The 63,322-nt window shown below is 43.9% G+C and overlaps 1 protein-coding gene across 1 annotated transcript; it reads left to right on the top strand.

Annotated features, from left to right (window-relative positions):
* Positions 1-10,032: 10,032 nt before the first annotated feature.
* Positions 10,033-49,574, top strand: LOC142663940 (uncharacterized). The gene is made up of 7 exons (XM_075842794.1): positions 10,033-10,138; positions 41,434-41,597; positions 42,091-42,264; positions 42,349-42,472; positions 45,366-45,463; positions 45,622-45,736; positions 48,049-49,574. The coding sequence occupies exons 2-7, from the start codon at positions 41,520-41,522 to the stop codon at positions 49,563-49,565; spliced, it is 2,106 nt and encodes a 701-aa protein (XP_075698909.1). The 5' UTR covers positions 10,033-10,138; positions 41,434-41,519; the 3' UTR covers positions 49,566-49,574.
* Positions 49,575-63,322: the final 13,748 nt, after the last annotated feature.

The following is a 63,322-nucleotide window of genomic DNA, read 5'->3' on the forward strand; positions in this document are numbered from 1 at the left end:
TATACATCATATATTACAGTAACTCCACATGTAACACGTCATCTCACCACCGCCATCATGTGACTACTGCGCCTGTAACTATTATATTATATTCTATACATCATATATTACAGTAACTCCACATGTAACACGTCATCTCACCACCTCCATCATGTGACTACTGCACCTGTAACTATTATATTATATACATCATATATTACAGTAACTCCACATGTAACACGTCATCTCACCACCGCCATCATGTGACTACTGCACCTGTAACTATTATATTATATTCTATACATCATATATTACAGTAACTCCACATGTAACACGTCATCTCACCACCGCCATCATGTGACTACTGTGCCTGTAACTATTATATTATATTCTATACATCATATATTACAGTAACTCCACATGTAACACGTCATCTCACCACCACCATCATGTGACTACTGCACCTGTAACTATTATATTATATTCTATACATCATATATTACAGTAACTCCACATGTAACATGTCATCTCACCACCGCCATCATGTGACTACTGCACCTGTAACTATTATATTATATTCTATACATCATATATTACAGTAACTCCACATGTAACATCATCTCACCACCTCCATCATGTAACTACTGCGCCTGTAACTATTATATTATATTCTATACATCATATATTACAGTAACTCCACATGTAACACGTCATCTCACCACCACCATCATGTGACTACTGTGCCTGTAACTATTATATTATATTCTATACATCATATATTACAGTAACTCCACATGTAACACGTCATCTCACCACCGCCATCATGTGACTACTGCACCTGTAACTATTATATTATATTCTATACATCATATATTACAGTAACTCCACATGTAACACGTCATCTCACCACCTCCATCATGTGACTACTGCGCCTGTAACTATTATATTATATTCTATACATCATATATTACAGTAACTCCACATGTAACACATCATCTCACCACCACCATCATGTGACTACTGAGCCTGTAACAATTATATTATATTCTATACATCATATATTACAGTAACTCCACATGTAACACGTCATCTCACCACCGCCATCATGTGACTACTGCACCTGTAACTATTATATTATATTCTATACATCATATATTACAGTAACTCCACATGTAACACGTCATCTCACCACCGCCATCATGTGACTACTGCACCTGTAACTATTATATTATATTCTATACATCATATATTATAGTAACTCCACATGTAACACGTCATCTCACCACCACCATCATGTGACTACTGCGCCTGTAACAATTATATTATATTCTATACATCATATATTACAGTAACTCCACATGTAACACGTCATCTCACCACCACCATCATGTGACTACTGCACCTGTAACTATTATATTATATTCTATACATCATATATTACAGTAACTCCACATGTAACATGTCATCTCACCACCATCATCATGTGACTACTGAGCCTGTAACTATTATATTATATTCTATACATCATATATTACAGTAACTCCACATGTAACACGTCATCTCACCACCACAATCATGTGACTACTGCACCTGTAACTATTATATTCTATACATCATATATTACAGTAACTCCACATGTAACATGTCATCTCACCACCATCATCATGTGACTACTGAGCCTGTAACTATTATATTATATTCTATACATCATATATTACAGTAACTCCACATGTAACACGTCATCTCACCACCTCCATCATGTGACTACTGCGCCTGTAACTATTATATTATATTCTATACATCATATTACAGTAACTCCACATGTAACACATCATCTCACCACCACCATCATGTGACTACTGCGCCTGTAACTATTATATTCTATACATCATATATTACAGTAACTCCACATGTAACACGTCATCTCACCACCACCATCATGTGACTACTGCGCCTGTAACTATTATATTATATTCTATACATCATATATTACAGTAACTCCACATGTAACATGTCATCTCACCACCGCCATCATGTGACTACTGCGCCTGTAACTATTATATTATATTCTATACATCATATATTACAGTAACTCCACATGTAACACGTCATCTCACCACCACCATCATGTGACTACTGCTCCTGTAACTATTATATTATATTCTATACATCATATATTACAGTAACTCCACATGTAACACGTCATCTCACCACCACCATCATGTGACTACTGCACCTGTAACTATTATATTATATTATATACATCATATATTACAGTAACTCCACATGTAACACATCATCTCACCACCACCATCATGTGACTACTGCACCTGTAACTATTATATTATATTATATACATCATATATTACAGTAACTCCACATGTAACACATCATCTCACCACCGCCATCATGTGACTACTGCGCCTGTAACTATTATATTATATTCTATACATCATATATTACAGTAACTCCACATGTAACATGTCATCTCACCACCACCATCATGTGACTACTGCGCCTGTAACTATTATATTATATTCTATACATCATATATTACAGTAACTCCACATGTAACACGTCATCTCACCACCGCCATCATGTGACTACTGCGCCTGTAACTATTATATTATATTCTATACATTATATATTACAGTAACTCCACATGTAACACGTCATCTCACCACCGCCATCATGTGACTACTGCGCCTGTAACTATTATATTATATTCTATACATCATATATTACAGTAACCTCCACATGTAACACGTCATCTCACCACCACCATCATGTGACTACTGTGCCTGTAACTATTATATTATATTCTATACATCATATATTACAGTAACTCCACATGTAACACATCATCTCACCACCGCCATCATGTGACTACTGCGCCTGTAACTATTATATTATATTCTATACATCATATATTACAGTAACTCCACATGTAACACGTCATCTCACCACCGCCATCATGTGACTACTGAGCCTGTAACTATTATATTATATTCTATACATCATATATTACAGTAACTCCACATGTAACACGTCATCTCACCACCACCATCATGTGACTACTGCGCCTGTAACTATTATATTATATTCTATACATCATATATTACAGTAACTCCACATGTAACACGTCATCTCACCACCACCATCATGTGACTACTGCACCTGTAACTATTATATTATATTCTATACATCATATATTACAGTAACTCCACATGTAAGACGTCATCTCACCACCATCATCATGTGACTACTGCGCCTGTAACTATTATATTATATTCTATACATCATATATTGCAGTAACTCCACATGTAACACGTCATCTCACCACCACCATCATGTGACTACTGCGCCTGTAACTATTATATTATATTCTATACATCATATATTGCAGTAACTCCACATGTAACACATCATCACACCACCGCCATCATGTGACTACTGCGCCTTCCTAGTAGACGCCAGCGCTCACTTCCGCCCCGGTCCGCTGTGTACCGTAGGGTGCGTGCGCACGCTCGTGCCCGCTCTTAAAGGGCCAGCGTGCGCACATGAAAACAATCATGATCAACTCACATGATTTCCTGAACTATAAGAAGGCCTCTGCCCTTCTGATCCTTGCCTGAGCGTTGTTTGTCGTATCCTAGTTTGTCTAAGCAAATGGTCTCCTAGTGTTTTCCAGTTCCCAGTGTTCCCTGCTACTGTATCCTGTTTCCTGTATCACGTGCTATCCTGGTGAAGTGCCGTGCTGAGCTGTAGTTGTGCTGTGCTGTATTCTACGCCTGTTCTGCTAATCCATGCCTGACGTCTACCTAATGCCTAGTCCCAGCCGAGCCTGCCTTGCTTCTGTCCGAGCTGCCACAGGTACCCTATACGAACTATAGACTGTGACGTGCTCCCTGTTGGCCAGCTGCCATACCACCAAGGTGGTACGGCCCAGTGGGTCCACGAACCGTACGTGACATTCTGTACATCATATATTACAGTAACTCCACATGTAACACGTGATCTCACCACCGCCATTATGTGACTGCTGCGCCTGCAACTATATTATATTTTATACATCATATATTACAGTAACTCCACATGTAACATGTCATATCACCACCACTATCATGTGACTACTACATCTGTATATATTGTGTGTGTGTATATATGTGTATATATATATATATATATATATATATATATATATACAGTGAAGGAAATAAGTATTTGATCCCTTGCTGATTTTGTAAGTTTGCCCACTGTCAAAGACATGAACAGTCTAGAATTTTTAGGCTAGGTTAATTTTACCAGTGAGAGATAGATTATATATAAAAATAGAAAAATAAATCACATTGTCAAAATTATATATATTTATTTGCATTGTGCACAGAGAAATAAGTATTTGATCCCTTTGGCAAACAAGACTTAATACTTGGTGGCAAAACCCTTGTTGGCAAGCACAGCAGTCAGACTTTTTTGTAGTTGATGATGAGGTTTGCACACATGTTAGATGGAATTTTGGCCCACTCCTCTTTGCAGATCAGCTGTAAATCATTAAGATTTCGAGGCTGTCGCTTGGCAACTCGGATCTTCAGCTCCCTCCATAAGTTTTCAATGGGATTAAGGTCTGGAGACTGGCTAGGCCACTCCATGACCTTAATGTGCTTCTTTTTGAGCCACTCCTTTGTTGCCTTGGCTGTATGTTTCGGGTCATTGTCGTGCTGGAAGACCCAGCCACGAGCCATTTTTAATGTCCTGGTGGAGGGAAGGAGGTTGTCACTCAGGATTTGACGGTACATGGCTCCATCCATTCTCCCATTGATGCGGTGAAGTAGTCCTGTGCCCTTAGCAGAGAAACACCCCCAAAACATAATGTTTCCACCTCCATGCTTGACAGTGGGGATGGTGTTCTTTGGGTCATAGGCAGCATTTCTCTTCCTCCAAACACGGCGAGTTGAGTTAATGCCAAAGAGCTCAATTTTAGTCTCATCTGACCACAGCACCTTCTCCCAATCACTCTCAGAATCATCCAGATGTTCATTTGTAAACTTCAGACGGGCCTGTACATGTGCCTTCTTGAGCAGGGGGACCTTGCGGGCACTGCAGGATTTTAATCCATTACGGCGTAATGTGTTACCAATGGTTTTCTTGGTGACTGTGGTCCCAGCTGCCTTGAGATCATTAACAAGTTGCCCCGTGTAGTTTTCGGCTGAGCTCTCACCTTTCTCAGGATCAAGGATACCCCACGAGGTGAGATTTTGCATGGAGCCCCAGATCGATGTCGATTGACAGTTATTTTGTATGTCTTCCATTTTCTTACTATTGCACCAACAGTTGTCTCCTTCTCACCCAGCTTCTTACTTATGGTTTTGTAGCCCATTCCAGCCTTGTGCAGGTCTATGATCTTGTCCCTGACATCCTTAGAAAGCTCTTTGGTCTTGCCCATGTTGTAGAGGTTAGAGTCAGACTGATTAATTGAGTCTGTGGACAGGAGTCTTTTATACAGGTGACCATGTAAGAGCTGTCTATAATGCAGGCACCAAGTTGATTTGGAGCGTGTAACTGGTCTGGAGGAGGCTGAACTCTTAATGGTTGGGAGGGGGTCACATACTTATTTCTCTGTGCACAATGCAAATAAATATATATCATTTTGACTATGTGATTTTCTTTCTTTTTTTTTATATAATCTATCTCTCACTGGTAAAATTAACCTTGCCTAAAAATTCTAGACTGTTCATGACTTTGACAGTGGGCAAACTTACAAAATCAGCAAGGGATCAAATACTTATTTCCTTCACTGTATATGTATATATATATATATATATATATATATATATATATATATATATATACAAACATACTTATATACACACGCACAGATATACAAAAACACTCGTACATATGCACACACTCATGTGTGTGTGTGTGTGTATATATATATATATATATATATATACACACACACACTCTATATGTATATGTGTATGTATATATATATATATATATATATATATATATATATATATACATACACACACACATGCACACATATATACACACCCACTCAAATATACACACACATACATATACCTACAGATACACATACATATATGAATTGCAGGAGGAGAGAGTGTCGCCCTCAGGCGACAAGCCTAATTTCCCAACTACCCAACAGAATAAATTAAAAGTAAATCTTTATTAGCTACTTATAGCAAGACGACCACACACACAAATTTAAAATTCTCACTACCAGAGGACCGGATGACAATATTTTGCCTGTGGTGCAGGCATAAGGTAGCTACCGATAAGGTACGCATTGACAAGTGTAGTAAGTTAGATTGCTTGACAATAGTCAACTAAATAGATAGCAAAGTGAAACCGGTCAGTGGTAGGAATTAAAAGAAATTTGAAAGCCCCCCCGACATGTTTCGCTACAGAGTAGCGTCCTCAGGGGTACACGGGGCTAATGGCGACGCGGCGAGACGGAAGCTCCTGATATGGGCCAGTAGCTGACGTTTAGTGGGGGTGTGTGTCAGCGGGACAGCCAGTCCTGTCAAAGGAGACATGTCCGTAGCGTGGAGAGGGAGAAACAACAAATGGAAAACAGTATGAGGTTGACCAATAGCACAAGGGCTAGGGCGCAGGCGCGGAGGCACAAAATCGAACTTAGTCTGTGTGTGTCATGCCAAGTATAGCGGCGCCAAACGGCGCATGCGCAGATCTAATTTACAATGACTCAGAAAAGGAATAGCAAATTCCATCAAATAACGGCAGAGGCGGCGCAAGCGCAACTGACAGTGTATGTACTCAGAAACAAAAAGTAAGTGAAATACAGAAGTGAATGGAAATAAAAGCACTGACGCAAACGGGTGATTTTACATTTAGTATATATGTAGTAAACCAAGTCGGAGATAAATGAGGCATGCATGAAGGTGCACGGCTCATTGGCGCATGCGCAGATCAACTTTTTTTTGTAAATCGGACGAAAGATGACACATATAATGAATAACAAAAAACCCCCATCACCACGCCACCAAGATGACAGGAATGCATCAACTTATAAAAAGTATAATGCAAAAGATCCACCTAGTGCGGCATCATAAGGGAGGTCCACATCAAGAGAGGTGAGTCCATTCATAAATAGAGGGGCAGTAAGTACCGTCCCCTATATAAATAATTATAAGTATGTCGCCATAATTGTGTAGTACTTGTCATAAGGATAGATAGGATAAACATATATAGAAGACCCTAACACTACATGTGTGGGGTCAGAAGAATAATCACCAAAATATTTCGATACCTTGGAGAGGATATGGCAGGGAAGGAAACTTCAAAGTATAAAGTAGAAGGAACAGTGTCAATAAAGTATCCACTATATTTTACTGATGACAGAATAGGTCCAAAGAGGCTCATAGGAAGGCACTAAAAGTGAAACCCTCATTAAGACCCCTGGGGGACATGGTATTAAGGCGGTAAATCCACCGCGCTTCCTCCTGTAGGAGTCTGCGGTCAAGGTTACCTGCTCTGGGGCCCATTTTAATCTGGGTAACCCCCCAGAATTTAAGCAGCCCTGAATTACCCCCATGGTGCTCGTGGGTATGTCTCGAGAGGGTGGTGTCCTCCTTGAGCCTGATGGTACTGAGAAGTACATGACCAATCTGCCCCTGCCCACCCTTATCGGATGGTTGATCAGTAGTTGTTTGTATTCAACAACTAAGGAGAGTGTCTGTCCATCTAGATTGGATTGGCTTTTATATTGACCACGATTAATTGTTAATGTCTCTATGGACCAATTTGATAGAGGTCTCCAGCGGAGGGGAAGTCTTGGGCGGAGAGAACATGCTTTTGTTCCTGAGGCCCAACGATTTGGATGTGATGTTCGGGGCCATAGTAGATATAGCCGCGGCAGGTACAGTCACATCATCCGGTCTTCGGGTTTCCCCCTTCTCTGAGAAATTAACCCGAAATCTTAAAATCCTGAAAAATCGATTCAGGTCCATGTCCAGCTGGAATAGGTCATACCTATATGAAAGGGGAAAGGATAGGCCTTTCTGGAGGAGGCTGAGTTGGACTGGACACAACGATTTGGATGAGATGCTTATCATTGTATTTTCAGTGTTAGCAGTCGTACCTGTGACCTTGTCGTCATAATCCGGCCTCTCTCTTCTGTGTCACTGGTCAATATAAAAGCCAATCCAATCTAGATCATCTAGATAGGCACTCTACTCAGCTGTTGAGGATAAACAACCAGCCGATAAGGGTGGGGCTCTGGTTATTATTGATAAGGTTGACTATGTAGAAGAAATACAAAGGCAATTAAGTAACAGTACAGTATATACACCTATTCATCATGATGTCGCATTGCACAAAAAATCTAAAAGATCTTAGCACAGTATCTCAGTAGGGGAACAATCGATCAGGATACGGTCACGTGCACTGACATGAAATACATTTTCCTTTTGAAATTTACTCCGATTGTTGTGCGTTATATATTCTCACGGTACAGAGGGTTGTGCCCCTATCTATCCACCCATCAACAACCTAGTGCGATCTGAAATCTTCGCTACATGCTGATAACAGAGAGAACACCCCACCATCGCTGCTGTCTACCTCTAACACGGCAATAGCTGAAAGACCTGTGATAATGATCACGTGACATGAGAGGGCGGAGCTCTGTGAGTGGGCGGGGCTCCTGTGCTGTGTGGAGAAGAGATGATGATCACGTGACATGAGGGGGCGGAGCTCTGTGAGTGGGCGGGGCTCCTGTGCTGTGTGGAGAAGAGATGATTTCAATCTGGATAACTGTCTGGACATGCTGGGAATTGTAGTCTTCTCTTATTCCTCCTCCCTTTAATGTCCTCTGATATTTTATAATAACAGACTGGACATGCTGGGAGTTGTAGTTCTCTCCTGTTATACCCCTACCTGTAATTCTCTCGGATATCTCATAATAACAGTCTAGACAAGCTGGGAGTTGTAGTCCTCTCCTCTTATACCTCCTCCCTGTAATATCCTCTGTTATCACATAATAACAGTCTGGACATGCTAGGAGTTGTAGTACTCTCCTCATAGCTCCTCTCTGTAATGTCCTCTGATATCACATAATAGCAGCCTGGAGATGCTGGGAGTTGTAGTGCATTCCTCTTATACCTCCTCCTGTAATGTCCTCTGATATCCTATAATAACAGTCTGGACATGCTGGGAGTTGTGGTTCTCTCTTATACCCCCTCCCTGTAATGTCCTCTGATGTCACATAATAACAGTCTGGACATGCTGGGACTTGTAGTTCTCTCCACTTATACCTCCTCCTGTAATGTCATCTGATATCCCATAATAACAGTCTGGACATGCTGGGAGTTGTAGTTCTCTCCTCTTATACCTCCTCCTGTAATGTCCTCTGATATCACATAATAACAGTCTGGACATGCTGGGAGTTGTAGTTCTCTCCTCTTATACCTCCTCCCTGTAATATCCTCTGTTATCACATAATAACAGTCTGGACATGCTAGGAGTTGTAGTACTCTCCTCATAGCTCCTCTCTGTAATGTCCTCTGATATCACATAATAGCAGCCTGGAGATGCTGGGAGTTGTAGTGCATTCCTCTTATACCTCCTCCTGTAATGTCCTCTGATATCCTATAATAACAGTCTGGACATGCTGGGAGTTGTGGTTCTCTCTTATACCCCCTCCCTGTAATGTCCTCTGATGTCACATAATAACAGTCTGGACATGCTGGTAGTTGTAGTTCTCTCCTCTTATACCTCCTCCTGTAATGTCATCTGATATCCCATAATAACAGTCTGGACATGCTGGGAGTTGTAGTTCTCTCCACTTATACCTCCTCCTGTTATGTCCTCTGATATCCCATCCTCTACTCTGAGATGGAAGCCTTTGATTTGTCCTCAATTTTTTTTTCTCTGTGTCTTTAAACAGTTTTTACAGTTGAAGTTCTTTGACTTGTGTAACTTTCTGTCTGATCTTTGTTCCTCTGTCCCGGAAATGGACGACCACAAACTCTGAGCACGTGACTAAGAATCTGAAGATAAATCATGTGACAATCTACACGGTCGGGTCCCATTATTATGAGCAGCAGCATCGAATATCCAGAGTAACCGGCGTGTGCAGCACGGACAGCAGAGAGACGGGCCGGGAGTGACTCAGGTATGTGGAGCCATTACAGGGAGGAGTATGAGAGGAGAGGACTACAACTCCCAGCATGTCCAGACTTATTATGTTATATCAGAGGACATTAGAGGGAGGAAGTATAAGAGGAGAGAACTACAACTCCCAGCATGTCCAGGCTGTTATTATGTGATATCAGAGGACATTACAGGGAGAAGGTGTAAGAGGAGAGGACTACAACTCCCAGCATGTCCAGGCTGTTATTATGTGATACCAGAGGACGTTAGAGGGAGGAAGTATAAGAATAGAAGACTACAACTCACAGCAGGTCCAGGCTGTTATTATAGGATATCAGAGGACATTACAGGGAGGGGGGTATAAGAGGAGATAACTACAACTCCCAGCATATCCAGGTTGTTATTATGGTATATCAGAGGACATTACAGGGAGGAGGTATAAGAGGAGAGGACTGCAACTCCCAGCATGTCCAGGCTATTATTATATATCAGAGCACATTACATGGATGAGATATAAGAGGAGAGGACTACAACTCTCAGAATGTCTAGACTGTTATGTGATATCAGAGGGCATTACAGGGGGGAGGAATTAGAGGAGAGGATTACAACTCCCAGCATGTCCAGACAGTTATTATGGGATATCCGAAAACATTACAAGAAGGGTTATAAGAGGAGAGAACTACAACTCCCAGAATGTCCACCCTGTTGTTATGGGATTTCAGAGGGCATTACAGGGTAGAGGTATAAGAGGAGAGAACTACAACTCCCAGCATGTCCAGACTGTTATTATGGGATATCCAAGAACATTACAGGGTAGAGGTATAAGAGGAGTGTACTACAATTTCCAGCATGTCCAGGCTGTTATGGGATATCAGAGTACATTACAGGGAGAGGTATAAGAGGAGAGAACTACAACTCCCAGCATGTCCAGACTGTTATGTAATATATGATGACATTACAGGGAGGAGGTATAAGAGGAGAGAACAACAACCCCCAGCATGTCCAGACTGTTATTATGGGATATAACAGTACATTACTGGGAGGAGATATAAGAGGAGAGAACTACAACTCCCAACATGTCCAGGCTGTTATCCAGACTGAAATCATCACTTCTCCACATGGCACAGGAGCCACACCCCCTCATGTCACGTGATCATTATCACAGGTCCTTCAGCGATTGCAGCATGATAGGTAGAGAGCAGCTTTGATCGGGTGTTCTGTCTGTTATCAGTCACCCCTGTATAAGGGCTTATTCAGACTAACGTATAATACATCCTTGCAACGCGCGTGATTTTCACGCGCCTCGCACGGACCTATGTTAGTCAATGGGGCCGTTCAGACAGTCCGTGATTTTCACGCAGCGTGTATCCGCTGCGTAAAACTCACGATATGTCCTATATTTGTGCGTTTTTCACGCATCACGCACCCATTGAAGTCAATGGGTGCGTGAAAATCACACACAGCACACGGAAGATTTTCCGTGTGATGCGCGTGGTTCACGCAACAGCAGTAGAAACTATGAATGAAAACAGAAAAGCACCACGTGCTTTTCTATTTACAAACATACAGAGTGTCATAATGATGGCGGCTGCATGAAAATCACACAGCCGCGCATCATATGGTGATGACACACGGAGCTGTTATGTACCTTTTGCGTGCGCAAAACGCCACATTTTTTGCGTGCGCAAAATGCACACGCTCGTGTGAATCTGGCCTTAGTGTGTATACACAGAGCTGTCAATCATTGAGTGACCCTGCCCACTGGAATCCTACACCCAGACTGAGCAGGGATTTAACCCCTTAACAACCAGGCCATTTTTAATTTCAGTTTTTCCCTCTCAGTCTACTCAGAACTATAACTTCAGAGGTGAGGGATTATATTTTGTGGGACGAGCAAAAGTTTTTGATAACTTTTTACTACCTTTTTAATTTTGTTTTCTTAGAGCGACCAATAAACAGCAATTGTAGTGTTTTTTAATACTGTGTTCACCGTGCGGGTAGATAATGCTATATTGTAATTATTCAAACTGTTGCGGAAGTCATGGCTCAAAATATATTAGACCGAAATTTAGACGAGTGTATCAACCGACACTCATTGCAGGAGATTTATCCAGATCATAGATTATATCGGAGAGAAGTAAGAAACGCAGACATTGCTTGTATGCTCAAAAAAACTTCTCTGAAGTTTATTGTCAAAAATAATTACAATAATATCATTGAAAAGGTGTGTAGGCTTGAGGTAAATCAATCAGAGGCAATGTGACAATAAGGGCTTATTCAGACGAGCGGGATATACGTCCATGCAACGCGCGTGATTTTCACGCGCGTCGCACGGACCTATATTAGTCTATGGGGCAGTGCAGACCGTTGCGTGATTTCTCCGCAGCGTGAGTCCACTGCGAAAATGTCACAACATGTCCGTTCTTTGGGCGTATTTCGCGCAGCACGCACCCATTGAAGTCAATGGGTGCGTGAAAATCACGCATGCCACACGGAAGCACTTCCGTGGGACAAGCGTGATTCGCGCAACAGCTGTGAAAAGGATGAATGAAAACAGAAAAGCACCACGTGCTTTTCTGTTTACAAACATCCAAATGGAGTGTCATAATGATGGCGGCTGAGCGAAAAGCACGCAGCCGCGCATCATACGGGGCTGACACACGGAGCTGTCAAGTGCCTTTTGCAAAACGCACACGCTCGTGTGAATCCGGCCTTGCTGTGATTCAGACAATAGCATACCATGAGAATATTTCATATTGAGCCAATCACAGACATACAATACATTTCAAATATAAAATTATAATTCTTCATTAGATGCTGACGTCAGGTTTGCAGCTGGACTATTTCACTTGCAAGAATACAATAGCTTGTTCTTCTAAATGGCGGAGTTATATTCACATACATATGTTAATGCTGGGATAAAGAGAAATAGTTGCAAATGTGATAACTTTATGTCCAGACTGCTAATTGCTAGCTATGTCAAGGTTATGCAAAGAACATTCAAAGATTACATATTTCTGAAATAGAACGGGGGGGGGGGGGTGGGAGAAGGTCACTACAGATGGAATATAATCCAGCATCCTACTTGACAATTCACAATGTCATTTAATACGGAGAACATAAGCAAATTGACCATCCATTACAAATCCCCATTTTTCTCATATTAAATTACAGAGATTATAATCCTCAAACTATATAATCAATAAGGCCACAACTAATAAGATAATGCCATCACCAATCTCTCATGTATTTCCCCTCAGGTTTGGGTTTTGGGTCCTTGCGGTGATTCCAGTTATGTTTATTACATAGTTTGTATGGTTGAAAAAAGACACATGTCCATCAAGTTCAACCAAGGGAAGGGAAAGGGGAAGTTAAAAATTTCTACACATAGGAGCTTATATTTTTTTGTTCTAGGAAATTATCTAACCCTTTTTTAAAGCCATCTACTGTCCCTGCTGTGACAGCTCCTGCGGTAGGCTATTCCATAGATTCACAGTTCTCACAGTAAAGAAGGCTTGTCGCCTCTGCAGCTTGAACCTTTCTTTTTCCAGACGGAGGGAGTGCCCCCTTTCTTTTTGAGGGGGTTTTACATGGAACAGGATTTCACCATATTTTTTGTATATGCCATTAATATATTTATATAAGTTATTCATGTCCCCCTTAGTCGTCTCTTTTCAAGGCTAAATAGGTTTAATTCTTTTAATCTTTCCTCATAACTTAGATTCTCCATGCCCCTTATTAGCTTCGTTGCTCTTCTTTGTATTTTTTCCAACTCCAGGGCATCCTTTCTATGAACTGGAGCCCAGAACTGAACTGCATATTCTAGATGAGGCCTCACTAATGCTTTGTAAAGTGGTAATATTACATCCCTGTCCCGCGAGTCCATGCCTCTTTTAATACACGACAATATCCTGCTGGCCTTTGAAGCAGCTGATTGACATTGCATGCTGTTATTTAGTTTATGATTTACAAGTACACCCAGATCCTTCTCAACAAGTGACTCCCCCATGATAGCTCCCTCTAGGACATATGATGCATGCAGGTTGTTTGTACCCAGGTGCATAACTTTACTTTTATCTACATTAAACCTCATTTGCCAAGTGGACGCCCAAACACTCAGTTTGTTTAACCCTTTAAGGATGCAGCCTTGTTTTGGCCTTATGGCTCAGAACCCATTTTTGAAATCTGACATATTTCACTTTATGTGGTAATAACTTCTGAATGCTTAAACCTAACCAAGCGATTCTAAGCTTATTTGCTTGTGACACATTGGGCCTTATGTTAGTAGTAAAATTTGTTCGATATATTCAGTGTATACTTGTGAAAAATTGCAAATTTTAGAGAAAATTTGGAAAAAATAATAGGATTTTTCTCAATTTAAATGTATCGGCTTGTAAAACAGATGGTTATACCCCCCAAAATAGTTACAGGTTCAAATTTCCCATATGTCTACTTTAGAATGGCATCGTTTTTTGAACATTTTTTTATTTTTCTTGGACGTTACAAGACTTAGAACATAAACAGCAATTTCTCATATTTTTAAGAAAATGTAAATAGCCTTTTTTTTAAGGTACCTCTTCAGTTCTGAAGTGGCTTTCAGGGGCCTATGTATTATAAACCCCCATAAAACACCCCATTTTAAAAACTAGACCCCTCAAAGTATTCAAAACAGCATTTAGAAAGTTTTTTAACCCTTCAGGCATTTCACAGGAATTAAAGCAAAGTGGAGGTGAAATTTGCAAATTTCATTTTTCTTGCTGAATTTCAATTTTATTCCATTTTTTTTCCGTAATACAGAAGGTTTTACCAGAGAAACACAACTAAATATGTATTGTCCAGATTCTGCAGTTTTTAGAAATTTCCCATATGTGGCTCTAGTGTTCTCGTGGACTAAAACACAAGCCCCAGAAGCAAAGAAGCGCCTAGTGCATTTTGGGGCCTCTTTTTTTTATTAGAATATATTTTAGGCAGTATGCCAGGTTTGAAGTTGCCAGAACAGTAGGAATCCCCCAAAAGTGACCCCATTTTGGAAACTACACCCCTCAAGGAATTAATTTATGGTTGTTGTTGTTACCATTTTGACCGCACAGTGTCATCTAGAGGTGCAGTGAGCATTTTGACCCCAAAGGTATTGTGTAAAAGATAATGCGCAGCAGATGGTGCAGTGTGGGATTTGCAATTTTCTATATATCTATGCCACTTCAGTGTCCAATATATTGTGCCCAGCATGCGCCACCGGAGACCTACACACAATAAACTGTAATGTGGGTTCTCCTGGGTACGGCAATACTCTACATGTGGCTGTTATCACCTGCCTGGGCACACAGCAGGGCTCAGAAGGGAAAGATGAGGGGGATAAGCTGTGCGGAGTGCATCAGCGTATATTAAAAATCTAAGGGATGTATGATACATATTAAAACACTTTCATATAGAGCCCTGGTTTTTCGGGACACGTGTCACATTGATATATTGTGTCCTCCCTTATCCCCCTCTTATAGCAGACTTTGCACCTCTTTTGACTTTTTCCCTTCTTGTCAGTTTGGGGAACTTCTTCTGGAAAGTGTTGCCCTGGTACGATGCGTGTGGCCTCGCTTCCAGAAGTACTGGGTGTCCCCTTGTTGGTCCCTAAGGATTAGGTTCTTGATAATGATGTGCACGGCCAGCTTCTTATACCACACCGCATGGTGCTATAGGGCTTTAGGACTTGATCTGACAAGTCCACCCCTCCCATGTACCTATTGTAGTCCAGGATGCAGTCTGGTTTGGGGTCTCTGTACTGGTACCTCATACAGGGGCATGGGTACTGGTGTGGCCATGTATTGTTGTCAATGCAAGGATTACTCTCTTGTACTTGACACACAATATGTTGCTGCTAGATTGTGCCCTGCTCTCACCCCTTCTGAGTGTTTGACAATCAGAGTCTTAAGGAGATCTCTCAGATTTCTTCTTGCAGGTAGAGGTATCCAGGTAGAGGTGGTAGCCCTGGTCCAGCAGTGGGTGCACCAAATCCCACACAATTTTTGCATTAACTCCCAGTAAGGGGGGGCATTCTGGGGGCTGAATACTGCTGTCCTTCTCTTCATATATCCTAAATTTGTAGGTATACTCTGATGCACTCTCGCACAGCTTATACATCTTCACGCCATACCTTGCCCTCAGGGGCGTAACTAGGAAAGCCTGGGCTCCATAGCAAACTTTTGACTGGGGCCCCCCCTCCCCTGGGTGTCACACAACCCCCCCCCCCCTTGTAGATAGTGCCTTTTTTACAGCCCCCCCTGTAGATAACGCCATACAGCCCCCTTTGTAGATATCTACAGAGGGGGACTGTATGGCGTTATCTACAGGGGGACTGTATGGCGTTATCTACAGGGGGACTGTATGGCGTTATCTACAGGGGGGACTGTATGGCGTTATCTACAGGGGGGACTGTATGGCGTTATCTACAGGGGGGACTGTATGGCGTTATCTACAGGGGGGACTGTATGGCGTTATCTACAGGGGGGACTGTATGGCGTTATCTACAGGGGGGACTGTATGGCGTTATCTACAGGGGGGACTGTATGGCGTTATCTACAGGGGGGACTGTATGGCGTTCTCTACAGGGGGGCTGTATGGCGCGAACGCCATACAGCCCCCACTGTAGAGAACGCCATACAGCCCCCACTGCAGGGAACGCCATACAGCGCCCCCCCTGCATGGAACGCCATACAGCGCCCCCCCTGCATGGAACGCCATACAGCGCCCCCCCCCTGCATGGAACGCCATACAGCGCCCCGCTTGCAGGGAACGCCATACAGCGCCCCCCCCCCTGCAGGGAACGCAATACAGTGCCCCCACCTGCAGGGAACGCCATACAGCGCCCCCCCCCCTGCAGGGAACGCCATACAGCGCCCCCCCTGCAGGAAACGCCATACAGCGCCCCCCCCTGCAGGGAACGCCATACAGCGCTCACCCCCATGCAGGGAACGCCATACAGCGCCCGCCCCCCTGCAGGGAAAGCCATACAGCGCCCGCCCCCCTGCAGGGAACGCCATACAGCGCCCGCCCCCCTGCAGGGAACGCCATACAGCGCCCGCCCCCCCTGCAGGGAACGCCATACAGCGCCCGCCCCCCTGCAGGGAACGCCATACAGCGCCCGCCCCCCTGCAGGGAACGCCATACAGCGCCCGCCCCCCTGCAGGGAACGCCATACAGCGCCCGCCCCCCTGCAGGGAACGCCATACAGCGCCCGCCCCCTGCAGGGAACGCCATACAGCGCCCGCCCCCCTGCAGGGAACGCCATACAGCGCCCTCCCCCCTGCAGGGAACGCCATACAGCGCCCGCCCCCCTGCAGGGAACGCCATACAGCGCCCGCCCCCCTGCAGGGAACGCCATACAGCGCCCGCCCCCCTGCAGGGAACGCCATACAGCGCCCGCCCCCCTGCAGGGAACGCCATACAGCGCCCGCCCCCCTGCAGGGAACGCCATACAGCGCCCGCCCCCCTGCAGGGAACGCCATACAGCGCCCGCCCCCCTGCAGGGAACGCCATACAGCGCCCGCCCCCCTGCAGGGAACGCCATACAGCGCCCGCCCCCCTGCAGGGAACGCCATACAGCGCCCCCCCCTGCAGGGAACGCCATACAGCGCCCCCCCCCGTGGCAGGGAACGCCATACAGCGCCCCCCCCCCGTGGCAGGGAACGCCATACAGCGTCCCCAACCCCCCATAAAATTGCGACCTACAGTGTTGTTGTGTCTTACAAATAACATGCATCCCCTATCCACAGGATAGGGGATACATGTGCGATCGCTGGCATTGATAGGGAGAACGGGGGACTGAAAGTCCCCTGAAGTTCTCCATGACTAACCTCTGACTTCCGGCGTCTGCACAGCTCAATAAAAATGAAAGGAGTGCTGGTCGCGCAAGCGCACAAGCACGACTGGCGCTCCATTCATTTCTACGGAGCTGCCGATACAGACGCCGGAAGTCCGAGGTTTGTGATGGAGAACATTGGGGGACTTTCAGTCCCCCGTTCTCCCTATCGCTGCCAGCGATCACACATGTATCCCTTATCCTGTGGATAGGGGATACATGTCTTTTGTTTAATGGCAGAGCGGGGAGATACCTCCCTGCTCTGCCGTAGTGTTCAGTGGCGTCCCGCTGTAGCAGCCATAGCGACTGCTAGCGGAGCCTCTGGCCATGGTGGGGGCCCGTGCCGGCGGGAGACACTTGCCCCCTCATGACGTGGGCCCCATAGCAGCTGCTACGGCGGTAGTTACGCCACTGCTTGCCCTCTTACTCGGCAGGTACTAGCGGAATTGAAGTCTCCCTTTAAAATCTACCAAGGACTCATCAATAGAAATACACTTCTCGGGGGTGTATGCTTGGGAAAACCGGGCGCTGAAATGGTCTAATAGGGGTCTCCGTTTATACAAACTGTTAAAACTGGGGTCATCTCGGGGTGGGCACTGCTCATTTTCAGTATAATGTAAGAAGCGAAGTATTGCCTAATTTATTTTTTTTCAAGTTCCAGTTCAGTTCTGTAGTTGCTTTGAGGGGTCTATATATTAGACACCCCTATGAAACACCCCATTTTAGAAACTGGACCTCTCAAAGTATTCACAACAGCATTCAGAAAGTTTATTGACCCTTTAGGTGTTTCACAGGAATTTTGAGCAAAGTAGAGGTGAAATTTACATATTTCAGTTTTTTGTCAGACAATCCTTTTTATTCAATTTTTTTCCTGTAAAACAGAAGGTTTTACCAGAGAACCGCAACTCAATATTTATTGCCCAGGTTGTTCAGTTTTGAGAAATATCCCACATGTGGCCCTAGTGCGGTAATGGACTGAAGCACCGGCCTCAGAATAAAATGAGCACCTAGTGGATTTTGAGGCCTCCTTTTTATTAGGCACCATGGCCGGTTTGAAGAGGTCTTGTGGTGCCAAAACAGTGGAAACCCCCCAAAAGTGACCCTATTTTGGATACTAGACACCTTGAGGAATTCATTGTAGTTTTCTTGGGGTGCATGCGGCTTTTTGATCAGTTTTTATTCTATTTTTAAGTGGCGTGGTGACTAAAAAACTGCAATTCTACCATTGTTTTTTATTCCATATTTTTTTGTTTACAGCGTTCACCGTGCGCTATAATTGACATATTCACTTTATTCTGCGGGGTGATACGATTATGCCGATACCAGATGTTTATAGTTTTTTTTTTTATGTCTTATGGCGTTTGCACAATAAAAAACTTTTTGTAAAAAATTATTTTCTTTTTGTGTTGCCATATTCTAAGAGCCAGAACGTTTATATTTTTCCATCAAGAAAGCCAAGCGAGGACTTGTTTTTTGCGTAACGAACTGTAGTTTCGATCAGTACCATTTTTAGGTACATGCAACTTTTTGATCTCTTTTTATTCCATTTTTGGGGAGGTGAAGTGACCAAACATTTTTTATTCTGGTATGGCTTATTGTTATTTTCTTTTATGGCGTTCACTGCGCGGGATAAATAACAAAATAATTTCGGAGTTCAGGCCGTTACGGACGCAGCAACACCAATTATGTATAGTTTATTTGTTTATCTATTTTTATTAATAATAAAGGACTGATCAGGGAAAAAGGGGGATTTTACTTTTAAAACTTTTATTTTCTTATTTTTACACAACTTTTTTTTACTTTTTCTTTTTACTTTTTTACTTTGTCCCACTAGGGGACTTGACGGCAGGAGGCCCTAATCGCTATTGTAATACACTGAACTACACACGTAGTGCAGTGTATTAGAGCTGTCAGCTACTCACTGACAGCAAGCATAGTGGGTCCTGACTTTGTCAGGACCCACTAGGCTTCCGTCGATGGCATATCCGGACGCCATTGTTATGTGTCCGGTTACCATAGCCACCATCGCCGGCCGCTGTCGTGTAGCGGGCCATCGATGGGGGTTTAACCCCTAAAAAGCAGCGATCGCTATTGAACGCGACTTTTAAGGGGTTAATCAGCGGGGACACAGTGATCGGTCCCCGCTGAAGGGGCTGCGGCAACTGCTGTACAAGACAGCAGCTGTCACAGCTCCTGCATGTGTTGGGAAGACGGCCGAAATGGCCGTTACTCCCGTGACGTACTATTAGGTCATGGAGCGCAAACGATACAGCTACCATGACCTAATAGTACGTCCAGGATCGGGAAGGGGTTAAATCCGCTTGCAATTTACGAACATCATCCATAGACTGAACGTTACTACATAGCTTGATGTCGTCTGCAAAAATAGAAATAGTGCTATTAATCCCATCCTCTATATCATTAATAAATAAGTTGAATAATAGTGGTCCCAGCACTGAACCCTGGAGTACACCACTTACAACCGGGGACCATTCAGAGTAGGAATCATTGACCACAACTCTCTGGATAAGGTCCTTGAGCCAATTCTCAATCCAATAACAAACAATACTTTCTAAACCTATAGTCCTTAATTTACGCATTAGACGTCTGAGGGACAGTGTCAAATGCCTTTGCAAAGTCCAAAAACACTATATCCACAGCGGGCCCTCTGTCTAGGCTTCTGCTCACCTCTTTATAAAAACACTATATCCACAGTGGCCCCTCTGTCTAGGCTACTGCTCACCGACTCATAAAAACAAATCAGGTTGGTTTGACAACTTCTGTCCTTAGTAAAACCGTGCTGGCTGTCACTTATAATCCTATTTTTTGTCACATCATTCTGTATATAGCCCCTCAATAGCCCCTAGAAAACATTTTCCCCATAATGGATGTTAAGCTTACTGGTCTATAGTTACCCGGGCAAGACCTAGAGCCCTTTTTGAAAATAAGCACCACATTTGCCCTGCGCCAGTCCCTTGGCACTATACCAGTCACTAGAGAATCTCTAAATATTATGAATAGGGGGACAGAAATAACTGAACTAAGCTTTTTTGGAACTCTAGGGTGTAACCCATCTGGTCCCGGGGCCTTGTGTACATTTATTTTGTTTCATTTAGCTTGGACCATTGTCATGAATTGTCTGTGGACCCACTGGGCCATACCGCCTTGGCAGTAAGGCAGCTGGCCAACAGGGAGCAGGTGAATGTCTATAGTTCTATAGGTACCTGTGGCAGCGCAGACAGCAGCAGAGCAGGTTCGGCTGGGACTAGGTAGCAGTGGATGTCAGGCTAGGTGAAGCAGGTCAGACGTGGATACAGCAGGATTGAATGAAATGCTAGGAACAGGAACTGGAAACAAGTATAGGTACAGGGACAGGGACTGGAACAGGAACACACTAGGAGGCCATCACATAGACAAACTAGGGAACACAACAACACTCAGGCATAGAACTATGGGGCTGGACCCCTCTTATAGTCCAGGGTACTCATGCATCAAAGTTTATCCACGAAGTCCGGTGCACACGCTGCCCCTTTAAGAGCGGGCACGAGCGTGCGCGCGCACCCTACGGGTTCCGGCTGAGGTGAGTGGACGCGAGCGCTGGCATCTCCTGAGGAAGAGGCTGGGGCCAGCGCTTGCCGACTCTTGGCTGCGGCTGTCAGGGGGAGGTTGGAGCTGACAGCCCGCAGCCACGGACATTACAACCATATCTACATTCATCCAATTCAGTATATCAACTGATATATTAACAGCACTGGTACCGGCTACATCAGCTGCTCTTCTGTTGTATATACAGAGCTGAAGAACCCATTTAGTAACTCTGCCTTCTTTTGATCCCCTGTGACAAACTCCCCATTGCCACTATCTAGGCGTCCTACATGTTCAGACCTTGGCTTTTTTGCATTTGTATACTTGAAGAATTTTTTAGGATTTGTTTTACTATTCTTGGCCACCCGCCTTTCATTTTGTATTTTTGCTGATTTTATTACCTTTTTACAAATTTTATTAAGCTCTTTATAATTTACAAAGGCTACAGCTGTACCCTCAGATTTGTATTTTTCAAATGCCCTTTTTTTTGTCATGTATTGCCCTTTTTACAGACGGTGTAAGCCATGTGGGGTTTAATTCTAGTCGTTTATACTTGTTACCTATAGGAATAAATTTTGCACTATAATTACCCAGTAGATTTTAAAATCTCCCATTCATAATTTGTACCATTATTTAACATTAGTTCTTCCCAGTCTATGTCCTGATTTGTATCCCTCATCCTGGGGAAATTGGCCTTTTTAAAATTAAGTGTTTTTGCCCTCCCAGCCTGTGTTTGTTTTTTACAGTATATGTAAAATATAACTATGTTATGATCACTGTTACCGAGGTTTTCATGAACATTGACATTCCCAACAAGCTCTGCATTATTAGAAATGACCAGATCCAACAGAGCTTCACCTCTAGTCGGGTCTTCCACAAACTGGCCCATAAAATTTTCCTGCAACAGGTTGAGGAAATGTCTCCCCTTTGCAGTTGAAGCTGAACCATGACACCAATTAATATCCCGGTAATTAAAATCTCCCATTATCACTACAGTACCCGCCTGTGCAGCCCGCTCCATCTGTTTATATAGCTGAACTTCCATCTCCTCCGTTATATTGGGGTCTATAGAATACACCAAAAGTAATTTTTTCAGTGTTTACCTCCCTTTGTAATTCCACCCACAAGGTTTTAACCTCCCACAATCTTCACCCTCTAATGTCTTTCACACTCCCCTTCATATCACTTTGCACATAAAGACATACACCACCACCTTCATATCACTCCTCATATACAGACATACACCACCACCTTCATATCACTCCTCATATACAGACATACACCACCACCTTCATATCACTCCTCACATACAGACATACACCACCTGCCTTCATATCACTTCTCACATACAGACATACACCACCGCCTTCGTATCACTTCTCACATACAGACATACGCCACCACCTTTCCTATTTGTCCGGTCTTTCCGAAACAGTGTAAACCCCTGTAGATTTACAGCCCAGTCATGTGAAGATTTACTGCCTGAATAGAACGATTAAAATAAATTTTATTCAATGATTACTAAAAATGGGCTCTTAAAGCCAAATTACAACAGGCTCAGTCCAATGGTCAGCAGCAGAGAAAGGTCTATTGGCAGTGATGTAGATTGTCCATTCTAAGACCAGCCTCTCCTCTTATTGTATAATCGCTGAAAACCACTTGCTGAATGAATATTTCGCTAATCCAACGTGTTTCTACACCACTGATACATGTGGTACATAATCAGGGATTATTATTGTTTCAATTGTTACTGCCGGCTCGCACGGTTTTGTGCTGATTCAGCCTCCCGGCTCGTGCACGACTCGGATACCATGGCCGCACACGAGCCGGAGAGGTTTTTTACCAGGCTTAAGCCCTCCTCCTCTGCTGACGTACTTGCGGCAAGCCGCCAATCTGAGTCAAACACGTCAATCATGACCTGTCAGTGTTGCGGCGAGCCCCCTTGTTTAAGCAGCCAATAAGAGACATTACGGACGCTAAGCGTCCCTGGTAACCTTGGAAATCCAAAAGCGGATATCAAAACATTACGGGGATACAGTACTATGGATTTGAACACAAATACAGATGAGAGATCACTGCTTAAGAGCATTACAAATCGTTGCCTGCTACACAGATCAACGCTAGTCGGTTAGCAAGAGAATGACCACATACTGCAGTCTAACATAGGGCCCGCTGCCCGAGTAGAATGCGTTAGTCATGACGTGTCGGGGTCACGGCGAGCCTAATTCTCGCACAGATATCTCGGACGCATAGCGTCCACAGTAGCCATGGATACCTAAAAGCTTATGTACATGCACGGTGGAAATACAGTACAGTCGATTTAACATATCTACAAATGAAGAGGTCACTACATTGGCGCCTACCATAGCAAGCTATATATATATAGGAGCATTAGAATCACATACATAATAAATAGCCAGCTTTAGGGGTGGACCAGGGACATAGCCCTTGATTAGTAAGATCTAACTTAATGGCACTAAAGATATTCCAAATAGGGGCAAAAATTGTTCTATTCAGGCAGTAAATCTAGAAATTAATGGAACGTAAACAATTCTATCAATGTGCACAATCTAATCATTTATAAAATGTATCTTTCACTGGAGATGGCAGGGTTTCTTACATGGGGATATAAATACAGACAAGTGGATTCATGATGCAAAGGAGGTTTTCTCAGAGAATGAGATTGCACCCTCTACTCAGAATATGAGTATCACTGCCTCATTTCGTCAGTTAACAAAAATTTACAAAGACCATATAAGATCGTGGTGGGAAATCCAGACTCTGGAGACCTATATAAAAAATCAAATCATTCCTAGGGGCTTGAGAATCTCCCTAACACCAGCAGTGAGGATTAGATCACCCGAGCTCTTAAGAAAATGGGAGAAAGAGTCAATAGAATCTTCCCTCAGATTCATGGGTATACTGTTAGAAGAAGGAAAAATACTGTTTGGTCAAGAGCACTCAAGAATTAAAACACAGTATAGTATCTGCACAAAGATTCTCAAGCAACGTAGAGTATGAGAGAAAAGAAACTGTTTTACAACTAGCAGTGGAAAAATTCACAGGACACATAAAGGAAAGGAAACACTTCCAGTTTGTTTGTGACACTTGACTTTAAAGATGGGAGGGTATTTGATTATAGCACTAAAATGACAACCTCTCATGAACCTGATACAGATGTATCATCATCGGAGCAGGAGCACTCTGATTCTGAGTATGGGAGAAACCATCCGAGGAGACAACAAGGTGGGATGGACCAGAGTCGGTATCCCACTCGTGTTAACCATAGAGGAAGAGGTAGAGGAAAAGGTCCCACTCGGGGGGGGGGGGGGTTTAGCCAAGAATCACCCCATCTCAGATTACCTCCTGAGGGACAGGAGAGATGTGTAGCCTCTAGATTTTTGAATGAGGACGAGGAGTCCCAGGTTATTAACTTGTCCTCACGCCCCTTATCAAATGAGGAGGTTGGTATCCTGAGGAGGGGCTTATCATTTGTTCCCACAAACAGGTTCGATTTGTTCACTTGGGTAAAGGATTTGAATCTGTTTGCTAGGAAGTTAAAATGGAAAAAATTATTTAGGACACATGATAGACGTAAGTGTCTGGAATTGGGTATATCGGAAGAAGATCTACCCGATCTTAGACTACTTGAGGGATTATGGGAGGAAGGCCATAGGGAGGCAGGAAGGGGTTCTTTTACTGATTTAAGGGCTCCTTCCTCGAAATTTGCACCCCTAAACGATAATACCCCTATTGACGTGTTTGTCAAGGTAGTGGAGGACCAACTTAGATCGCTGGAAGACTCTACGCTAGGTGATTTTAACACAACCAAGGAGGAAATGGCAGGCCTACGATCTCTTGAGAATGATAACACGATCATTATCAAGCCATCTGATAAAGGCAGTAATATCGTGGTTATGGATCGTATCAAGTATAAGAAAATGTGTCATGGAATTTTGCATGACCAACAATGCTATAGAGTGCTAGAGTTGGATCCTACTTTGATCTTTCAAAACCAACTTAAGGGCATTCTAGGTCCAGCGAGACTCCTTAACCTCATCAGCGAGAAGGAAATGACTTTCATGCTGGCTGATTTCCCTCAAATCGCAACCTTTTATAGTCTGCCCAAAATTCATAAGGGGACCAGTCCACTAAATGGTCGCCCAATTGTGTCTGGAATAGACAGTTTGTCGCAGAATGCCAGTCTATATATAGACAAGTTTCTCAGACCATTTGTAACATCACTCCCATCCAATGGATGCTCTGAGAAAGCTTGACGGCATACGGTGTGACCAAGATGTATTATTGGCATCTCTGGACGTTGAGGCATTATATAGCTCTATCCCTCACGATCAGGGATGCATTGCTATTGAACACTTCCTCAAAGGGAAAGAAACACAGTTTCAGGCCCACAATAAATTTGTCATTTCCTTACTAAGATTTATTCTAGAGCATAACTTCTTTTTGTTCGACCAGAAATTCTACCGCCAACTCAGGGGAGTAGCGATGGGGAGTCCATGTGCACCCACGTATGCCAACCTGTATCTGAGTTGGTGGGAAGAGGAATGTGTTTTCAATGAAATAATGGCGCAATGGACTTCCCATATTGTATTATGGATTAGATTTGTTGATGACATTCTAATGCTATGGAAAGGAACCAAGGGAAAATTTGAGGAGTTTGTGTCAATTGTCTGAGATATATTTTTACAGTAAATTTAAACCCACAATGCACATATTTACAGTTGAATAATATACTTACCTGTGCAATCTTGCTTCTGTTCTACTCTCTGGCTGCTCTTTTCTTCGGATCACATGACTTCTGACGTCACTTTTTCATCCTCCTCCACTGTCGTGTCATATCCCGATCACATGGTCTCGCCCCAGAGAGACCTCGGATGGGATGCGACACGTCACTGGTGACGTGTCGTTTCTGCGGGTGCTGGTTGCTAGGTGCCCGCCCAGCCCATGCAGCTTTTCACTGTGAGCGCGCTTATGCGTGTTCACAGTGAAAAAGGACGGCACCTGGGACTAGCAGAGATTCTATAAGACGCAGCACACGGGCCACATGCAGCCCTGCTTGTAGCTTTCCTTAGCATGGGAAAGCTACAAGCAGGGCTGTGACTGGTGAGTCTTAGTCACTCCCAGTGCACACTGCATGCAGCAGCGGCAGCCAGTCTGACTGAGTCTCTGACCAGTCACCACCCACACGCAGCAGACACACAGACGTTGCCGGCAGGATAGATTGAAATAGTGCCTGTCGTTATTCAATAAACCCCCAACTACTACTGTTTCGCAGGTACTGAGTATGACAGTTTGTATAGTGTAGGGGTTAGCTTAGCTGCCTTACATTAGGAAGGTCGCTGGTTCAAATCCCAGCAGGGTTTTTTGTTATTTTTTTTTATATTATATTATTAATATCTTAGTTGTATTAGGCTAAGTTCACACTAGAATTAGTATATGTTTACCTCTCTTCCATCAGAGGAAGAGAGGATAGATACGTTAAACGGAAAGCAACGGTTCCATTAGAATTACCATTGCTTTCAATGGTAATTCTTTTGTATCAGTTGCTTTCCGTTTGTCTCCGTTCGCTAGGTTTCCGTTCTTTTGAACGGAAATAAAAGTTCTGCAGACTGCACTTTAAAAAAAATGGAAACTTAGCGAATGGAGACAAACGGAAAGCAACTAATACCAAAGAATTACCATTGAAAGCAATGGTAATTCTAATGGAACCGTTGCTTTCCGTTTAACGTATCGATCCTCTCTTCCTCTGACGGAAGAGAGGTAAACGTATAGAAACGCTAGTGTGAAAGAAGCCTTAGGGCCTTTTCACATCACTGTTCATTTCCGTTCCGGGGTTCCATCTGAGGTTTCCGTCGGGTGAACCCCACAACGAAAAGTCAAACTGAAACCACAGCTTCCGTTTCAGTCACCATTGATATCAATGGTGACGGAAACATTGCTAATGGTTTCCGTTCATCACCATTCCGGCAGGTTTCCGTTTTTCCGACGGAATCAATAGCATCTAAGCATTTTTTTTTCTTAGGGCCTGTTCACATCACCGTTCATTTCCGCTCCGGGGTTCCGTCCGAGGGTTCCGTCGGGTGAACCCCGCAACGGAAAGTGAAACTAACTGCGCAGCTTCCGTTTCAGTCACCATTGACCTCAATGGTGACGGAAACATCGCTAATGCTTTCCGTTCGTCACCATTCCGTCTGGTTTACGGTTTTCCGACGGAATCAATAGCACAGTCGACTACGCTATTGATTCCGTCGGAAAACCGGAAACCAGCCGGAATGGTGACGAACGGAAAGCATTAGCGATGTTTCCGTCACCATTGAGATCAATAGTGACTGAAACGGAAGCTGCGCTGTCGGTTTCACTGTCCGTTGCGGGGTTCACCCGACGGAACCCCGGAACGGAAATGAACGGTGATGTGAACAGGCCCTAAGTTGTTGTTATGTGTTTTTTACAGGTTGGGTCCTTGGTACTACATCAAGTTCAAGGACTACTTCAATGACACCTTTTTTATTTTGAATAAAATCGTTAACCAGTGTTGTGTGTTATTTTATTTCATTACAATATTTTTTCTATGTCCTACTCATTTATTTCAAAATTTATTACTAGTGCATTATTAATGGCCACTGCCTAAGGGCGGATTCACATGAACGTTATTTACGTCCGTGCAGCTCGTGTGGTTTTCATGCGGGTCGCACGGACCTATACAAGTCTATGGGGCAGTGCAGACAGTCCGTGAGTTTTGCGCAGCGTGAGTCCGCAGCGTAAAACTCATGACATGTTCTATATTTAGGCGTTTTTCATGCATCACGCACCCATTGAAGTCAATGGGTGCGTGAAAATCACGCGCACCCCACGGAAGCCCTTCAGTGGGACGCACGTTATTCGCGCAACAACAGTAAAAGAATGAATGTAAACATAAAAGCATCACGTGCTTTTCTGTTTACAAACATCCAAACGGAGTGTCATAATGATGGCGGCTGCGCGAAAAGCATGCAGCCGCGCGTCCATATGAACATGACACACGGAGCTGTCAAGTGCCTTTTGCGCACGCAAAACCCTGCGGTTTTTGCGTGCGCAAAACGCACACGCTCGTGTAAATCCGCCCTAACGGCGTCCATTAGTAAGGCTTCATGCATACGAGCGTCAATCCCGTCCGTGTGTGTGCGTTATGCATCAGTGTGCTTTTCGATTGTCATGCGTTATTCACGCACTCACAAAGCCAGCCCATTTTTTTCTTATTTTTTCAACCAAATTGCTGCGTGAATCACGCACCAAACACGCGTGTGTGGTGCGTGAAAAGTCACGCATGTGTGAATGGCCCCATTGAAATAAATGGGTCGCGTGTGTTGCACGTTTTTGCTAAGCAGAGCACACGGACGTGATTCACGCTTGTGTAACTCGTGCCTAAGGCCCCATTCATACCAGGGGGAATCTCGTCCGTCTGCTGATCGTCAAAACCACGCACAGCACACGCGACCCATTTATTTCAACTTTTCACGCAGCGAGAGTCCGCTGCGTGAAACATACTGCATGTCCTCTATTGGTGCGTTATCATGCACCTACACTCACATTGAAGTCAATGCGTGTTTGGTGCGTGGTTTACGCAGCAATTTGGTGGAAAATTTGAAAAACATAATGGGGAGGATAACATTTGCTCACCATCCTTCAAGAATGTCAGCAAGGAAACACAAGTCCTGTGAAGGATGTCAGCGGGGAGGAGCAAGGACAGCTCACATGAACTCTTGGAAGGTACGTGCACACTCATTGCAGCCTGCAATGCATGCAGGGGAAACAAGTTTCATCAGAAGGAAAGATCAACAAACCAGACCTTAACTGCATGTAAACAAATTGTGCTAAATTCAAAGAAGAGATGTGGTAAGTAGAATTTTTTTTTTTTTTAAATAATGCTTTATTTAGGTTGTCTGTATAAGGGGTAATGTATGACACAGTTTTTGAAAACATTTTGGTATCTCGGACAACCCCTTTAATGTGAATAATATAGGTCTATTTTTTATGTCAGAGATTAGTGTGAATAAAATTACATTTCTGGATGTGTTGATCTCCAAGACAGCTTTTGGAAGCATTCAAACGAATATGTACCATAAAAAAACTGCTACAAACAGTCTTCTTAGATGAGAAAGTTGCCATCCAATGAACCTTAGACGTGGGATTCCGAAGGGCCAGTATTTGAGGGCACGACGGAATTGCTCAACTATATCCGATTTTAAAATATCGGCACGTGAACTGGAAAATAGGTTCATTTGTAGAGGATACTCGAGACATTTCCTAAGGCAGGCCTACCTGAATGCTTTGGGGTGCAATCGGGATTACTTACTCAACCCCAGGCCAAAGAAAAAGGATGATCTCGTGAGGGTCATAGGCACTTTTGCCAGTGTAGAGGTGAGATCAATCCTACAACGTTATTGGGGAATTTTGAAAGCTGACCCAGACATAGGGGATTTGATAGGAGAGTCTCCCCTGATCACATTTAGGCGGGGGCGTAATGTTAAGGATCATGTAGTGCACAGCCTCATGGGTGGGCAGGATTCCCCTTCCACCTGGTTAAACAGCAATCTGAAGGGAAGCTTTAGATGTGGATCCTGCAAGGCATGTGCGTCCATCATATGTAGCAGAAATTTTAAGAGCACGAGTACAGGGAGGGTGTTTGAAAATAGAACCTACATCAACTGTAAAACAAAGGGAATCGTATACTTGCTTACATGTGGTTGCCAACTACAATATATTGTCAAAACCATAAGAGAATTCAGAAGGAGGATCCGTGACCATATAGGGGACATTAGGAGGAAAGAAGACACTCCGGTGTCTCGTCATGTCTGGGAATGTCACAACAGGGACAGTTCGATCCTTAAATTTCAAGGGATTGAGCACATTAGATCTACACTCAGAGGCGGTGACCTTTATAGGATAATGCTACAAAAAGAGGCAAAATGGATCTTTCGTCTACGGACTATCAGTCCTCTGAGCCTCCATGAACAAATCTCATATGCATGTTTTTTATGACGACACCTACTGGGGTATACCCAATTTTTGCCCCTATTTGGAATATCTTTAGTGCCATTAAGTTAGATCTTACTAATCAAGGGCTATGTCCCTGGTCCACCCCTAAAGCTGGCTATTTATTATGTATGTGATTCTAGTGCTCCTATATATATATATAGCTTGCTATGGTAAGCGCCAATGTAGTGACCTCTTCATTTGTAGATATGTTAAATCGACTGTACTGTATTTCCACCGTGCATGTACATAAGCTTTTAGGTATCCATGGCTACTGTGGGCGCTATGCGTCCGAGATATCTGTGTGAGAATTAGGCTCGCCGTGACCCCGACACATCATGACTATAGCATTCTACTCGGGCAGCGGGCCCTATGTTAGACTGCAGAGTGTTTGACTCGGATTGGCGGCTTGCCGCAAGTACGTCAGCAGAGGAGGAGGGCTTAAGCCTGGTAAAAGACCGGCTCGTGTGTGGCCATTGTATCCGAGTCGTGCACGAGCCGGGAGCCTGAATCAGCACAAAACCGTGCGAGCCGGCAGTAACAATTGAAAATTTTAATAATCCCTGATGATGTACCACATGTATCAGTGGTGCAGAAACGCGTTGGATTAGCGTAATATTCATTCAGCAAGTGGTTTTCAGCGATTATATAATAAAAGGAGAGGCTGGTCTAAGGGTGGATAATGTACATCACTGCCAATAGACCTTTCTCTGCTGCTGACCATTGGACTGAGCCTGTTGTAATTTGGCTTTAAGAGCCCATTTTTAGTAATCATTGAATAAAATTTATTTTAATCGTTCTATTCAGGCAGTAAATCTAGAAATGAATGGAACATAAACAATTCTATCAATGTGCACAACCCAGTCATGTGAAGGGTCTAGCCATGTTTCAGCCACACCAACTATATCTATATTTTCTTCCAGTACCAAGGCATGGTACTGAAACTTTCAGTACCAAGGCATGGTACTGAAACTTTCAGTACCAAGGCATTTTGTTTTTTACTTTACTTTTTTTTTGTATAAACTCTTTTTATTGAAGCAGTTGCATAGAAATACATCATCCATTTACAAAGACCATAACAGGCAGCATTTATGCCCGGCACATCAATATTTTATGCTTGAGAACAATATCTTCTCTTCATGACATCTAAAAATCTCACGCCACAGCAATAAAATTTTAATGTATATAATCAGTAGCTCTTTTTAGCTCAACTGCAATATGACAGACAAACCAAATAAACAGATAAACAATCAAACAATCCACAGTGACCGTGGCTCATGTAAGACTATTACTTTACATTGAGTACTATTAAGTACTAAGAACTATCCCGTTTAATCTAGATTTCAGAGCCCCCACCTTCACAAACAAGATCCGCTCTTGTCTCTCCAATCTTTGATTACCTCTAAGCCTTGTCCCTATACGTCAGCCAAGGCTGCCATATTTTAAGAAAGGATTTCCTGTTTTTATTTTCCCACCCTGCAAGTTCTTCTAGCCGACATATTTGGTGGAGTTTGTTCACTAGTTGATCCAATGATGGGGGTACTGAGTTTCTCCACAAGGTAGGAATCAATAATTTAGCCGCCGAGATAATAAACGTGGGGAGATTTTTGGAAGAGGGAGAAAACTCTTTAGTGGGTAACCAAAGTAAAATCAGTTCTCTGGTGAGTAAAACTGGATTAGAACAAATTCTCATAATCAGATTTTCCACTTCTTTCCAAAAGGGCTGAATCTCCATCCATGACCACCATATATGTGAAATACTACCCACTTCCTTCCCACACCTCCAACATTGATCCGAGGGTGAAACCCGAATCCTGTATAAGTAATCCGGCGTTCTGTACCACCGCGTTAGCATCTTGTAAGAATTTTCTTGCATTCTGACACACCTGGAAAAACCATGTGAATGACGCAGAATGCAAGACCTATCTTCTGCAGAAAATGAACAACTTAGTTCTCATTCCTATGCTGATATAAAACCTGGGGGCTCTTTATTCAAATTTGTTATCAATTGTTTGTATATCCTAGAGAGATATTTTTTAGGGGTTGTGGCAAATAAGGTGTAATTTTCCAACCACGTGGGATCAGATTTGCGTACAGCTGCTGAAGCGAGAAACCTCTTACATGTATGTGAGAAGTCTATCACTTGTAAGCTTGAAGGACTGGGAATATGTAATTCCTCATGTAAGGTTTGTAGTGTAGGCGGACCCATTGAGTCAAAAACTCTTGCGATCTTTAATGACCTCAGTTGAGACCAAGAGTCAGGAACAGTAGAGCAAGTGGAATTCACTAAACATGGAAGTACAGAGAGTGGTGCTAACATCGAAAACGTATTATCGCGTAGGTGTTGTGCCGGGGAAGTGTGGCATACCTTAAAGGGAACCTGTCACCAGCATTTTAGCTATAAAGCCAGCAATACCTGGTGAAAGTGGGTGAAAAATCATTGTCATCTAAGCTATAAATATGTTCTAAGTAAGTTCTGTACCTTTAGTATTCCGTTTTTCAGTGGTCCCACGCCGTATGCAAATGAGCAGAAAGAGTCAAATCTTCATCTGAAAAGAGTCAGATTTTCATTCCTCCAGAGTCTCAGAGTGAACTCCACCTCCTTCTTTTTGATTGACAGCTCCTTAGCCAGTCAGGGCCGGACAGGTGCCGGCGGAGGGCGGGGTTAAGAAGCTGCGTCCCACAGGGAAAACTAATTACCATAAAAGGCGGGAAGAGTTTAAACGACTAAATTTACAGACAGAGGAGGACTTCAGGAAAGAAGAGAACAGGAATGAACTCTGGACAGCTGCGGCCATTGAGGGGTCAGGCGAGTTTGACAGGTAAGATGTTGATGACCGGATCCCTTTAAGCATTCCCCATATCATATCACTCACTACCGATGATCTAGCAGGAAACGTATTTCCGACCCAGAAAGCAGAAGCCAGATTGTGTAACATTAAACCCTTTTCTATAGCTACATGTGGAAGTGCCCCTTCAGCTTTTGCCAATTGTGTCCATCTCCCCAGTTGTATTGCATTATAATACTAAGTTAAATCCGGTAACGCCAACCCTCCTTCATTTTTCTTCCTTATCAATTGCAGATATGCGATTCTAGGCCTTTTATTATTCCACAAAAAATCTGTGAATAAGCGTCTAAACCTTGAGAAATAATATTTAGGGATGTCGATTGGCAAAGTCTGAAACAGGTATAAAACCTGCGGTAAAACGAATGTAGTAAGGAGATTCTTTCGTCCTATCCAAGACATATATATGGGATATGTAGTTTACTCAAAAAATCTTTAATTTTGTAATACAATGGGTTGTAATTCCGGGTGAAAAGCAGTTTAGGGAGAGACGTGATTTTAAGTCCTAAGTATTGCAATTCGGACTTTTGCAATTTAAAAGGTGAGCGGGAGCTAACTGTCAATAAGGTATTGTGAGGTAAAGTTATATTTAATGCTTCCGATTTCTCGTAATTGATCTTAAAATTTGAGATCCAACCAAATTCCTCAAAAATTTGGATGAGATTTGGGAGGGCTGCCACAGGATTTGTTATGAATACCAACAAATCGTCCGCATACACAGCTGTTTTGTGTTCGAACTTTCCCACCGTAAGGCCTTTAATAGAGGAGGTCTGTCTAATTTTAAGTAAGAGTGTTTCCATTACCAAAACGAACAACGTGGGGGACAAAGGGCAGCCTTGCCTTGTTCCATTTTGAATAGGGAAAGGATCTGAAAAGGTGGCGTTCACTTGAATTCTTGCTGTAGGGTTTTGATATAAAGAGAAAATCATGTCAATAAGTGGTTGAGGGAAACCAAATTTAGCAAGAGCAGCTTTCAGGAATACCCAGTCAATGCGATCAAAGGCCTTTTCTGCGTCCGTCCCTAATAGTATCAGGGGTATTTTGTTTTGTCTAGCATGATATATGGCATGTACCGTTCTTATGGTATTAAATTTTCCCTCCCTCCCCGGAACAAATCCCACCTGTTCCTCTCCAACCAATTTAGAAAGATAAACATTGATGCGTGTTGACAACATTTTCGCCCACCATTTCAAGTCCGAATTTAATAGGGAAATAGGCCTGTAGCTATTGCACCTTTCCAGATCCTTATCCTCCTTCGGTAGGATGGTAATGTTGGCCTCCAAGGCTTGTTTAGGGAAGGTAGCTCCAGTCAGCATGGCATTACATAAGGATAGAAAGTACGGCATTAGTATATTTTTAAATTTTTTTTAATAAATGATGGGAAGACCATCCGGCCCAGGGCTTTTCCCATTTGGTATGGACATCAAAATCTTTTCAATTTCAGACATAGTGAATGGAACCACTAACAAGGCTCGTTCCTCTTCTGACAGGGAGGGTGCTTCAATAGATGCTAAGAATTTTTGTATGGCGTCAGCATGTGGAGTTACTCTGGTCTGTGTAGGATCTTTTTTAATATTATACAGCTCCAAGTAATAATTCCTAAATTCCCTGGCAATTAGATCCGTTGTAGAGAGTTTGTGCCCTGCCCCGTCTTTTATGGAAGAAATGAACGTTTTCCCTCTTTGTTTTTTAATGAGGTTTGACATTATTTTATTCCCTTTGTCCCCGTGAGCATAGGTTTTATATTTTAATAGTTGAAGGGTTTTCGCCGATCGTACATTAAGGATATTCTTAAGTTCCTGCCTAAGATGTCGTAATTCAACCTGTGCTGAGGCCAACTGTGCACATTTGTGTATATTTTCCAACGAGGAAATTTGACCCAACACCCGATTTGATATTTTTCATCCGTTCCTTCTTGACTCTAGACCCCAAGGCAATAAGTTCCCCCCTTACAAAAGCCTTATGCGTCTCCCACAAGATAGGCTGAGAAACAAGAGGGTCATCATTAAACACAAAAAATTCCTTCAACCTAAGTTCTAAGGCGTCAGAATCTTTTAAGTTTTCTAATAAAGTATCATTTAGCCTCCAATTCCACCCTCGTACTGGGAGGTCTGTCAATGTAATTTTGATAGAAATCGGTGCATGATCCGAGATGGTAATGTTACCAATTGAGGAAGATGTAACCGCAGGCAAAAATCTTTCTGAAATTAGCAAATGGTCTAAACGCTGATATGACTCGTGGGGCCGAATAAAAGGAATAATCTCGGTCGGACGGATGATGTATTCTCCACACATCGATCAGTTTCAACCTGGTTAACAGCATTTTGAATCGTCTGCGGGCTTTATGGGTAATATGTGATATTTTGGAAGTGGAGTCCAAATTCGGATCCAGTACCAGGTTAAACTCCCCTCCTACTACCACTAACCCTTCAAAGAAGGGCTGAAGAAAATGCAATACCTTTGTCAACCACTGCGCCTGTCTCACATTTGGTGCATAAAGATTAACTAATGTGATTTTCGTGTTCAGAATAGTTCCTTTGAGAAATAGGTAACGACCACAGGGATCAATTTGTGTAGCTTCATGAACAAAGGGTATTGTGTCTCGTATCGCTATTGAAACCCCTCTCGAAGCGTTAGCATAAGTGCAATGATACCACTTGTCATAAGGCTTAGTAGGAAGTAAAGGGATCTTATTTGATTTGAAGTGCGTTCCTTGTAAGAAAATGAGGTCAGCACTTTCTCTTCTCAACATATTGAAAACCTGACTTTGTTTCTGTGGGATGTTCATGCCTTTAACATTAAATGATAAAGTTTTAAGCGAGGCCATAAGTAAGTAATACAATGAGACAGACGCAGTGATGTCTAAGCACGGTCACGGCGTAAACAAAAACTTAAACTATGTACAGATATTCCTGTGGGATTATCAACCCCGTAGCGAGGAGATCCCAGAGGGAAGGCAGAAGGAGATCCTGCACGTCCTCCAGTATCCAAGATTGCCATTAGTATCTCCGTTTCGGAGAGAGCACCAGGTATAGGGTGGGGGGGGGGATGGAACGCCAGGAAACAAAGTTCCACCTCCAGAAACTTTATCATCTAATTAAGCTAATCGACAATATTAGACTAAGAATGGACTGTCCTCAAAATCCATCTCGCTATACTAGTGTAAATTAGCATATCTATATAGAACCTCTATATAATGTAGTATACTAGCTCCTTAATAATAAAAACTTTCCATTCTTTTAGAAGTATACTATAGCAACGTCTGATACAACTTTAGCTACATGGGTATAGCAGATAATAGGGTATGCATTATATTAGGACAGTTGAAATAAACCATTTACTTATATAATACAAAGTACAAAGGGATCTGCTGGTAGAACATAAGCAGTTACATAAACACTCACGCACTCCCTATGGCTCACAACTTATGAAGTGAAGGAAGAAATTTTCATCGTCCATGACGAACATTTCAATCAACCAGATTTGGCGCTTGATGTTTCCGATATCGCGGAGACTTCATCCTGGCTGCCACCTGCCATCCCTGTGACGACAGTAAGTATGGAAGTTCTGGTATATCCGATGCTGCCTGCACAGGTAGCCATGACGGAATGTCAAGCGGTGAAATGCCTAACTTTTCCCAAAATTTAGGGAGATCATCTGGAGAGCGGATGGTGAATTGTCGCCCCTCTATCATGGTCGCTAAACCGAACGGGAATAACCACCGCACCGGCAATTTCTTGACACGTAGCATGTCCGTCACTGGCTTCAGGATCCTCCGTTTAGCCAAGGTGCTGGGAGCTATATCTTGAAAAAAGAGTAATTGTGTCCCTTCATAGAGATATTCCTGTCGTTCCCTCGCCACTTTCAACAGACTTGATGTATCTATGAAACTTAACAGGCCACAAATCACATCTCTCGGCGGTTCGTTCGGTGCAGGCTTCGGTCTCAGCGCCCTGTGAACCCGCTCCACCACCATTTTGTCGGCCCTCTCTTGACCCACGAGGTCAGCAAAGATCTGAATAATCACTTGGGGCAAAGTGTCCCCTGTTACTGCTTCAGGAAGACCCCGCACTCTGATATTCCGGCAGTGACTACGGTTTTCCTGGTCCTCAATCATCAGCTGAGCATTATTTATGTGATTCTGATGAGAAACAAGCATGGTAGAAACAACAGCACTGTGGCTTAAAATGGAGGTCTGGGTTTCCTCCAGTGAATCCACCCTATTCCCAATCTGCTTAATATCCCCTTTTATATCCGCCAGCTCCTTCATTATTGGGGAGATTGCTTGTGTCAGTACCTTTTTGAAAGTAGGAGCGTGACAGCGTGTCTCTGCCCCTCGCTGGTTCTGAGTAAGCTGCAGAGCTGTCTCCCTCTGAGTCGTCATCTCCAGCATCGTCTGCATGCTGTGCCGGCGCCATTTTATACCGGGCCGCAGGAGAAGAAAGTTTCTTCTTCAGGAATTTGTCCATTTCGGACTGATTCTTTCCTTGTTTTGCAGGACCGGGTGAGTCTCTGCCCTTATCCCTTGAAGTTCTCACCATTTTGGTCGGTTATATTGTCTTTGAAGCTGTAGTTTCTAGAGGTGAAGTGAGGAGCTCAGAGATTAAGCTGCCATCACGGTGCGTCGTAACTCCGCCCCCCGTTTTTTACTTTACTTTAAAGAACAAATGCCAAAAAGGTTATTTAAATATTTTTATATATTATTTTAGTTTTTGTACACAACTATATGCCATGTTAAATACCTTTGTGTCAAAAAAGACAAACGTATTGTAGGTATGATAAGTTTATTGGCTAACCAATACACTATTTTTTTCTGTGCTTTGTACATAACTAAAAACTTTAGCTAATTTCTAAAAGTCGTATTACTCCCCTGGGGGTGATTAGATGATTAGATCGCTGGTACAATACACTGTAATTAGGGCTGGGTGATTAATCAAATTCATTTGATTAAGTCACCCTCAATGGATCTGGATGATTCTGTTTTTTAACAGAATAGTTGAATTGATTCTTTAGTGGCGACGTGCTGAAGGAGGAAGCTCCGCCTCGTCACTGCCTGGGCTGCCCCGTCTGACAAGCTGCGCCCCGCTCTGTCCCTGCTTCCCCACAGAACTGCTGTTCTGTACTGTACAAAATTATATGCTACAGAACATCAGTTTTATGGAGAGGCAGAGACTCCTAGTATATGGCCACAACGCCCTGTAGATACAACCGCGCTTTTCAGATCGCATCACCACCCCCCTTTGCAGATCGCACCACCACCCCCCATTGCAGATCTCACTACCACCCCTCCCCCTTTGCAAGTCACACCCCCACTCGCCCTTGTAGATCGCACCCCTTCCCCCCGTTGTAGATGCCAGGATAAAAAGGTATTTGCAGAGGTTAAAAGTTGTGAAGTTACGTACAATAATTATAGTAATACATGTTAAAAAGTTATTTATATAAAAAAAATAATTTCTTAAATGATCTCCTGGTATTACTGTTAAAGAGGCTCTGTCACCATATTATAAGTGACCTATATTGTACATGATGTCATCGGCGCTGTAATGTAGATTACAGCAGTGGTTTTTATTTAGAAAAACGATAATTTTTGACGGAGTTATGACCTATATTAGCTTTATGCTAATGAGTTTCTCAATGGACAACAGGGCGTGTTTTACTTTTTTACAAAGTGGGCATCTTACAGAGGAGTGTATGACGCTGACCAATCAGCTCCATACACTTCTCTCCATTCATTTACACAGCACATAACGATATAGCTATATGCAGAGACATAAACACACTATAACATTACTGCAGTGTCCTTACAATGAATATACATTACCTCCAGCCAGAACGTGATGTGTATTCAGAATCCTGATGACTTCTCTGCACTTCTCTGTGATTTACAGCATAGCAGGCGTAGTTTCGCGAGATTACGCTGTAAGCAGTCATTTACAGCGAGATCTCGCTGTGCTGTAAATCACAGAGAAGTGCAGAGAAATAGTCAGGATTCTGAATACACATCACGTCCTGGCTGGAGGTAATGTATATTCATTGTCAGGACACTGCAGTAATGTTAGTGTGTATGTGGCTGCACATAGCGATATAGCTATATCGCTATGTGCAGAGTAAATGAATGGAGAGAAGTGTGTGACGCTGATTGGTCAGCGTCATACACTTCTCTCCACAACGCCCACTTGGCCATATCGTAAAACACGCCCAGTTGTCCATTGAGGAACTCATTAGCATAAAGCTAATATAGGTCATAACTCCGTCAAAAATGATTGTTTTTCTAAATAAAAAAACACTGCTGTAATTTACATTACAGCGCCGATCACATCATGTACAATATAGGGCACTTATAATGTGGTTACAGAGCCTCTTTATATAAAACAGAAAAAAATAAGAAAATCGAAATTCAAATAGAAAATCGCCCAGGCCTACCTGTAATACTAATGTATCGCAGTATATCGTGATTAGTAATGATGGCAGACCTTCATTACCACCCCAGGCTGCCATGACAACCATCTGCACCCAGTGATCACGTCCTGAGGGGCCTATGAGCTATCAGAGAGGACCACCCCCTCTTTCTAAAAACATAGATTCCACAATCGCTATTGACCGCAGCATCTAAGTAGTTAAATGTCCGGGATCGACATTCTCTCTCATCCTGGCTTTTAGTACGAGGTGTCAGCTGTAATACACCCGCAGCTTGTGGAGCGGGCTCAGCCTGTAAACGCGCTCCATACTTCTCTCCCTGCACTATGACATTCAGTGTTATCATGGAGTTGGCCGTATTTGGACATGACTGATGGATTACTGGCGTCTTTCTTGTTACATTCTAGAAGGGGTTTATGTATTACCACCATTAATTATGTACCATTAATGTTATATAACCGACATATTGAACATGACATTGTAGAGAGCGGAGGAGATAAATGACGTGATGTGTTTATAATCTGTATCTGTCTTACTAGTGACACCCCATTATCTGCACAAGACGACAAACTATTTGTAGCTTTGTTATAATTCCAGGATCGGCTTTTTATGACCACGGTGGAAATAACCTTCAGTGGTGAGACAAGTCTGACTCCGTATTTCACTGTCACATAAACTCGGGGGAGACGTTGTCCTCGTGTTGGGGTCTCTGTGGAATAACTCTTACAACATCCCTAATAATGTCATCCAGTCCTGACCGCAAATGGGAAGACACTTTACAATAATGTTTCTGAGCTCCTTAAACTACATGCTGAAAGAAGTCGTAAAATATCATCATTAATAAGTCCGGACATTATTTTTGAGATGATAACAATTATTTCTAGTTAAAAAAAAATCCATAATAAAACATTTTGTAAGGTGATTTTTTTTCTGTACACATTTGAAATGAACAACTTATCATTACGCCACAATCTCGAGGTGAGGATGATATAACAGTAGTACCCTCCCAAACTCTTAGATAATAAGAGATCACACTGCGTTTTCCCTTTATATATGTCACCTCAGCTGCTGCAGAACCTCGCAGTTAATATCAAACACTTAACTGCATAGTGTGCACCTTCTCTTGTGAGATGTCACCAATGTCTCTCCAGTATCCACCAGGTTGTCAGGAGTCAGGTCTTCATTGTCTGGGGGGAGGGGAAAATATCTTCATTTTACTCTTCTCACCTGAGAGACTTGCCATACATGTCTGATATATGGGGTCCCACCTCTGTGGAGTATGGGGGTGTTGACTGCATTCAGGTGGAGAATGAATGGAGAGGTGACCCACACATGTGCACGACTCTCTCCATTCACTTGTATAGGAGTTCCAAAAACAGCCGAGCACGGCCAGAGGTGGAGCCGCATCTATCAGACATTTCTGGCATATCCTGGGGAGAAATGTCCATGCTGGGAATACCCCTTTATTCCATGTGGTGACGGCTCTCAGAAACTGTTTCATTCAAAGCTCAATAAGTGAGGTTCTGTATGTCACACATGATGTTGTCCCCTGTATGATTTCCATCTTCTCCTTTCTTTATAAAGACGTCTGCGGTACTAGATCCTCCAGTTCCTCCAGTTTTCTCATCTTCTCCTCCACAACGTTCCTTCTCCTGAATGACCCACCAAGAATGGACAAGGACAGGAATGAGATGAGCAGAAGAATATTAGACTTCACCTTGGAGATCATCTACCTGTTGAGCGGAGAGGTAAACTTTTCTACATTATAGAACAAGTCACACATAGGGAAGGGACAATACATAGTAGAAAGTAATAGGCAGAATCCAGTGTCCTGTATAACAGCGTTCAGACCTTCCAAGTGACGTCAAGAATCCTACAGCAGAAAAGCTGAAGATCAGCCACCAATATGGTCAGTTATGTGTCATGTCACCAATGCAGCAATAGTAATGTTGTAGAGCAATGAGAATGACCAGGAACCAGGAGGATCAGGATGACATCTATATAGAAACATAGAAGATGACTGCAGGAGGGGAGCACATTGTCCATCTAGTCCCCCCCAATATTATTTCCTTTTTAGTTTTGGCCTCGTTCTATTTTCTCAATGTTCTTTTGTAGGTGAGGTCTCCAGTATTACAGATGTGGGGGTCACTAGAGCCATGTACAGCGGGGTCACAATCTCCCTCTTTCTACTGAGGGGGGAATACTGTGTTCAGTTCTCTAAGTGTCTCTCTCCATACACAGGAGTACACAATAGTGAAGAAGACATCGGGTGACTGTCCGACTCCCATCATCCATGAGTCAGGAGGATGGAGCAGTAGTCAGAGCCCCATCGCAGAGTATCCCCCTCACTCCCGGATACATGAGAAGAAGATCTTAGAACTGATCTACAAGATGACTGAGCTGCTGACTGGAGAGGTGACACTGCTGGGAATGCTGGGAAATTCTACAGTAACAGCACTGGAGGTGTCTGGGTGATGACTGTATCATTGTGTGTGACAGGTTCCTATAAGGTGTCAGGATGTCACTGTCTATTTCTCCATGGAGGAGTGGGAGTATCTAGAAGGACACAAGGATCTGTACGAGGAGGTCATGATGGAGGACTACCGGCCGCGAACATCACAACGTGAGATATAGATATATAATTTATATATTATTATTTTTGTTGTTGTAGTGTTAATTTTGTCGTGCAGTATATACAGACATGTGATTCCTGATCTCCGATCACATGTTCCTCGCTTTGCTGCAGTGCTGCACTAGGGGATGGTCACAGATTTGTTGTAGAAGTTTCTATATAACTGGTACATGAATTTTTACTAACCACAATCAGATGAGTTGGACAATCACAGAAATTTCTGCCTCCATTTCTCCATGTGTGAACATAGTCTTATATAACCAGTGACTGATCCGCGCTGCTCTTATAATCTCTACAACATGAGGAGTGTAAAGTTCTACCATGTGGGAACAGCGAACATGACAATCATGTGGAGATATAAGAAAGGGTTAAATATCTTCCTTGTAAGACACAATATACAGGGTCACTGGTAGTAATGTAGAATGTGGATCCAGGGATTTGTCCGATTATCAGTCGGGGGGCAGGGAGGTATTTTCCACTTTATGTAGAATTGGGTCTCTGTTGTGTGATGATTGGTTTTCACCTTCCTCTGGATCTACTGGGATTCATTATGTATATTAAATACTTGCATTTCCCATAATTTAACAATAATACATCACCTTTTCTTAGAATTTTGCATTGTGCTGTTCCTATGTTATTCCTCCTAGAAATATATGAATGATTTCACACCCAGGTGTTACCAGCCGGGGGCGTGTCCATACAGTCTGACGACATGGGAAATGGTAACACTCTTTTCTCAATTTAATCTTACATTTTCAGTAGGAATAACAGGGGTACGGCATAACGCAGAGTTCTGAGAAAAGATGCTCCAGAATTGTTGATTCATGGGGAATACTTGTATGTAGTAAACAGACCTGCGAGGAAACCCGACAAGTCCGCTATAAAGAGTGTTTTTTGCCTTCCTCTGGATGAACTGGGTTTGTAAGCCTAAAAAGTTTAAACTTGATGGACTTAGACCTTTTTTAATCCACTAACTATGTAACTATGTAAAATGTCTCTCTCTGTCTATCCCGATCAGCCCTAACATTAAAACCACCTGCCTAATATTGTGTAGGTCGCCTCCATGCTGCCAAAACAGCTCTGACCCATGGAGATGTGGCATCTCCATTGTATCTGGCACAAGACGTTAGCAGATCCTTCAAGTCCTGTAAGTTGTGAGGTACGGCCTCCATGGCTCAGACTTGTTTTTCCAGCACATCCTACAGATAATCGATCGGATTGAGATCTGGGGGGTATTTGGAGCCAAGTCCACTCCGTGGACCATTCCTGATCAGTATATGCAGTGTGGCAGGGGGCATTATCCTGCTGAAAGAGGGCACTGCCGTTAGGAATAACGCTGCAATAAGGGAGTACTTGTCTGCAGCAATGTTTAGGTAGGTGTTACGTGTCAAATTTACATGAATGCCAGGACCAGCAGAACATTGCCCAGATCATCACACTGCCTCCGCTCACTTGTCTTCTTCCCATAATGCAATCTGCTGCCATCTCTTTCCCAGGTAAGCGGCGCACCCGGCTGTCGACATGATGTAAAAGAAAACCGGATTTATCGGACCAGGCCACCTTCTTCCATTGCCCAGTTCTGATACTGCCTATTGTAGGCGCTTTTGCTGGTGGACAGCGGTCAGCATGGGCTCTCTGACTGGTTTGCGGCTACACAGCTCCATACGCAGAAAGCTGCGATGCTCTGCGTGTTCTGACACCTTTCTATTATAGCCAGCAGTGACTTATTCAGTAATTTGTTGTACAGCAACACTTTTGTTGGTTGGGACCAGATGAGCTCCCCATGCACATTAATAAGTCTCGACCGCCAATCACCCTGTACCCGGTACACCGGTTGTCCTTCCTTGGAGCACGTTTGGTAGTTAAGAACCTTTACATATCAGAAACGCCCCACAAGACTGGCAGTGTTGGGGATACTCTGACCAATTTGGCCCTAGTCATTTTACACTTCTCCGTGTTTCAAACACATTAACTTAAAGAACTGACTCTTCACTTCCGGTCTAATATCCCCCCCCCCCCCCCTTGTCAGGTGCCATTGTCATGAGATCATCAATGTTCTTCACTCCACCTGTCAGTGGTTTTAATGTTACCGCTAATCGGTGTATATATGGAGGAGGACTGTGTGGTTTTTCTCTCGTGGTGCTGTCATTGTCTCACAGAAAACAATTACCGATAAATGTAATCATAAATATTATTTTTTTCCCCATTCGCCATAAGAGCACAAGGGAACGGAAACTTGGGGGGTATATAACCATAGAGCTTCCCCCAACACCTCAGTGGTTTCCCATCCCTTGTAGAGAGGAAACTTGGAGTAGTTGTTTTCATTACTACAGGTACTTTGTCTGACCGTGGGTTCCCTCTCATAAAATTTTGAATTCCCTTATAAGCAGGAGGTATTGTCCCAGGGCAACGACTCTTTTGGTTGGCCCGGGGGTCTTATAATAGGACCCCTGCGTCCTGCCGATTTCACGTGTATTCACAACCTTAGGAGGCAAATGCAGCTGAACAGAAAGCCGTTTGTTCCCCACCATTCAATCTGGTAGGCCACAATAGAACTGCGGCTTGCAAAGCACTGGGGCCGCGGCGCATGTGGTGAAAAGCACAACATTGTAATTTTGGCTCTGATCAATAAACATAGAATGGAAGGTGTAGAAAGATCTATCTGATATTATAGCTGAGTAAAAAGCCGTCTTTCCCCGGCGACACTATTGACTCTCATTTGCCCATTGGCCACATCAGGCCTGCAAACTATTAAGTGTTAGGACCCAAACACTATAATTTACGCTCTAAAAATAAATATGGAATTGCAGGTGTTGAGAGAAGTGTCTGATATATAGACAGATATACAGTAGTAATGTGTTCAGTCACTTTGTGTTTCCTACAGATGGATCCAGTAGGAGAAATCCACCAGAGAGATGTCCTAGTCCTCTGTATTCCCAAGACTGTACAAAGGAAAATCACAATGTCCCAGAGAATCATCAGGTAGATGAAGCTGAGCCCTATACCAGATCTATATAGGGGAGTGTGGAGCTTTTTGGTCCTGCGGTCATAGATGTGGTCATAGATTTTGGTAGTTTCTTATTTTATATTCTTCGCACTCTCTGCTGTATTGCACTGAATTGTTACATATGTGAAATCAGGGGGAAGATCTGACTAATAATAAAGCGGAGGATGAAGCAGAAGAAGAGCGGGTGAGGGGCAATCAACAGTGTAAAAGTGAAGTGGAGGAGGAAATTCCAGGAGGAGTTACCACAGGTAAATAACAATGATATTAGAAAGTGAATTGGGAGGTTTGTTAAGGTGAGGTTCCTCCTTAGTTCTACATTACAGTAACATGTCAGACATCGTGTTATGCAGGATCTGAGGGAGCTGTGACTGCACATAGAAGTTCTCTACAAGGTGTTCTATGAATCCGGTCATGTACTAGGCTTTGCATCAGATTTTGGGTGGGCACCAGCAGCGATTAACAGCCGGGATCTGAGAAAACTCCGTTTAACCACTTGAGCACCGAGATCATTGCTGATAGGCGGCTCTCGTTGATATTTCAGTGTTGTTTTTTTGTGGTGTTTTTCCGGCCTTTTTTGTGTTTTTTTGAGGCAGACGTTACATGACAGTTTATAGTCAAATATAAAATGCACTGCACACAATGGTTTGTTTTTTTCTGCCCTTTTGGTGCACCTTTTTCTTTTGTGGCATTTTTTTTCAAAACTCAGCATGCTTCTCTATAGAACCTGGAAAAGATGTTACAAATGTATGACTAAAAAAACCACACATGAAATTCATGTCATTTTTTACAACTCAAGAATTGACACGCAGCAAATTTGTACCAGAAATTTCTACAAATTTTTCCATTCATCTGTATGAGGTTTGCAAAAATTCATGCACAAAAACTTTTTCTATTCACATGAGTCTCAGCTGCAGAAGTTTCTGTAACAAATCTGCCGCGTGTGAATTTACTATAAATTGTAATAAACTGTAATTTGTAATTTACTGTAAATTGTAATAAACTATTAAGTTTTGCGGGAAAGAGTTAAACCTAGTCAACAACAAAAAAACATACATTTTGGTACTTTTTTAATTTTATTTTTTTATTTTTAATATGAGGCTGGGGCAAGAATTGAGGAATTATTAGAGAACACACAAGGTCCCCATGACAACTCTTCACACAAGTCACAGGGGGATTTGTTGTTTTTTTCTATTTGGAGGTAATCTAGTCTCCCAGATCCATGATTATTAGGAAGCTGGTATTTCACATGTAATTATTGTACATACAAAGAAGTTTCAGTGATGATCCCCTGCACTCAGAAGCCACTTCACTAGGTCCACCTTATTAGTACTTGATAGGACCCTCTTTCCCCTTAGAACAGCCTGAATTTGTAGTGGAATGAAATAACAATGTACTGGAAACCTTTTATAACTTCACTCTGTATATTCCACTAGATCCTAAAGATGTTCTATAAAATTGAGATGCGGTGACTGTGCAGCCATTAGGATATACAAACCTCATTGTCATGTCCGTGATTTCAGCCAGAGATGTGTGCTTTGTGTCATGTCGCATTATCTGCGGCCGAGATTAGATTTTCAATGACAATATTAGGTTCTTCTAATAAAGTGATTCCCAGTTGGTATTAAAGCATCAAATGTGTTGGCAGAGGACAGGTGGGATTGCCAGACAAGGTTATGATTTTAAAAAAAATTATTCTTTTTTTTTTATCAAGTTAAGGTTTATGTAATATAAGCGGTGACTGGGTATAGGGCAGAATCCTGGACTTTATCATTGATAGATTTTAAAGCACACCTATGTTTTTATCGAAAAGTTCAAAATAGTCATGCACCTCAGTCCCCAATGATGTTATGATGTTGTGGTCACTGCATAATGCCACGATTTCCTGCAATTCTCTGCAAAAAAAATTTTTTTTGCGTGACTTAAGATCCCCGTACATGCAGCTTATAAGTTATTATTGAGAAATACTTGCAGCAAACATTAGACATCTAGGGTAAAGTGCACATGGGAGTCAGAGAAATTCTGGAACTTCATCAAATATCTATAACAAAACAGAGAGAGAGAGATGCAAGAACCTGCTGCAAGGATTACATGAGAGTGCAGGCAGGCTATGAGTAAAGGGAGCTTTACCAGAGAGAGGCACCCCCATTTTCTGCAGTCTGTCTACTCCTCTGTAACTAGAGACTGAATTTGCAGGACAACCGAGGGTGGACAGCAAATTATAGAAAAGGAGTCACCTAGTGGCAGTAGCTTCATACAGGCTTTGCAAGGATATAACATTTTTTTTTAAGACAGCAAAATTGCTTGATATCCGGTATACTATTAGATTATCACCAGTTTTTAATTAAAAGCTATTTTCCATTTAAAGTGTTTTTCAAAGATTTAGTGGCAGTATTTGGTGCAGTTTTTGAGCTAAAGACAGTGGTGGTTTTAAAGGGAATGGCTCAAACCTTTCCTTCCTGCTGGATCCAAAAACTGCATACAGCCTAATATGTCATAAATTTGTCTACTTTGTGGTTTTGAAAAATATAAAAATCACAAAATCCATTTTTAATCCTAACAGAAGATACCAGAAAGAACTCTGAGGGAAACTTGATGTTTTTGATAAATTATGAAGTAGAAGATGAAGATATCATGCAGCATTCTTCAGGAAAAAAAGTGATTACCATTAATGTACCTCCAGGACTTCACAGTAAAGATCTATCATATAATTCCCCTAATCATGAGAAACCTTCTCCAGACCAATTACAGATTGTTGCCACAAGAAAAGCTCAGAAAGGGGGAAAAAGGTTTCAATGTGGTAAACAGGTCACAAAAATTTCAGGTCTTTTTAAGCGCAGAAGAATTCACACAGGAGAGAAGCCATGTTCATGTCTAGAATGTGGGAAAAGGTTTACATATAAATCAAGTCTTGTTACTCATGAGAGAAGTAACAAAGGGGAAAAGCCGTATTCATGTTCAGAATGTGAGAAATGTTTTACACATAAATCAAGTCTTTCTACACATAAGAGAAGTCACGCAGGAGTGAAGTCATATTCATGTTCAGAATGTGGGAAATGTTTTACATATAAATCACATCTTGTTATACATGAGAGAAGTCACACAGGAGAGAAGCCATATTCATGTTCAGAATGTGGGAAATGTTTTAAAGATAAATCAAGTCTTGTTAAACATGAAAGAAGTCACACAGGTGAGAAGCCATTTTCATGTTCAGAATGTGGGAAATGTTTTACACAAAGATCAAATCTTGTTATACATGAGAGAAGTCACACAAGAGAGAAGCCATATTCATGTTCAGAATGTGGGAAATGTTTTATACATAAATCAAGTCTTACTACACATAAGAGAAGTCACACAGGAGAGAAGTCATATTCATGTTCAGAATGTGGGAAGTGCTTTAGAGATAAATCACATCTTGCTGTACATGAGAGAAGTCACACAGGAGAGAAGCCGTATTCATGTTCAGAATGTGGGAAATGTTTTACAGTTAAATCAAGTCTTGTTAAACATGAGAGAATTCACACAGGAGAGAAGTCCTATTCATGTTCAGAATGTGGGAAATGCTTTTCACGAAAATCAAATCTTATTACACATGAGAGAATTCACACAGGAGAGAAGCCGTATTCATGTTCAGAATGTGGGAAATGTTTTACAGATAAATCAGCTCTTGTTACACATGAGAGAATTCACACAGGAGAGAAGCCATATTCATGTTCAGAATGTGGGAAATGTTTTACACATAAATCTTATCTGGTTATACATAAGAGAATCCACACAGAAGAGAAGCCGTATTCATGTTCAAAATGTGGGAAATGTTTTACAGAGAAATCAAATCATGTTACACATGAGAGAAGTCACACAGGGGAGAAGCCATATTCATGTTCAGAATGTGGGAAATGTTTTACATACAAATCACATCTTGTTATACATGAAAGAATCCACACAGGAGAGAAGCCATATTCATGTTCAGATTGTGGGAAATTATTTTCCCGAAAATCCTCTCTGGTAAGACATGAGAAAACTCACAGAGGGGAGAAGTCACTTTGTTCTATATATGGAAAATGTTTTACATGGAAATAAAATTTTGAAATTTGCAGAAAAAAACCTGTATTCTTGTTTGGAATGTGGGAAAAGCTATAAGGGCAAAAAAAGATTTTTAACTCATCCGATTATTCACAGACAATAACCCCTTGGCGACGCAGCCAATTATGGCCTTGTGAATACAGTCCCATTGCTTTTAAATCTGATGCGTCGCTTTGAGATTAATTTAAACATCCTTTAACCTTTCCCAATATCTGCCGCTTAGATACAGTAATTCTGGAAAAGCATTTCCACAAACCACTGTACATGTATGACGGGGAGTCTGCACCATCACCAGTGGTTGTCAGCTGCACAGTCCTGGCCAAAAGTTTAGAGAATGACACAAATTTTGTTTTTCACAAAATTTGCTGCTACAGTTTTTATAGTGGCAATTTGCATTAACTCTAGATTGTTATGAAGAGGGATCAGATGAATTGCAATTAATTGCAAAGTTATTCCTTGTCATGAAAATTAACATAATCACAAAAACCACCATTTCCACTGCATCTTCTCGTTAGCTCAGGAGAAAGTGTTAACAAGGACAAGGCAGATGATATCACTCTGTCATGCTGATTGAATTATAGGAGAAGATTGGTTTCTTTAAAAGGGGGATGGTTTTTAACATGTCCCTTCTGCCCATTAAGGACAGTGGGGTGATGACATAGGAACGTCTGCACGCATGTGCGACTGTGCTCTCCCCACGATCCTCTCTCTTCCATGCTGAACACCGTCAATGTCGTGCACTGCTAGCCTTCAGAAACCACTGCTGAAGACCCTGGCTTGACCCCTGGAGTGCGTTGTAATATCATTTAAGCAGACCAATTGACCGCCCTGAGCCTGACGCCCTCTCCCTTCTTTAAATGTGTGTGATGCTTGTCTGCTGTGACACCACAGATATATTTGCTGGCCTGCCGTGATACTGCTGCTACTGTGCTATTGTCTCTGTGCTGCTCCACCTGTACTTCTCCATCTGTGTTGCCCCATCTATTATGGTTGACCTGGCCTCCCTGTAGCTTTGGGATTAATCGATCTTAGGGGCTTTGGAGTGCCCTGAACTTTTGACTTGACCGCATATGAGGAATAGGTTGCTAAACATAAAAGTGAGCCACTAGATAAGCTATATATCTATATTTTATATATGCTTGCCTGCTCTTAGGAAACAGTTGGCTGAATACTTGTGATAAAACCTGGGACAAATTTACATTGAATTTGCATGAAGGTTATTTTTCTGAATAGTCCTTTATGTGCATAGCCTGCACTGGTCCGCAATAGCCAGTAACCGTGTGCAAAAGTGATCTATATCAAGCTTTTCATCTCAGTGATTGGATGCTACAGACGACGGAATACAAAGTAAAAGCTAGGTCAATATTTGTGATGAATCCCGGATAAATGTGCAATGAATAATTACGAAGTTAATACATGGATTCGTTGTGGATAATTCAACGTCAAACAGTTGCTCTAGATTCATTCATATTTATTTTATTAAGAAAAGGTTTTCACAGAAGAAGTGTCGGAAAAAAATGCTCACGGGAAAAAGAAGCGACATGCCCTATCTTGAGGCGTTTTCCGGCTCAAAAACCCCACTAAAATCAAGACTGAAAAAACGCCTTTTTTTGAAAAAAAAACGCTCGCGTTTTGTTCCTTTGCCTATTGGAGAAAGGTAAAAAACAAAACAAAACGCGGCACAAACCACCTGTGATGCAAAACCACTTCCCGAAAAATAGAGCTGATTTTTACAGGCAGAATTTTCTGACTGCAAAAAACTCCATGTGAACATACCCTATGAGGGAGTTTATATAAGGCTTTTAGACTGGGCTTTTACTACATCCGCTATAATATTTTCTCTTGAGTTTGTACAAAATAAGATTACATTCACAATTTTTCATAGCATTGCAATATTTTCCTATCAATTCATTATGTAGAATTAATTGAATGTTAAGTCCTTATCTTTTGTAGTCTGTAAGGAGGGCGTAGGGAGGGGGGGGGATGGGGTCTTGAGTCTTCAGTTTTCCCTCTGTCTTTATTCTTCCTGATTCAATTCTTTTCAACACTTTTTTTTAATCTAGTAAATATTTCCCTCAACACAGCAAAGCAGAAATACATTCTCTCTAAGTATCATTCCTATATTGGAGTTAAAATGGCAGTATAGAATACAAGACAAGATGGTGGAGATAGTTAATTTCTTACACATTTCATCCTTTTGATAATATCATTATCACACACATATATATATTATTATTTTCACTAACTAACTATCATCCTTCCTGTCCTGGAAACGGCTCCTGAGACAGTCCGTACTTCACAGAGTATACAGATAAGCGGCATAGACCATGAGATGTCAGACCTCTATTCTTGACTATTCCATGGTAGCCATCTCCACTATCCGCACATTGTATTGATAGCAAAACACACACACACACACATACACACACACACACACATCCCCTATCTATTTTAGATAACCACAGCTGGCCAGAGATGCATCACATCAAAAAGACCACCCCCGGTGAAATCACTCTCAGAGCATTAACTCTTCGTTAAGGGTTGTGCTCAAACTGCTGGGGTGCATCTGTGGGACCCTCCTCTCTTAGATGATATCCTCCCCCTACTCTCAAACAGCTGAGGGGTCTTCAGGAGAGGCGGGTAGTTGAGCTGGGTGTCAGACGATCAACTCTGTAGCTGTTTTGTCATCATGCCAGGGGGAATAGATGTATCCAACTTTTTACTGCAACAAGAAACACAAAAAATTTATAATTTCCAGGAAATTAAGAGAATTAAAATCGGTCCTATCACTACCACTATGGGTTTCAGCAATCTAGAAAGAATATTATTAAACCAGACACCAATAGATCCCATCCAGGAAAAGGGATCCCTCCTTAGATAGATCTCTAGCTCTTTTCTGCAATTCCTTTACTTTATTCATGTGCCTCTATGGGGTCATGTGAGTCTTCAATCCAGGTGAAACATTCTTCACCTATAACAGCACAAGTTCCACCTTCTGTTGCTAATAGATAAGCAAGAGCCATTCTATTTTGGAGGACAGGAACATCTGTTTCTCCAACGTGTACCTTAAGTAAATTGACTTTGCCCCTTTAATTCTGGCTATGTGATCAGAATACATAGGCCCTATGCACATAGTGGGTGTATTGAGGAGGCCAGCAATTTCTAAATATGTTCCTTGGTCTGAGAGAGTATTGTGAGCAGTGTGATTTACAGCTATTTCATCATCATAGCTATAGTCTGTGAGATTGAAGTCATTCATTGATATTGGTCACCAATTAAAGGGATTCCTTTATGATTTGCTGGAACATGAGAACAGATCCAACAGTCAATGTGTCCTGCTGTTTGTTGATGTAGAAGCCAAATGGAGTTCTTCCGCCGTTCTCCATTCACCTGTATACAATAGCAAAAGATAAAAAAGAGCAGGCAGGACAGCAAATGCTTTTTTGACATTTTTCTATAGTCAATCCTCCTTTCTCCGAGTGGCCTCACCCTTTTTACACAGATCTGCGTCACCTGACCTGAATGTTCAACTTTTTACAGTGAGAATTGTGAATCCAGTTGTAACACCCATGGCCATGGACCGTCAGGTTTACTCACCTCCTGACGGCCGCAGCCATGGATCAGTGAGCGCTGGCCCGCATCTCCTCAGGAGACGCCAGCGCTCACTTCCGCTTCACTCTGCTGTGTCATGTAGGGTGTGCGCGCATGCTCGTGCTCGGTCTTAAATGGCCAGCGCGCGCACCTGAATCTGTTACTAAATTAGCCCATGATCCTGGACTATAAGAAGTGCCCTGCCCCTTCCTGACTTGCCTGAGCATTTTCGCCATTTATCTATGTTCGTCTCTGCAAATGGTCCCTTAAGTGTCTTCCAGTTCCCAGTGTTCCCGTTCCTGCTACCTGTATCCCGTGTTACCCTGGTCCAAGTCCGTGGAGAGTTGGAGTCGTGTTGCGCTGAGCACCACACCTTCGGTCTGCCTGCTACTAAGGTCCCATCCGAGCCTATCCTGCTACTGTCTGAAGTTACCACAGGTACACCTATACGAACTATAGACTTTGACTTGTATCCTGTTGGCCAGCTACCATACCGTCAAGGCGGTACGACACAGTGGGTCCACGCACCCTACATGATAATACGCTCAGGCCATGGACCCCACTGGTCCGCCTAAGACTATGTAGATGTCTCAAGCGATGCAGGCAGATCTGCGAGAACTGAGTTCACGACAGGACCAACTCCTCCTGGCCGTGAATTCTATTTCATAGCGGCTAGATGCACAAGATGCAGCTTCCTCAGTTCCTCTTCTGACTGATTCTCCTGCAGCACCTCCTGTCTGCACCGGTGTTGATCCCCGATTCTCGCTACCGCTACCACCCCGTTACAATGGAGATGCGAGTACGTGCAGGGGATTCCTTAACCAATGCCAGATCCACTTCTCTCTTCATGCCAGAGCATTTCCGTCTGATGGTGCCAGGAGTGCCTCCATTGTTTCTCTGCTCACTGGGAGGGTCCTAGCGTGGGGGAACCCGATCTGGCAATGACAGGGACCAGAGACCCGTGACTTCCAGGGGTTCCTCCGGACATTTCGCACTGTGTTTGAGGAGCCTGGACCAGTCTTGTCGGCAGTGGCCTCCTTGCTGAACCTGCGCCAGGGAGACACCTCCATGGGCGAGTACGCAATTCAATTCCATACCCTAGCAGGAGAGCTGTCCTGGAACAACGAGGCGCTAGTGTCTACATTCTGGCAGGGGTTATCATCTGAGACCAAGGATGAACTAGCTGTTTGTGATCTCCCATCCACCCTGGACGCCCTCATTTTGCTTGCCACCCGGGTTGATATGAGGCTCCGGGAACGATCCCAGGAGATTCGTCAGGAGAGAGGACTCCCTAGGCTAGCTCCTACTTTCCAGCAGTTTCCGTCACCCTCACCAGGTGGCCCACCTGCGGAGCCTATGCAGGTAGACCGGCTTAAATGATCCGTTCAGGAGAAACAGCGCAGACGCACTTCGGGACTTTGTCTTTATTGAAGCCTCGGAGGCCATGTCATTCGTCTGCGTCCTCAGAAGCCAATAAACCCCAACATCTAGGATTGATTGGGGAGACAACCCTAGGCGATACTGCGCTGGACAGAGACTTTTCTTGTAAACTGTCCATCCCCATGACGATTGTGTCCGGCGAGAAGAACCACCGGGTCTCTGCCTATGTTGAATCTGGGCCCACAGAAAGTTTTATCCACAAGGATCTAGTGGATCTCCTCCAGTTGTCTACGACCTCTCTGGAGAGGCAATTGATCGCCGCCTCAGTGAATGGACTATCTCTGCCAGACCTGATTGTAGCTGTGACCAAACCGCTGAGGCTCCAAGTAGGAGCTCTTCATTCCGAACTCCTCTCATTTCTTGTTCTACTCAAGGCTGTCAATCCTGTACTGCTGGGCCTGCCCTGGCTCCAACTACATGCCCCAGTTCTGGACTGGAATTCCGGAGAGGTTCTCCAGTGGGGTCCCAAGTGCCTCGACTGCTGCCTGGGGCAGATCCATCTGGCCCCACCTCCTCATCCTCAGTCTTTCACAGGATTGCCTACTCATTATGCTATGTTCTTGAATGTCTTCAGCAAGAAGGAGGCGGAGACGCTGCCCCCACACCGGTCGTATGACTGTCCTATCGAGCTGGTACCCGATGCATCCCTTCCCCGTGGTAGGGTATATCTTCTCTCCTTGCCAGAGACTCAGTCCATGTCCGCCTACATTAAAGAGAATCTGGAGAGGGGTTTCATATGGAAGTCCTCCTCCCCAGCAGGAGCCGGGTTCTTCTTTGTTAGGAAAAAGGACGGTTCTCTGCGACCTTGCATCGACTACCGGGGTCTCAATCAGATCACGGTCAAGAATAGATATCCGTTGCCATTGATTTCTGAGCTTTTTGACTGCATACGAGGAGCTAAAAAAAAATTCCTAAGTAGATCTGCGTGGGGCTTACAACCTAATCTGGATTCGCTGGGGTGACGAGTGGAAGACGGCATTTAACACCCGAGATGGGCGCTATGAATATCTGGTGATGCCCTACGGCCTGTGTAATGCTCCCGCGGTCTTTCAAGAATTTGTCAATGACATCTTCCGGGATCTCGTCTGTGTGTGTTGTGGTCTATCTTGATGATATATTAATTTTTTCCCCAGATCCTATGACTCATCAGAGACATGTCCGCCAAGTTCTGTTGCGATTGAGGGAGAATCGCCTGTATGCCAAGCTGGAGAAGTGCATGTTTGAGAGGAGTTCTCTCTACCCTTCCTGGGCTACATAATCTCGGACCAAGGTCTCAAGATGGATCCGGAGAAAGTGAGGGCTGTACTGGAATGGCCTCGCCCTCACGACTTAAGGTCCATACAGCGTTTTCTGGGATTTGAAATTTTTTACCGGCAGTTCATTCCAAACTTCTCACTGACCGCTCCTATCTCTACCCTCACCAAGAAAGGCATGAACGCCAAGATGTGGACTCCAGAGGTGGAATCCACATTTAATAGCCTGAAGAGTGCCTTCACGTCAGCCTCCACCCTCCATCATCCTGATATATCTAGACAGTTTTTGTTGGAGGTGGATGCCTCCTCTGTTGGTGCTGGCACACTCCTGTTCCAGAGAGGTTCCAAGTGCAAGGCAATAGTATGTGGCTATTACTCTAAACTCTTCTCTTCTGCAGAATGCAACTACTCAATTGGGGATCGTGAGTATCTGGCCATCAATTTGGCTCTGGAGGAGTGGAGACATCTACTAGAGGGCGCAGTTCAACCCATCCCGATATTCACGGACCACAAGAATCTCACCTATCTCCAGACAGCCCAACGGCTGACCCTTCATCAGGCCAGGTTGTCGCTGTTCTTTGCCCGGTTCCAGTTTGAGCTCGACTACCACCCAGCCGACGAGAATATGAGGGCCGATGCCTTGTTCAGGTCATTCGAGACAGAGGACACCATGGAGGCTCCACAAAATATTATTGATCCGTCTTGTATTGTCTCTGTCAACCCCCTGCAAGTTAGAGACATCCCTCCGGGCTTGTACCCGAGTAAGGTTTGTTTGCTGACAGATTTTAGTTATCTAGTTTTTTAAGACACCATTTGCTCTTTCAACATTTCTGCAAATACCTGCCCCGTGAAATGTGTCCCACGGTCAGACTCTACGTCTCAGGTAGGCCATATCTGCACACAATCTCATATATCATTTTCTTAGCTGTCACTACAGCTGTTACCTTAGCAACAGGCCATGCTTATACCCAAGAGGAGAAGATGTCTACACATACTAAGACATACTCATAAACACCACATTTAGGTAGTTGAATGTAGTCTATCTGCAATGGGTAGTCAGGTTTTACAAGTTGTTTCAGCTGTATCCTAGTCATTTTGCCTGCATTGTGTTTGGCACAAATCATGCATTTATTTCACCATTTTGTCGCAAATTGTGAGAAGCTGGGTGCAACCCAAAATTTACTTACAATATCAACCATTCCTCCTTTGGAAACATGAGATAGGAGATGAGATAAGTTTGTTAAAAACTGATATGTAGCTGGAGGGGCACACAATCGACCATCCTCATGTTTCCAAACACCATTATCTGGCTTACAACCTGTGTTCCTCCATTTACTGTGTGTATGGGGACCTGCCTGCTTCTGCAAGGCTATGAGAGTGTCCATTGTCAGATTTTGTTAATCTTTTGGGGACTCTTGGAGGATTAGAAAAGCAGCCTTTTTAGCCGCTTCATCTGCCCTGTTATTACCCATAGTGATAGGATATATTGCTCGCTGACGTTGCTGGCATTTTATAACCGCTATAGCACGAGGTAGCTTTACCTTTTCCAGCAGCTCCTGTATGAGGTCTGCATGCTTCACAACCTTCCCACAAGAAGTTAAGAAACCTCTGTGCTCCCACAGAAAACCAAACTACTTATACATTATTACATTTATCACTTTTCCTGATTCAATCTACAAATGACACAAAGCTGTTCTACATTGTTATACAAAACAGCTATATGAACATTTTATGTTTGGGTCCAGGGCCGTCCTTAGGATAGATGCCGTCCTGTGCAAAATTATCTTTCGGCACCCCACTCCTATTATAAAAAAAATGCCCCATAAATAAGTATAATGCCCCCTATAGTGGCCCCACACAGTATAATGTACCCTTATTGAACCCCATACAGTATAATAATATTTAATAATATATTATAACCTTCAAGGACACAGTATTTTTTCCACTAATTGAGCACACACAGTATTAAGCCCCCTAAGTGCCATACACAGAATATTGCCCCCTGTAGTGCCCCTACACTGTATAATGTTCGCTTAGTGGCCTCCACACAGTATAATGCCCCCCTCCCCTGGTTTCCCCACACAGCCCCCCCTTGTAGATAGTGCCCCCCTGTAGATTGTGCCACACAGCCTCCCTGTAGACAGTGTCATAATCCCCCACCGCTTCCTTTTAGTCACAGACATACAGCCCCACACCTCCCTCTTATATACAGTGCCATACAGCCCCCTACCACCCTCTTGTAGACAGTGCCCCCCAAACAAAAAAAGTTGTACTGACCTAGCCTTGTATCGTGTAGCCTAGTGCAGAGTTTCCCAAACATTTTCGGACTCGAGGCACCCCTGGGGAAATTTTTTTGTTTAAAAATGGCACCACTACCAAAACTTGTTTTGAGAAAGACAGAAAACGTCTAAAAACCAAGCACTATACTCTTAGGGTATGTTCACATGGCGTTTTTGTAAGGCAAAAAAAAATCTCCCTCAAAATTGCAGATTTTGAATTGACAGCGTCATTTGACGTTTTTTTTTTTGGTGTTTTTTTCTAAGCCGTTGAAGCTAATGCGAAAGACGCAGGCTTTTGACAAAAAAAACACTCAAAACGAGTGCCGCTGGTATTATCTGCCTCCTATTAATTTCAATTGGAGGTCAGAGGTGGAAACCACTTGAAGACCATCAGCCCCCCACTTATAGTAAAATTACCATCAGACCGCCATGCACAATAAAAGAACCATCAGCCCCGCATTCACAGTAAAATGACCATCAACCCGCCACTCTCACTAAAATGACCATCAGCCCGCCACTCCCAGAGGTCCCCTGTAGATAGTGCCACACAGCCTCCTGTAGATAGTGCCACACAGCCTCCTGTAGATAGTGCCACACAGCCTCTTGTAGGTAGTGGCACACAGTCCCCTTGCAGGTAGTGGCACACAGTGCCCTTGTAGGTAGTGTCACACAGCCCCCTTGTAGGTCGTGCCACACAGCCCCCTTGTAGGTCGTGCCACTCACCCCCTTGTAGGTTGTGCCACACAGCCCGCTGTAGGTAATGCCACACAGCCCCCTTGTAGGTAGTGCCATACAGCCCCTTGTAGGTAGAGACACACAGCCCCCTTGTAGGTATTGCCACACAGCCCCCTTGTAGGTATTGCCACACAGCCCCCTTGTAGGTATTGCCACACAGCCCCCTTGTAGGTATTGCCACACAGCCCCCTTTTAGGTCATACCACACATGCCCCTTGCAGATAGCACCCCCTTCCTGTAGATAGCGCCACTGTAGATCCCTGAAGGAGCGGAATCTTCTTGTGGCTGGGGATTCCACTCCTTGATGGAGTGCTTGATGTCTCTGTCCATATATGGACAGTGACATCAAGGGCAACTCCTGAAGCGGAATCACCGGCCACTGCACAGGGATTCCGCTTCAGGAGTGGCAACGCTGTGACCGGTGATTCCACTCCAGGAGAAGCCCCTAATGTCTCTGTCCATTTATGGACAGTGACGTCAGGGGCTTCTCCTGGAGCTAAATCACCGGCCACTGGACAGGGATTCCACTTCAGGAGTGGACAGAGCGCTTCATGTCTCTGTCCATAAATGGACAAAGACGTCATTAGCTTCTCCTGGAGTGGAATTCCCAGGCACAGCGTCGGCAACTATTGGCTGTTAGGGAAAGTCCCACACTACATATCCTATACGTATCCATATACACTCCGTATACACTAAACAAATATTCCAACAGAGCCAAATGACAAACAACTAAACAATAATCCCACAAAGGATCTACGCTCTATATCATCTATGTCAAGCAATCTAAGAAAGGTATTTTCTAAGCATTATAATTTTAAACGGAGATATAGAATACAAGACAAAATGGTGGAGTTAGTTAATTTCTTTCACATGCTCCAGTCCTGTATAAATATGATGAACTGCACTGACGAGAACCTCCGATCCTGCTCCAGTCCTGTATCCATGTGATTAACTGCACTGATGAGAACCTCCGATCCTGCTCCAGTCCTGTATACATGTGATGAACTGCACTGATGAAAATCTCCGATCCTGCTTCAGTCCTGTATACATATGATGAACTGCAGTGACCAGAACCTCCAATCCTTCTCTAGTCCTGTATACATGTGATGAACTGCACTGACGAAAATGTTCCATCCTGCTCCAGTCCTGTATGCATGTGATGAACTGCACTGAAGAGAACCTCCGATCCTGCTCCAGTCCTGTATATATATGTGATGAACTGCACTGAAGAGAACCTCCAATCCTGCTCCAGTCCTGTATACATATGATGAACTGCAGTGACAAAAACCTCTGATCCTGCTTCAGTCCTGTATACATATGATGAAATGCACTGACGAAAACTCCCAATCCTGCTCCAGTCCTGTATACATGTGATGAACTGCACTGACGAAAATCTTCCATCCAGAAATAGCCGGACACATCATGAAGTGATTGGGGGAGGCAAACATGACCAGGGTTGCAGGGGAGAAGGAATGAGGTGAAAAGTTCAAAGGGAGGAGGGGGAGGTTAACAGAGGGCATATAGGAAGGGTGAGAGACAGGTTCGCGCCATTCACGCCCCAGGAAAGCAGTTAGCCTTGTCACACAGGACTAACCTGAGGCGTGATGCAGGCCCTGATGGAGCGAGTGCGGCAGGCTGTGGCGGAACGGGGCATGGCCTGGCTTGAGGAGGAGCTCGGGAGGACAGGTTCGGCGCAGGAGGTGTCGGCAGGAATTGAGGAGGCAGCGGGTACGAGTGCGGCCGGGTCGCAGGCAGCACCAGAGGAGATGATATCCCCCTCCGGCGGTCACGGCGGGTGCGGCCTCCAGAGCGCCTTAGCCCGGATGATTTGCCTAGGGCTCGACGCAGGCTTGGGAGCCCCTCGAGGGACCCTTTGGGCCGGGATTCCACTCCCGCGACTAGGGGGCGGAGGTCCCGGTCCGGGAGGACCCTCCGGAGAGAGGAGGGCAGGGTCCCAGGCCAGAGGGACAGCCTCCCGTCTCCAGGTCAGCATCACGTGGTTTTGCGGCGGGCCGACCTGGCGATGCACCAGTCGGGCGGCCCGCCTGTCAGCAGGATGACGTCCCCGGACGGTCACGCAGGCCACAGTCGGTGGTGCTGCAGAGGCGGAGGGAGGGGGCAGCAGTGGAGCGTGAGCGGAGGCTGGAGCGGCCCCTGACGTCATGCAGTAACTCCGAAGTACAGGACGGTACATACGGCTGCAGGGCCTGCGGAGCGGCGTCAGGCCCGAGATGTCCGGAGCAGGGCGAAGACGGAGGTGTGCCGATCGAGGATGGTCGTCGTGGGGGTCCCGTCGCCCCGGCTGGTGGGAACTCAGCGCCCACGCAGTCTGGTGAGTCACTCTCACCGTTACATTCATTTCCAGCGTTATTTAGATCCCCGGGGGTTGGGGGGGGGGGGTTCCCAAGGGGAGGCAGTTAGAGATGGTAATAGTGGTTTGATGGCTACTGTTAGGGGGGGGGGAAGATGTTCAGGAATTGCTTGGCTGTGTAAAAGCGTTGCTAGCGCGTTGTGAGGGTGGTAGGTTGCCCGCTACATCCCCGGTCGCGGCGTTGGTCCCTGCAGCGGGGGGGGTGTGGAGAAACGGAGGAACCACGGAGGACGGTACCCGTGGTGGAGGTCGGGGGGGGGTGACGGTTGCGGTGCAGACGGATAAGGATAAGGATGTGGATAGGGTGAGGTTAGATGATAAAGCAGAAGGCGAAGTGTACGTTTGTTTTGAAGGGTTGTTAGGGTCACATTTAAAGACTGAAGTTGTAATGGCAGGAAGGAGGTGAAGGGAAAGTGAGCCCTAATCTACCCACCGCCCTGTCCCTGCCTACTTGCAACGACCCGCCCTAGGCGACGAGGTACAACTGGGCGGCGGTCCCTACGCTGTCTAAGTGCACAGGAAAACAAACAGGGAACATGCAAGGGAAGGGGCAGTAGCCACGGAACGCCACGAGGAAACGGAGCGGCGAACGGACAGTCAGGACCAGGACGAAGTGAGTACACCCAAGCGGGCAAGGAGACAGAAGCAAGCCAGGGGCAAAGCAAAGCAGGTCAAGCAGAACTGCAGCAAGGCAGAAGCAGGCTGGAGCAAGCAGCAGTGAGGCCAGGAATCCAAAAGAATTACAAGCACTGAGGGAGAGAACAGGGCAGGTAATAAAGGACAGGGGGCGGAGCTAACTCCGACAGACCAGGCCGCGATAGGCTCTCCCACTCCTGAGCCTGCCACCCTGGTTGGTGGGAGATGGTGTCAGTCGAACAGGTCTGGCCTCAGGTGTGGATTGATTAATCCCAGGAGTATACCTAGATGAAGTACCTGGCAGATCCCTAACAGTACTCCCCCTTTTATGAGGGGCCACCGGACCCTTACTAAGGGGACCCGGTTTAGTGGGGAAGAGAAGGTGGAACCTCCTGATCAATACCCCAGCGTGAACATCACAGCAGGTACCCAAGTCCTCTCCTCCGGCCCGTATCCTCTCCAATGGACCAGGTACTGGAGGGAGCCCTGGACCATCCTACTGTCCATAATCTTGGCCACCTCGAATTCCACCCCCTTTAGGGGTGAGAACGGGAACAGGAGGTATCCTCGAGGGGGACCAGGACGGGGAGCAGCGTTTAAGGAGGGAGGCATGGAAGACGTCATGTATGCGAAATGATGGGGGGAGCTCCAGACGGAAGGATACAGGGTTGAGGACTTCAATGATCTTATAAGGTCCAATAAATCGGGGAGCAAACTTCCTGGACGGGACCTTAAGGCGCAAGTTCCTGGACGACAACCAGACCAAATCCCCGACGACAAACCGGGGGTTAGCAGAACGTCTACTATCCGCCTGAATCTTTTGTGCGCTCTGGGACGCCTCTAGGTTCTTCTGAACCTGGGCCCAGACAGTGCACAGTTCCCGATGAACATCCTCTACCTCAGGATTATTGAAACAACCAGGGGAGACGGAGGAGAATCTTGGGTTAAACCCGAAATTACAGAAAAACGGGGAGACCCCTGACGAGTTACTGACCCGGTTATTCAAGGAAAATTCAGCAAGGGGAAGGAATGAGACCCAATCGAATTGACAGTCAGAGATGAAACACCTTAAATATTGTTCCAGGGATTGGTTGGTCCTTTCCGTTTGGCCATTAGTTTCGGGATGGAAGGCGGAGGAGAAGGACAGATCAATCTCCAACTTTTTACAAAAAGCTCTCCAAAATAAGGAAACAAATTGTACCCCTCTGTCAGAAACGATATTGACTGGGGCCCCATGGAGACGCAGGATGTGTTTCACAAACAAAGAAGCTAACGTCTTGGCGTTAGGTAGCTTCTTAAGGGGCACAAAGTGGCACATCTTGCTGAAGCGGTCGACTACCACCCACACCACCGACTTGCCCTGAGATGGAGGCAAATCGGTGATAAAATCCATGGAGATATGGGTCCAAGGTCTCTGGGGAATGGGCAAGGAACGTAGTAGGCCCGCAG

The sequence above is a fragment of the Rhinoderma darwinii genome, chromosome 1, assembly GCF_050947455.1.
Source record: "Rhinoderma darwinii isolate aRhiDar2 chromosome 1, aRhiDar2.hap1, whole genome shotgun sequence".
NCBI lineage: Eukaryota > Metazoa > Chordata > Amphibia > Anura > Rhinodermatidae > Rhinoderma > Rhinoderma darwinii.

Bases quoted from the DNA above. Each gene is read 5' to 3' on its own strand.
- LOC142663940 (XM_075842794.1), top strand. From the start codon at position 41,520: ATGGACAAGGACAGGAATGAGATGAGCAGAAGAATATTAGACTTCACC. The intron at 45,464-45,621 runs GTAGATGAAGCT...ATGTGAAATCAG, and splicing joins ATGTCCCAGAGAATCATCAG to GGGGAAGATCTGACTAATAA. The intron at 45,737-48,048 runs GTAAATAACAAT...TAATCCTAACAG, and splicing joins TCCAGGAGGAGTTACCACAG to AAGATACCAGAAAGAACTCT.